Source organism: Mauremys reevesii, linkage group 1 (assembly GCF_016161935.1).
Source record: "Mauremys reevesii isolate NIE-2019 linkage group 1, ASM1616193v1, whole genome shotgun sequence".
In the NCBI taxonomy this organism is placed as follows: Eukaryota; Metazoa; Chordata; order Testudines; family Geoemydidae; genus Mauremys; species Mauremys reevesii.
The window spans coordinates 232,490,579-232,562,667 of NC_052623.1; the positions used below are offsets into that span (position 1 = coordinate 232,490,579).

A 72,089-nucleotide genomic window follows, 5' to 3' on the forward strand; every position below is an offset into this window, starting at 1 on the left:
ACAGGCCCCGTTGGCCCAGTGGCTAATCAGCTACTGCATATAGGAGCCAAAATCCAATTGGGATTTAAGGTCCTACGTGCCTATCCCTTTTGAAAATAAGATTTAGGCTCCTAAATCAGTTAGGCATTGCAATGATGAGCACAGAAATGTCTAAATATCTTTAAAACTCTGGGCCATTTTCATTAGGCATTAATCAATGCCCTCAAACAGCAAAATGCCTGTTATACCACAATAAGATTCTTACACCATAAGACATGAACCAGTCTAATTTCTTTCTTTGATGGGGTTATTGGCCAAGGGGGAAAGTAGTGGATGTGATATATTTTGATTTTAGTAAGCCCTTTACTGTCCCACATGAAATTCTCATATGCAAACTAGGGAAATGCAGACTAGATGAAAATACTATAAAGTAGGTGCACAGCTGGTTGAATTGGTCTGAAATCAACAAGATAAAATTCCATAAAGACCAGTGCAAAGTACTACAATCTGGAAGGAAAAATCAAATGCACAACCAGAAAATGAGGAATAACTGGCTGGGCAATAGTACAGCAGAAAAAGATCTGGGGGTTATAGTGGATTACAAATTGAATATGACCCAACAATGTGATGCAGTTCCAAAAAAGGATAACATCATTCTGAAGTGTATTAACAGAAACATATGTAAGATTCAAGAGGTAATGTTCTGCTCTACTCAGCACTGATGAGGCCTCAGCTGGAGTACTGTGTCCAGTTTCAGGCGTCACACTAACAAACATGGACAAATTGGAAAGAGTGCAAAGGCAAACAACAAAAATTATAAAAAGATTTAGAAAACATGACTTCTGAGGAAAGATTAAAAAATCGTGGCATGTTTAATCTTGGGAAAAGATTGAGGAGGGGGGACCTGATAACAGTCCTCAAATATGTTAAGGGCTCTTCTAAAGAGAACTGTGATGAGTTGTTCTCCATGTCTACTGAAGGTAGGACAATCAGCTTAATCCGCAGCAAGGAAGATTTAGGTTAGATATTAGGAAAACCTTTCTAACTATAAGGCTAGTTAAGCACTGGGACTGGTTACCAAGGGAGGTTGTGGAATTCCCATCACTGGAGGTTTTTAAGAACAGGTTGAACAAACATCTGCCAGGGATGGTCTAGGTCAGGGTTTCTCAACCCTTGATTCATCGCCAGAATGTTTCAAAGGGTCGCGTGGCAGCTCCTATGGCTCCGGTCCCATGGGGCTGGCTGGGTTCACCTCTCTGCTCCAAGCATTGCAACCTCTGGGGTCCCAGAACCACACAGGTTTGACCTAATCTTCATGATGACAGGAGTCCAAATAAGCCAAATTTGAGTGAGTGGCACTGGAAACCCATGAGCTAGGTCACAACTCCACTCACGCAAATTTGGTCCAGGCAGGGGGGAGGGGCCAAAGCTGAGCAGTGCTGCAACCCCAGAGGGCGCAATGCCCCGAGTAGAGAGCCAAGCCCAGCCAACTCCACAGCATAGGAGCTGCAGGAGCCACCACTGTGGGTGAGTGCCAAAGAGGCAGGATCCAGCTGAAACCACCCCAGGGCAGGACTGTAACCGGGGTAGGGCAGCTCAGGCCAGCCCCACATGGCAGGGCTCGGGGAGGGAACACCATCCATCCCCACCCCCTGACCCACCTCAACGAGTCTGGGTTCAGGGGGGGCAACCAAAATATCTAGGGGGGCATGTGACCCCCACATGCTTCTCCCCCTCATATGTCGCCTCTGGTAGGGGGTGCACATATGCTTACTCGTCCCAGGCGCTAAAATGCCTAGTTACAGCTCTGCCCCAGGGCCTCCACCCCCAGATTATTTACTGGGTCGCAACAGGCCATAAACATTTACAAATGGGTCCTGAGCCCAAAAAGATTGAGAACCACCGCTCTGGGTATACTTGGTTCTACTTCAACGCAGGGGGCTGGACTAGATGACCTTTTGAGGTCCCTTCCCTTTCTATGGCTCCATGATAAATTTAAGTATCTGAGAGGATGTACATTTTTGAAATAAAGCAGACTATCACACCTTATCCATAACTCTCAAGTGTAGTGAGCGCACTGCAAGGGATTTATTATCACTTGTCAAGTCATAAAGTTACCTCCAGTTCCACACAAATTTGATGTCTCCTCACTTTTATTGCTGAACATTGTTTAAATCGCAAATAATCATGTTGTTGAGGTGACAGAAGACTCATTTACACCAAAGGAATAGTTCCCACAGCATTTGAAAGTGTCCTGCATGATTCATTTCTTTGTGGCCCTCCTATTTGGTCTTTGTCACATGTTCTGCCCCACACTTGGGCCTTGGTAGGCAGTGGCTGATTATGCAATGAGCCAACGGGGCCCGTGCCCAGGAGCCCTGGCCAACTGGGGGGCCCCAGCAGAAATCCACCGCAGAGCAGCGGAAGCCCGGAGCCCTGACAGAATCAGTGGGGAGGACAGGGGCAGCCCCAATGCTCTGACCCGGGACCCCAGTAGAAGCGCTGGACAGGGTGGGATGGGAGAAGCCCCAGTGCCCAACCCCAGCAGAAGTGGTGAGCGAAACAGGGCAGGTGGGCAAAGCCCCCCCGCTTCAACCCTAGTCCCCAGCAGAAGCACCAGGGCGGGAAAAGCCCCAGCACCCCGACCCTAGTCCCCCACAGAAGCGCAGGGCAGCAGGGGAATCCCCAGCACCTGGACCCCGCTGTGGCCCTAGGACTGGAAGAGCTCTTATTCCCTGCCACGGCCTCAGGGCTGGAGGGGCTCTCACTTCCTGCTATGGCCCTGGGACTGTGGCAGGCGGACAGAGCTTCTCCAGTCTTGGGGCCACAGGAGGGGGCATAAAAGAGCAAATGGGCTGTGGGCCACAGTGGGGGTGGGGGTGGAATGGGGTGAGACCATGGATGGAACAGAGGCAGGGCCACGGGGGAAGGGTCAGAATGAGGAGGGGCTGTGGACAGGGCTGCAGGCGGAAGGGGAGGAACAGAAGCAGGACCATAGGCAGAAGGGGTGGAGAGGGATCCCCACTTGCTCTGGCCCAGGGCCCCAGGAAACCTTAATTCACCTCTGTTGGTAGGTTGAGAGGTAAGGTTTTGTCTACAGTGTAAAATAAAACAGTCACTCACAATGGTGGTTAGCAATGGTTTCAGCTGAAATTGCTGAATGCAGCACATACAGCACAGGACAGACTTTCAGCCGCATTTCATTTAATGCTGTTAAATCCTGCTCCAACAAAATAAATGAATGACATCAGTTGGTAATAAATGATTATCTAGTGGTTCATTTCCTGTTTATGACCTGAACATTTTTTATGTGAGGTTTTTCCTTTTCAAGATAATTGATGTTTCTTACTCTGAGGAAGACGCACGAGTTTTATCTTTCCAATGTTAAAAATGTATTCAATTAATCTAGCAGTATTTAGTATTTAATTAAAATATGTTTGGAGAATTAGAAGGTTTTCTTTTGTGAGAACCTTGAAAGACAGCAAGGAATATAGTTTCTTGATCACAGATATCCCTTTCACTGATCCAGTGAAATCCATTTTGATTTGGCTGAGTTGCAAGGGCTTAAAAGATGTACTTTGTGCACTGGCTTTTATGGTATGACGTATGGTAGAAACTCAGAGTTATGAACACCCCAGTTACAAACTGACTGGTCAACCACACACCTTGTTTGGAACCAGAAGTATACAATCAGGCTGCAGAGACGAGAAAAAAATAAAAAATAAAAATAAATTTAAAAAAGGCAAATACTGTACAGCACAGTACTGTGATAAATGTAAACTACTAAAAAAATAAAGTTAAAAAAAATTAACAAGATAAGGAAGATTTCTCTGCTTGTCTCATTTAAATTAAGATGTTAAAAGCCGCAGTTTTCTTCTGCAGTAAGTTCCAAAGCTGTATTCAGTCAATGTTCAGTTGTAAACTTTTGAATGAACAACCAGAACGTTTTGTTCAAAGCTACAAACATTTCAGAGTTCCGAACAGGCTCCGTTCCCGAGGTGTTTGTAACTCTGAGGTTCTAATGTACTAATGATCCCCCACTGTTCCATTTGGCTTCAAATGGCTGGGTAAGAAAGCTGAGTGATCTCCTAGCTGGCAAACACAGCAACAGTGATGTAAACAAAGCAAGGTGGCATAAGATCAGACACAGCTATTAGGACACAACAGTTCATCTACCTAAAGCACTGACTTAGAGGCGAAAGCTTCTATATCCTATTATGAAGCCTCCGATCTATCTCATCCTCCCAGGTCTGATTTTATATAATTTCCAGAATGGGTAACTTTGTTACCATGGCACATTCACTGGATTTTCTCCAAGTTCCCCATGACAAACAGAAAGCCTCTCTATTTTTCAAGGATATCTTAAATTAAACACAGGGAGCATAACATGTCATATGGAAAGGGGCAATAAGGAAAGAAACAAGAAAAAAAATGGAAAGTCAGTTTGAAGTAACATGTAATCATCAAAAGAACTATGACACCATTTACCTTGGGAAATCCTATCAACCAGTTGCAGGCAGTCACAGAGGGCCCTCAGTATCTTGCAGGATAGCCCTCCAAACATATGCAGGGTCCCAATTCTGCAAACACATGTGCATATACAAGCCTTCACATTTTGCAGCATCGGAGCCCATGTGAGGAGATTTTATGAACACGAGTCACACTTGCAATTTTAGCTTATACACCATGCAGGACCAGATCCTTACCTGGTGTAAATCAGCATACTAACATGCACCAGCTGAGAATGGTTCAAACTATCTGGGGAAAAGAACTGTGTATGATATGAATGGAAGCGATTGCAACAATTAAGCCAAAACCTTCTATTATATCCCAGTTCGACCAAAAAATGCAACTAGCTACAGCATGAATGTAAAGGTTCTAAGGTGAATTGGTTAGAACTGTGCATGAGAATCCAAACACTGACCCAACTCAAATACTGGGTATTAACTATTACTATTTTAAGAAACAGCTTCTTCTGTAAAGATATATAAGGTATTTCTTTAAAGTGCAATTTTAAGAAATAAAAAGATCTTTCCTTTTGCTCAGCATTTTATTTTATAATAAATATACAATGCTCTACCGGAGAGGGGGTGGGGGAGAATCACCCCATACGCCAGCATTATATTTCTGTAATTGAAAGAAAAATCCACTGTGGTTTCCTATTTTAAAATAGCAGAAGCTCTAATGCAATTCACCTGTTAATTTGACATTCACAGAAGATGAATATTCATACTCAGTCATGAGTAAGGTTGTCTTCCATTATCTATAAATCTTTGATTTTAAGAGGACACTGCAAGGTCAAACTGGATCCAAAATGTAGATTTTGTAACATATCTTTTACAAAGTCTGAGACCAAAAAAAAGAGTTTAATGGATTTTTTTTTAAAATTCAGATGATAGTTCAAATGCCTTAAAATTCAATGCCAACAATGCAAACTATGCAGCATTGTGTCAGCGAACAAGAACATGAAATGAAATTGACTAGAAAAAGCATGAAACTAAAAAGGATGTTTTCATTGTTCAAGCTCAGAGAAAAAAAATAAAAAAGGAAACTAACAAAAGTGAATAGTAAATTAGAATTTTAATTTTTTTCTGCACATAAATTAGATGAATAAAACTACCAGAGTGATAGTGTTAGTCTATAGTGCTGATTAATACAGGTAAAGATCTTTTTATGATTTTTTTTTTAAATAGGAGGCTAGATCACTCTCCCCCAAAAAGAATCTCTCTGGGTAGGCAGGGGGAGGAGCAGGCAGGCAGAGAGATTGAAAATTCAGAGGTTAAGTTGCAGTAACATCTCAAGCTTGGGGGGAGGGGGGCGAAAGAGGTGGGACGGGAGAAGAGGAAGAGTGGAGGTGGGGAGATGCAGAGCTTGCAGGGAACAAGACTTTTAAACTCCAGGTTATTTCAGGCAGAACTATGGTCCCTAGCCTGTACTCTAGCCTGTCACCTTCTCTGCCAGCCTGATTTCTGCCCAAGCCATGCTGTTCTTGGCTGGGTCCTCCTGTGGTTGAAAGGTAGCAGCCATAAAAGGAATTGATGGATCTTGGGACTGTATTAACTACCTATTGGCCTGGGTGGTGGGTATAGTGGGCCAGGTGAGGCTAAGCCTCCCCAAAGAGCCAGGTCACGGGTCCACCCTGAGCCCCTCTTCTCCCCCGCCCCCCAGCTTCCCACTCTTCCCCTGTGGCCCCGCCCACAGTGCTCCTCTTCCCACCATCCCTCAGCCTCTACCCCAAAGCTGGCAGCGCCTAGAGCAGGCAGGCTGAGGTGGCTGGGGCTGGAGGGCCAGGACTTGGGGCAGCTGGTGCTTGGGCCAGCCAGCGGGCCAGGGCTTCTCTGGCCACGGGGGTGGGGACTCGGGGCTCTGGCAGGAAAGGGGTGTGGAATTGGAGGGGCCTCAGGCAGAAGGGGCGGGGCCAGCCTCCCCAAACGGGGGAGTTCACGTGCTACCTGTGCCTACTGGATCTCCATAACTGACTGAGCACAACAGGCCTGATCCCCAGCATTTCAGCAGGGAGCCTCAGAGTCCCAGGGAAAGACAGCCTGTGTGAAAGAAAAGATGCCATAGGGCAGGAGCACCCTCCATGCTTTCATTGGCTACAGAAATTCCAGAGGCAATAATCCTGTGTATAATCTGCAGCCTAGCAGAATCCCTTTATAATAAAAGAGACAAAGATGTTTGAAGTAAAGTATATGCCACATAATATGAGGGAGGGGGAGAGAAAATCCGGTCTTACACTGTATATTTTCTATATACTGGTTAGTGGTGTTGTTTCAGGTTGCAGTTTGTGACAGCAAGGTTCTGCCCCCTATGACAACAGCAAAGGTGATAATTAGTTCTTTACATTTTGATTTGTACGACTTATTTCATGCAACCAGCGTGATGCAGAGAAAAACTGGGATGAATTCACCACTCACAAGAGTCCGTTCACCACTCTGCGTACAAACTTTTTTTCATTAATATGTTTACAAAACTGTCACTGTGCTAATTCAGTAAGAGGAGTGACTGTCAGAGGGATTAGACAAACCACTTATCTCCTCCTGCTGCTGCTGCCACTCAGCTCTTTGTTATTTGTCCAGGTGGGTAGGAAACTTCAGATCCATTACAATACCACTCCTGTAGTGGCTAAGGGAATGATTGTGTTAATTTTAATCAATGACAACATTAACTGCATACTTTAAACAAACACAAAACAATGGAAGTCCAAAATCTTTCAGTTTATTCACTACTATTAAAAGGCAAATTACTATTTCACTTCAAGAGATGACAGATCAGACCCAAAGAACAAGCTGTGTGAAATGAAGGAAGTGATAAAGATATCACAGTGCAGAGATGTATTTTGGAAAGCACAAGTGACTCTAAAACCTCACAGTTTGAGAAGAAAATACTCGTCTTCAGAGTATAGCTTGTCCCAGATGTGTACCACCCATTTCCACCCTTTTCTGTTTTAAAGTATCTGGAAGCGATTCTGATCTCAAACCAAATTAATATTGTAATTTTGTTTACTTGCGTGAAGTTACTCTTGTTTACACTGAGGCACAGTGTAGGCTAGCGGATAGAGCACTAGACCCTCCTGGAATATAACATTGTGGCAGTTATCACCAGATGGTGCTGTTACACTGGAAGATGATCTTGTAAGATTCTGTGTGCGAGTAAATGTTCAGTCTTGGGAAGACATGTGTGTGATGTTAGTTTTGTTATGCAAGGTTCTGGCTAGGGGGAGCAGTGTGAGCAGCCTGAGCATTTTCTCTCTCCCTTGGGCTCTGCTTGAAGTCAATATTTGAAGCAGAGTTGCTCCCTGGAAACTGGGCCATGGTTTTGGCTGAAATTCATGAAAAAGAGGATTGCTCTCCATGCTGTTTGTGACCATCACTGCTCCAGGACTGGAATATATATGTATATAAAACACGTTACACTTAAGGCTTATCTACACAGACACACTCAGGAGACCTGAGTTCTATTCCTGGCTCTTCCAGCAGCCTGCTGGGTGACATTGGGCAAGTTACTTTCCCCACTGTGTCTCACTTTCCTCTCTCTGTAAAATGGGTTGATACTGCCCTCCTTTGTAAAGTGTTTTGAGCTGTATGGATGTAAAGCACTATGTAAGAGCTAAGTATTACTTATATTATTGCTGATAAGACAGGTGAATTAGGCCCTTGGGACCAAATACTTCTCACACAAGTGCATTTTCCTTTGGCTTCAATAGGAGTTTTATCAATATAGATCAGACCAAAATTTAGCCTTCTGTCTTAGGGCACGTCTTCACTAGCAATGCTAAAGCACTGTCGCGGCAGCGCTTTAGTGTTGCTAGTGTAGTCATGGCAGATCACTAGGAGAGAGCTCTCCCAGTGCTCTTAAAAAAAACAAAACACCACACACCTCTGCAAGGGGCATGGCTCCCAGCGCTGGGGCACTGTCTACACTGGCGCCTTACAGCGCTGAAACTTGCTGCGCTCGGGGGGGTGTTTTTTCACACTCCATGAGTGAGAAAGTTGCAGCGCTGTAAAGTGACAGTGTAGACAAGGCCTTAGTAACGTTTTTCACTGCTGACAAAGCTTGAAGTGGGCAACACAGGAGTTTAAGGAACACGTAAACCAGCATAATCCAAATCCTAGAATGCTAAAAAAGACCCACAAATTTGCAAGAGACAGAAATGTTTAAAGTGTGCCCAGTAGATTTCAATCACCTATTAATGCTTTTAACTTCTGTACATTGTTATTATAGGCAAGTGGGGTTCTACCTTCCTCAAAGTGTAGTCAGTAAGCCAAGTGTTTTCAAGTAATGCCAGAGAACTGACATTCAGAGAGACATGACAGCTTCTGATGGGAGCTAAGATCAGGCCTACTCAGTCAAAGGGGCAAGGAGTGTCATAGCCAGGGGAAGAAGTGTTACAGAAGGGCTTTGGGTGGGGGGCAAAGCTGTCCTTACCCATTCGCAAAGTACACAGCTGTGTACTGCTCCAGTCCCTACTCCGCCTCTTCCCCATAGCCCCCGCCACCTGCTCCGCCCCAGCCCCACCCCCACTCCACCCCTTCCCCTGAGGACTGCAGCAGGGGTCGAGCCTGCACTCACGGGGCGGCAAGTGGAGCGACCCGGTCTCAACCCGCTCCGCACTGCCGGCTCCCAGCCGTGCCGCCGGTGAGTGCTGGGGGGCGGTTCCCCCCCAACCCCCAAGGCTGGGAGCCAGGGGAGCAGAGTGGAGCGGGCTGGGACCAGGTCACTCCACTTCCTGCCACCCCGTGAGTGTGGGGTCAGGCCCGCCTGCAATCACTGAACGGCAGGAAGTGGAGTGACCCGGCCCCAATCCGCTCCGCTCCGCTGGCTCGTGCTGGTGGGTGGTTTCCCCCCTGCCCCCCAAGCCTGCTCCTGCCCTCCCTCCCTCCCCCCCCCCCGCAGAGGCCTGGGGCCAGCCCCTCCTCCCCGCATGGAGGCCTGGGGCCACACAAACACACACCCCCATGGCAGGGGCTGCATAGGGCACCAAAATGGCTAGGGACGGCCCTGGGGGCAGGGATAAGGCACAGGGGAATTTCCAAGTACTGCCCAACAAACAAACAAACTGAAAACCAATCCGGCAGCCTAGACATAGACAGAAGAATCTATATGTGGAGCAAAGGGTCAGAGAGAAGCGTTCTCACAACAGCAGGTATTAGGAATATTCCATAGCTTTTCCCATCAAACTAGATGGCAAAGCTATAGGACACCAATGGTACACCACTGCTGTGGCCAGCACCACGTATTTTAAAATCAAATTTATTTGCCAGCTTCCAGGGAAGAAGGATTGAATGGAGAAACCATCATCCAACATGCTGGTTCACTGAAACATACGTTTTGCAATCCACTTATAGCCTCTGGTCCCAGAATGGAATCTTACTTTATCACCAGAGCGCCACTTAGCTCCACTGTTGCTAACAGTTGGTCAGCATTTTCCACCCTCACTTTGTTATATCCCCCACCCAAAGACAACATGGCATATACATACGCTTGGAAGGATTTGATTTTTATTGGTCAATGTCCGTAAATGTCAATTTTATCATACACAAACATGAAAAAATATTTCCATTGATAACTGAAATTTACAGATAAGCAAAGTACGTTTTCAAGCAGCATTTTTTTATTATCAGGGTTTGATTTAAGGATATTTATTTTGTATATTTCAACATATGATGTTGACAATTTGTTTTAATAATGGCTATGAAGCTTTAACTTTTTGAATCTCTATGTCTACTCTTGATTATTGTCTCCCCCACCCCATTTTCTGACCCACCCCCATAATTTCCTGCAATTGTCAATATTTAAATCTATAGAAATCAAAAAATGCCTAAAATCCCTAATTTTGTGCACCTGTAAAAAAAAATATCACTAACGTAGGAAAAAACACTTACAAATAAACATCAATATTATATTAAAGAAATAATCGAATTCTGCCAAGCCTATGTATGCAAAAACTATGGCTTGAAGCCATCGTTAACAGTGTAATTAATTAAAGCTAGTCTTGAGTTAAAGGGGAACATAAGACCAAGTGGGTTTACTCCTCCATTGTACCCAGAAAAAGCTTCCATTGACTAGAGATCAGGCCCACTGTAAGTTCAGTGACTTCAAAAGTAACTGAAAACCAGTGTTTCTTTTTAAAAAAAAATGAGGTGTTGCTGCAATTCATTAGTAAAGAAATAAGGCCCTTAATATTTTCTAGTCACAATTTAAAGGAGACAAGACAGAGAATAGCAATGCAAATGACAGCATCACTAATACATATTAACAACTTCTGGGAGAATGGCTAAAGGGAGATGTTACAATGTATGCCACATATGCATACGACAAACACAAATTCAACTTGATCTTGGTCTGCTGATGCAATATCAGGAGCATGAGGCCTGCAGATTAAAAGGACCGCCCCCGCAAGTAACCAGCATAAAAAGTAATAAACAAATTAAATTATACAAAAAGCCAAAACCAAGAGAACATTACATAGTATTAACAAGAGAGAAATTTAGTGTTAAGGCTGAAATTGTGTCTTCCCCCTCCCTACAGAAGGGGTATCGATATCAGATGATCTTACATGTCACATATGCTACAATACTTAAGCATGCATTGGTTAAAGTCGAATTTCAGCCTTACCTCTGAATTTGTATACATTTGTGGGCTAGTGTCAACCTCTTTATGGTGATATTAACACTGATTTTTGTGGTGTAACAATTAAAAAGATCACACAGAACAGACAGCAAACAGAACTCTGAAGCAAAATTTTCTCCATTCTTTCATGGGATGCCAAGCAGGATTGGATTCACCGCTGACTTCCATATCAGCTGAACAACTTTCACCCTGAAAAAGAAAAATCAATCATAATCACAAGGACTGTTCTACACATAGTCATGGTTTCAGCTGTCAAGAAAAAGAAAAGCCTTTTGAAATCTAATACAATTTAATAACTACGTGTAGGTTATAAAATTCTTTTGAAAAGCACTTCATGAAATCCAGATTCGTCGGTGAACACTTATTATCCAATTATGAAAGCAAACCATGACTGATGGGTCTTAAAAATATATATAATTAGCCAAAACGTCCTCTGTAAAGTGGCAGATATACAAAATCCATTCCCTCACATTTTTCATGATTTCATACATCAAATAAATACCTGGGATGAAAAAGGGAAAGATTTACAGTGGTTTTTTTTCCTTACAATTATCTCAGAATTCCTTGCACCTGATTCACCACTGCTTTACTCCAACGGAACACCTGCATAATTCCATTAGAATCACCTGAGTTCATTAGTATAATACTGGTGGAATGTAACAGGGAATCAGGTCCTTCCTGTCTACTTCATGCACATACAAAACACAGCAGAACAGTGTGCACAGAAATTAAGTGCTGGGTTTTGTTACAAACCTAAGAAGTGCTAGGGTTCACCTAACAAGGTTTTGGGAAATCTTTGGATAATTTCTATCCCCATACCCACACTCCCCCCAACGGGCCTAAAGTCCTAACGGACTTATACATTTCTTTTGTGATAGGTGGAGATCTGAGATGCTCTCCCCTTCTCCTTCAATCTCTCTAGGAAATAGCCAGCTGCCTGCATGGCTATAGCTAAAATGGTGGAAGGGGGACAGGGAGGGAAGGTCAAACACCTCTTTCACTGACAGGAATTATGGAGGAGAGTCACTTTATTATCTAGTGTACTGGATGGCATCCCGACTTGAAGGACCAGATTTGTTCTTTATTGGGAGCTGTCTTGTGTACAGACAAGATCCACAAGCAAAGGGTACCGTGTGTGCAAGAATAAGATTAGTTTTAAAACACCAGTTTCCAAGTGGAGCTGATGAATTTAATGAGCCCCAAAACGAAGGGCTCATGAAGATTAACAGAGTTTAAGGTGAGAGAAACATTTATAATCTAGTTTGACTTCCTGCATAACACAGACCATAGAATTTCATACAGTGATTCCTGAATCAAGTTCAATGACTTGTTATTGAACTAGAGTGTCTGAGGCAAGCCAGGAGGATACCAAATAGACTGCTGTTTGGACCATCTTTACTAACTGTCTAGCTATGCCAGCATACAGCTGTCTGATACAGACAGCAGCACCTGTGCCTACACTTTTTTGATTTGCAGCATAGACAACTCAATTACAGATCATAGTCATGACATAGGCTATAACATATTTCCTTTACCTAATTCTATAATCATTTTATCCCACCCAAAACAACGGTATGAAAACAGAAATACACTATGTGTGCCAGATGACTGTGGACCGGCATCTTGGACAGGTTCCTAGACGACCAATGGCTGGCTAATCCAGAAAGCCACACCCATTAATGAGGTGAAGGGCAGCAAATGCAAAAGCTGTTGCTCACCATGATGGGAAATTTAAGGTGGGGGTGTGTTAGGGTTTACACACACACACACACTCTGAACTCTGGGGTGCAGATGTGGGGACCCGCATGAAAGACCCCCTAAACTTATATACTACCAGTTTAGGTTAAAACTTCCCCAAGGCACAAATTCCTTTCCTTGTCCTTGGATGGTATTGCTGCCACCACCAAGTGATTTACACAAAAATTCAGGGAAGGGTCACTTGGAATCCCTATCCTCCCAAGCCTCTTCACCCCCTTTCCTGGGGAGGCTTGAGAATAATATACCAACTAATTGCCTTAGCAAGGTGAGCACAGACCAGACCCTTTGTCTTCAGGACACAGAAATCAAACAGGTTCTTAAAAGAAGAACTTTATTATAATGAAAAAAGTAAAAGAATCACACCTGCAAAATCAGGATGGAAGGTAACTTTATAGGGTAATAAAAAGATTTAAAACAGAGGATTCCCCTCTGAACTCAGCTTCACAGTTACAAAAACAGGAATAAAACTGCCTTTGTAGCATAGGAAAATTCACAAGCCCAAAACAAAAGATAACTTAATGCATTTCCTTGCCCTACTTACAATTTCTCTGGTTTTAGATGGATTATTCCAGGTATATTTTCAGGAGATACTGTACCTGCGTGGCTTCTCCCTCCGTCCAGCGAAGAAACAACAAAAGAGAACAACAAACAAATCCTTCTCCACCTCACCCCCCCATTTGAAAGTATCTTTCCTCATTGGTCCTTCTGGTCAGGTGCCAACTAAGTTATTTGAACTGCTTAATCCCTTACAGGTAAGGTGATTTCAGTACAGCTGCCAAAGAGGGATTTTATGCTACTCTTCCCTTTATGTTTATGACAGGGTGGAAATTCCAACTCCTGTTCCCCACCCCTTAAATAAATTTATTGTGCAAGAAACCTTCAAATGAGCTATCATAATGAAATAATTAAAAATAGAGGGAGGGAGAGAAGACGGTATAATGAAGTATTTAAAAAAAATTAAATCGACTGTCAGCCTGGTCAACATGAGAAACTTAAAATACTGGCTTCTGCAGCTAACTCAGTCGTCTTCACCTTCGTTTTCCTGTTTGTTCATAATCTGGAAAAGAAAAACAAGCTTTCCTGCTTTTTCAGGTCCCAAATGATTTCTCAATTTGGAATGAATTAGTCCAAAGGAAGAAAATATTCTTTCTACACTGGCAGAAGAAGCTACTGCTGTTAAAAGTGAGATTATCACTTCGACAGTCTCTGAATCCAAGTGTTTAAGTGACTTCCACCAGTTCACTGGTGTGACTTTCTTTAAAACATCAGCAGCAAACATGTATTTCTTGAATGGTTCTTATTCCCAAACTGGGTCTCTTTTACGGCCTGCTGCCATTATAGGTTTTCCCTTCTAGTGAGAGAATGGTATGGTAGATCTCAAATCAATGAAGGCTACACTCAGAAAGATCTCAAGACTTCTGGAATATGCTGCTCAAACAGTTTCACTTTTGATTCTAATGCCTGTCCCTCCCTTCTCACATTTATCTCCAGACTTCTTCTCCTTGTCCAGATCTGTTCTGCCCCCAACAATCTGTTCATTGAACTTCTTGAAACTGAACTTTTAGAGAGAGGTAAGGGATTGACTCTGTGTACACAAATTTGCAGAGGGACAAGAGAGTTGAGATCTTTTATTTCTCACCTCTATATATTTATTAATTTTAAAACATTTTTGCTGTTAACAACCATGTTATCTCTGGAGACACAAATACACAGTTTGAGAACTGCAAAACTAAGCATCTCTGATGGTATCTTCTAGACTGAGCACTCAGTCCCATTAGATAGATAGAAAGATTAATCTAAATAATCTATACAGAAGCCCATGGAACCCCATAAGATTAGGTCCCTAATCCATGAACTATTGGAACTCATTTATAAAACTTTTCTTAAACATTACATGAATATATTGTCTGATACTATAGAATTAGATTTTATAATCCCTATTCCATTATGAGATATCTTTGAGCTATAATGTATCTATCTTTAGATAAAATACTTTTTGAGGAAAAAGCCTATAAAAAAATCCGATTTAAAGAAAAAAATCCGATTTAAATAAAATAATTGTTTTTGTTTTTTTAAAGAATCATTGATTTTTTATTCACCCTGAGCAGTGTCTATTCAGCTATCCACACAACCTCATGCTGGACAACGAGGATATAAAGGGCTGACCAGGCAAACCACCCTCAGCAATTCCTTCTCTATCTGTACATCAAACAAAGACTGTCCAAATCAGGAGGAGGAGGGCAGGTAGTGGAAGAACTACAATTACTGTACAGGTTGAGTCGCCTCTTCTTCAAGTAGTGTCTCTGTGGATGCTTCACTTCAGGTGACTCCCAAGTAGTATCCCCAGAGGGAGGAGGAAGTGAGCTTCAGAATGGAGTCCACGACTGAAGACAGTACCGCATTACAAGCGCCACATCCAATCTGGCAGCATGGATCAAGGCATAATAAATACTTAGAAAAAGCATGCACTGAGGCCCATGTTGCAGCTCTACATATCTCAGACACTAGAATGATTTTGAATAAAGCTGTGGATGTTGCTTCTGATCTCGCAGAGTGTGCTATTATCCCCAGGGTGGACAGAGCACCTGCTGTGTCATAGCAAGTTACAATACACCCAGAGATCCATCTTGAAAGTCTCTGGGCGGAGATTGAGAATCCCTTGGATCTCTCGGCAATGGAGACAAACAGTCTAGGTGATTTTCAAAACTGCTAGCGCCTACCTAGATAGAAGGCTAATGTCCATCTAACCTCTAAGGTATGAAAGCAGGTCTCCAGCTGAGACTTACGTGGTTTTGGGAAAAACACCAGTTGATGAATGGACTGGGTAAGATGAAAACCCAATAGCACTTTAGGTAAGACCTTGAAAGATACTGTGAATGGGAGCGGAGGGCCATCAAGGCCGCAATTTCCCCAACCCTACAAGCCAACATGATAGCTACTAGAAAAGACCTTCTTCATAGATAAATGAAGTAAGGAGTAGGTTGCCATAGGTTCAATGGAGGTCTTATGAGATATTTGAGTACCAGGTTGAGAACCCAAGTTGGAGTGGGATCCTTAATCCGGAGGTAGAAGCTCCTCAAAATCTTGAGGGCATAAGGTGGGCAAATATGGAAAGTCCTTCTAGTGAAGAATGAAATGCTGATATTGCGGCCAGGTGAACCTTAATCCAGCTAACTGATAACCCTGATTTCTTTAGGTCCAGCAGGTAATCCAGTTTGGCTGTGAACAAGGTGGATGTAGGCACAAGTCGGCGATGGTGACACCACTGGTTGGATCTTTTCCATTTCTGAAGATAAGTTATTCGAGTTGACTCCATTCTGCTGTTTAGTAATACTTGTGGTATCTCTGTTGAGCAGGTGGACTCCAATCCTATAAACCACGGAGAAACCATGATCAGAGATGGAGGACTCCTAGTTGGGGTGAAGCACATGACTTGCATCCTGGGAGAGGAGATGAAGAGTGGTTGGAAGCTTGAACACCAGATGGACACACAGGTGAAGCAGGTAAGGATACCAAGCTTGTCTCATCCATGTCAGTACTATAAAAATAAGCCTAGTCTTGTTGTCTGATCTTGTTCATCACTCTTAATATTACCAGTATTGGAGCGAATGCATGGAAGTCCAACTCCCATTCATAGTCTTGGGAGAAGCTCCTCTGAGCACATGGGCTGAGACATTCTGGACTCCAGGAGAGTAAACGGCTGAGATCTGAATCTGATGGACTATATAACCAGTTCCATAAATTTACAGCATCAGCGCACAGGGTGGGGGATCTTGCTCCTCCCTGTTTGCCGATATAAAATATGCAAGCCACATTGTCTGTCATGATCCTGATTGATTTGCCCTGATGAGGGGTAGGAACTGAAGGCAGGCATCCTTGACTGCCCAGAATTCCAACAGGTTGATATGGAGACTGGTTTCTCAGGCCATTCAGGTATGCTCCCCAACCCAATAGTGATGCATCCATTCACAATTATTGTTGGACCAGGACAATGAAAGGAATGTCTGCACAGACACTGAGTTGATTTTTGCGCCAATCTAAGGAGTTCTTCAACTGGAGGGGAACCGTGACCTGTTTGTCCAGGCTGTGTCAGGCTGATGAATAGGTCCTTCTGAGACATCCCTTGAAGCAGCGGAGACGTAGTCTTGCATGCTCAGTCACAAAGGTGCAATCAGCCATCTGATCTAAGAGCTGTAAACAGTTCCTTATTGTACAGGGGCTTCCTTGAACTGTCCCAACCAACCAGATCAGACACAGTTATGAATCTGTCTGTGGGAGGGTAAGCCCTGGCCGCCGACTAATCCAAGTACACCCCTATGAACTGTATTCTCTGTACAGGTGCTAATATGGATTTTTTTTTTTTTTAATATTTAGCTGAAGACCCAATTCCTGGAAGAGAGAAAGGGCCATCAGGATACCAGTCAGTACTGCTTCATAAGGTCAGCTCTGAGTAGCCAATTGTTCAAATATAGGAAGACTAAAATAGTTTCCCACCAAAGGTAGGCAGCTAGAATCTTTGAGAACAGGGATGTACTCAGTATTGAAAATTATTCTGACCCAGGGTAAAATGCAGCTATTTCCTGTGGAGAGGGTGCTGTATCACTATATGGAAATAGGTGACCTGTAGGTCGAGGGCCAAAAACAATCTCCAGCCCCTAGATAAGGAATTATAGCTACCAGAGTCAATATCCTGAACTTCTGAGACTTTACAAATTTGTTCAGTAGTCTTAGATCCAAGATCCATCTCCACCCTATGTCCTTCTATGGCACGAGGAAATACTTTGAGTAAAACCCTTTCCCCATGAGAGGAGATGGACAGGCTTTATTGCTCCTAAATGAAGATGATAGTGCACTTCTTGTCTCAGTATAGTCTTGTGAGAGGGGTGCCTGAAACTGGTTGAAACTATAATAAAGAACAATATTGTCAGACATATAGATGAACATAATTTGTTGAGGAAGAGTCAACATGGTTTTAGTAAAGGGAAATTATGCCTCACCAATCTACTAGAATTCTTTGAGGGGGTCAACAAGCATGCGGACCAAGGGGATCCAGTGGATATAGTGTACTTAGAGTTTCAGAAAGCCTTTGACAAGGTCCCAGAATATAGAGGCACAGGGCAAGTGGGTGGGATATAAAGGAAGCAGTACATGGCAGGTGGGATTGGGAGGCAGTTGGCCCACTGTTGGGGGTAGGAGTGTAGACATGTTTCAGTTATGGAAATGGAGAGAAAGAAAACTGCAGCAAAAGGGGGTGGTGCGGGTTCTGAATGAAAGAAAAATACTTGCCAATTTTTAAAAAGGGCTCCAGGGGTGATCCCGGCAATTACAGGCCTGTAAGCCTGACTTCAGTACTGGGCAAACTGGTTGAAACTATAATAAAGAACAATATTGTCAGACATATAAATTAACATAATTTGATGAGGAAGAGTCAACATGGTTTTAGTACAGGGAAATCATGCCTCACCAATCTACTAGAATTCTTTGAGGGGATCAACAAGCCTGTGAACCAAGGAGATCCAGTGGATATAGTGTACTTAGATTTTCAGAAAGCCTTTGTCAAGGTCCCTCACCAAAAGCAATAACGCAAAGTAAGTTGCCACTGGATAAGAGGCAAGATGCTCTCATGGATTGGTAACTGGTTAAAAGATAGGAAACAATGGATAGGTATAAATGGTCAGTTTTCAGAATGGAGAGAGGTAAATAGTGGTGTCCCCCAGGGGTCTGTTCTGGGACTAGTCCTATTCAACATATTCATAAATGATCTGGAAAAGGGGTAAACAGTGAGGTGGCAAAATTTGCAGATGATACAAAAAAGATAGTTAAGACCCAGGCAGACTATGAAGAACTACAAAAAGGATCTCTCAAAACTGGGCAACAAAATGGCAGATGCTGATAAATGCAAAGTAATGCACATTGGAAAGCATAATCCGAACTATACATATAAAATGATGGGGTCTAAATTAGCTGTTACCACTCAAGAAAGAGATCTTGGAGTCATTGTGGATAGTTCTCTGAAAACATCCACTCAATGTGCAGCAGCAGTAAAAACAGCAAACAGAATGCTGGGAATAATTAAGAAATGGATAGATAATAGGACAGAAAATATCATGTTGCCTCCAAGGTATGCCCACATCTTGAATACTGTGTGCAGATGTGGTCGCCCCATCTCAAAAAAGATATATTGGAATTGGAAAAGTTTTAGAAAAGGGCAACAAAAATGATTAGAGGTATGGAGCAGCTTCCGTATGAGGAGAGATTAATAAGACTGGGACTTTTCAGCTTGGAAAAGAGACGGCTGGGGGAGCTATGATTGAGGTCTATAAAATCATGACTGGTGTAGAGAAAGTAGATAAGGAAGTGTTGTTTACTAATTCTCATAACACAAGAACTAGGGGGTCACCAAATTAAATTAATAAGCAGCCGGTTTAAAACAAACAAAAGGAAGTATTTCTTCACACAATGCAGTCAGCCTGTGGAACTCCTTGCCAGAGGATGTTGTGAAGGCCAAGACTATAACAGGGTTCAAAAAAGAACTAGATAAATTAATGGAGGATAGGTCCATCAATGGCTATTAGCCAGGATGGGCAGGAATGTTTGCCAGAAGCTGGGAATGAGCGACAGGGGATGGATCACTTGAAGATTATTTGTTCTGTTCATTCCCTCTGAGGCACCTGGCATTGGCCACTGTCAGAAGACAGGATACTGGGCTAGATGAACCTTTGGTCTGACCCAGTAGAGCTATTTTTATGTTCTTATGTCTTTATAACCTCAGTACACAAAAAGCATGCGCACATGCATGCACGTGCATAGTATTACAGGGGCTGCTGATAACAGCCCTTTTACTTAGACAGCCTAAAATGATTCATTAGAAAGAATTCTCACTACCTTTTCTTTGGGAAGTTCTCACAACTCCATTGTTTGCAACAGGCCTTTGATATTCAGCAGGGGAAAAGCCTTCACACTTATAAAGTGCCTTTTCTTTGGCCCATGAAATTCCATTTACCTTTTGCTAAGATATAATTTGTTAAAAGTTGCAGTTTCCCTTCTCTTGCTTGCATTCTACAGAACAGGTCAAATGTTTAATATTTCATCATAGGGAAAACATCTTCTGCTCTGAAACATGTGTCAATTTCACTTGAAAATTATCACCCAGCTTTGCAGCTACTACAAGAGCACGTGTTGTACTTGTTTATGTAAATATCACATAAAGTCTTTATACATCCCACTAAACCCTTTGTCTCAATGCTACAATTGATCATTTGTGTATGAGAACACATCCTTATGCATCTGCCTACCAGCATGGCACTCCTACACGAAGAAAGACTCAGTTCCTATTTTGTTATCGCAGGCATGATACTCACAGGGATTGTTACTGTGTGTTTCTGTCTTCCCAGCCTTGGCAAGTTTGGTTGAGTTCTGATGTGATTTGCTTTGCTCTTCTCCCGTTAGCAAGGCTTTTATTTCAGAGGGGATTTTCCCTTGGTCCATTGCCATGCACCACTGCTTGTACTGAAATATGCAAACACACATTAAAAGCATTAGCAAACTGGTAAGATCACATTAGCAGACAAAACAAAGCTGTATTCTTTACCTTCTGGTATCTTCATTTAAGGTCTGAATTTACTAGACTGGAGCCTTTTACATGATTGCTGATGAGTCAAGCGTGTGTCCGTGACTGCATACCTGGCCTGAGTAAATCTTGCTTCAGTTAATAAAACTACTACTGGTGGCAGTGCTACATACAACAATACAGTAATTATTTAACTGCAAGGAACACTGTGTACATTTACTGGCATGTCAATAGGCAGAATACTCTTCCAGCTCACCACTTTTTAAAACAACGATTTCACATCAATCTAATGCTGGCGGAAACTCAGGAGTTCTTTTCCGGTACTTTGCAAGCGAGAATTATGGGAAGCTTCCCTTCCTTTCAGCCATATCATAACTAATTAAAACTTCCTCATTAATGGGCTACAAAACATACAAACTTTTTTGGTTTTGAGGGACAGAGGGGTGGGAAAATAGAGGTTACCAACCTAACCTCTACTGGTTAAACTATAAATAAAAGCTACCAATCAAAGAAGAGAAAGTAAAGGATTGTTGTTTGACTATCACCTGATTCTTAAACAAAGTTGATTATTTTGGGTAGCTCAGAACACAGCCTAACAAAGACTAAATTTCCAACCAAAATCTCAATTTTTCAAGCTCACTTTTGCCCACCAACTTACTGTGCCTGCGAAACTGTACATACACTCATTTTGTGCACACAATGAGAACTGGACAGCTGAGCAACCAACTACACAATCTACACATACAAATACTATTTTGAGCATGGAGAGTCAGCCACATGCACAAAAGCAAAGGCTGGCTGAACATGTCTACAAACTACAGATGACTCTACATATCAATATTTCAGTACGCCCCTTCCCAGCCTTTGAAATCAGACACTTTCCCAGATATAAGAAATAAGACTTTAAGATGACATACTCATGCACAGCAGTCACCTTGCTTACCTATATCTAGTACAAATATGACTAATCTTGTAAACCTCTTCTTATACCAGGCTCATATTCAACATGCAAACCAAGCAAGCACTTAACATATTTGTTCTTGTGATTTTGACATCGTATGCCCTAATCATGCTCTCATTTAAGTCAATAGCAAAACTCTCAATGACTTCAATAAGAGCAGGATCTAGCCCAAACCCAGGTTTAAGTTAGAAGAAAATTCCTTACCATTTCCAGCTCTTCTCTAAGTGCACAGATTGCTCTCTCTCTGCTTGATACCAGCTCTTCTAGATACTGGTATCTCAGCTTCTTTCTCGCTCTGCATTCTCTCGCACTCTGACGACTTCTCTCAAGTTTTGCCTTCAAATCTATTTTGGCTGGTTTACGACCTCGTTTGCCTGGTTTCTTTACTTTGCCGCCGATCACCTATAAGATGACAGTAAATTAAACTTCCATTCAGCTGGGGCGGGGGAATAAGCATGAACCTCCTCCTGTTGTGGGGAGGGGAGCCTACTGCTGGGAAATTTATTGTGAAGGAATAAAAATGATATATAAAATCAAAGCAGCAATATTCCATCAAATTATATGATGCCTCAAGCGTAGAATTTAGCTATTTTAGTTGATACTGGATAACAGAGGAAGAAGAGTTTACTTTTTATTTTGGGGGGCTGATGAAAGAAGTTATAAAACAGCAGCAACAAGGACTTCTTAATGTGAAGTCACTGCTCAGGCAGCTGTACTGTGAGCTCCAATATGACCTGGAGAACCATTTTGCAGAAGCACAAAAAGATCAGTCAACTCATCAGCCAAGTCTGAGAGCCTGTTTGAGCATCAACTGCCATTACGAACCATTACATGCAGTGAGGAATCCTGTCCACTAGGGATGTTAGAGAACCCCGAAGTCAGTATGGAGTTTAGCATCTTAAACTGGCGTTTATGATTATATAATAATTCTAACATTTGTTTAATAAAATTACAAGCTTGATTTCCAAATTCACAAAAGAGAAAAATCACAAATTAAAAGTACTAGACAGAAAAAAATATATATACAAATCATGGCTTCAGCCAAGCTTTCTAGGGTCTCATGCAGACATAAGTCTAAAAAAAATAATAATAAAAAATATAAAAATAAAAAGAATCTATTCATCAATATGAGGTAGAGGCACTTCTTGTTTCAAAATACACTTTACAAAAGGAATCTAAATCTATATACAGAGACTTGTGCATCTTAAGATCAGCTCTGCAAAGTCAGACTCACCCCTAAATTTTTTTTTTGTTTTTTCAATAAATGACAAAAGTATTGTCTACATGGAGATAGGCAGGTACAGTAGATTGTCTGTGTTGTTAAGTTTTCATGATTTTGCAAGGCTAATCTTAAATGCTTTATTGATACACGGAACAGCAATACTGTAAAAGTTAATAAATTAAGAAATATTTCATGTTACAGTTTCTCTATAATCTTGACTCCCCTCTCCCTTAGGCTTTTACCAGTCCATCTAACTGTATATTCATTTTTTTATTCTATAGATCTTCATTAAAAAGACAATAGTGGTAATGACTATGAATTACCTAAGGCAACACACAAGGCTTGCTCCTCAAAATCTAAATTACATTCTAAACCAAAAAGCCCTCTAACCATTGCCTCACTATAACTATAATGTTACATACAGTAACTTGAAATAATTGTATAGAGCTACAGCATATTCTTATTTTACAACTGTATACTGTAGCATCTTCCATCTCAAAGTATATAGACTTACACTCTTTGGAGCAGGCACAGTCTTTTTGTTATGTGTTTCCATAATATCTATTATGGTGAATTGGGGTTTCTAAATGTTACGGCAATAAAAAATTAATAAAAAATAGGGAATCATGCAGTACCACCAAAGTGCAGCCACCACGGTGATACAGGTTATGCTACCCGACAGTGAGAAGTAGTAAATGTTGGCCATGGATACCAGAACAAAGCTCTATTCTTTCAAAGAGTACCACAAAATTGTTGATGTCCTTGCAAATCAGGCAGAACACCTCAGATGTTAAAGTTTCATACCTGAAAGCACACACACATGCACGCTCACAGCAAATTATGTAACATTCTATTTATGTGCCACAGAAGAATGAAGGGCCAAGTTGACCCTGATGGGATTTGAAACCATGGTTCCAGGGAGTCTATTCTAACCCTAGTCCATCCCACCCGCATCCTCTTAGTTCTGAGTCATTTCCAAAGGAATCTATGACAGATTTTAGTTAACTGGTAATTTGGTTACATTTCCATTCTCAATGTCCTTCCGTTCTATTCCACTCCCTCTCCTGTCCCAGCACTGCCACCTCCACAGGAACCGAATGCGTACTCCATGTAAAGTACCCGCCAGCCGGCTGCACGATCTGCAGCCGGTCCGTTTCCAAACCGCGCCAAGGAAGCAGCTCTACGTGCTCGTGCTCCACACCCTTCATTTCCTCACCCTCGTGTCCCGCCCTGACACCAAGTGGCGGGACCTCCTGCCACCTCTGGAGGGTGAGGAGCCCCGGTGGGCCAGCCTGTACTCCACCCTGATCCCGAGGCCCGTCGGGGACATCAGTTGGCGGCTACCATTACTGAATTAGGAGAACCTACTTTAAAATGTACATTTCAAAAACGCAGTATGCAGAAAGGAATAATTTTCTACCATTTACTCCTCAATTCCCCTCCCAACATAATTTTGCTTCTAATGCAGAGGCAGCACCTAGATTTCTTTCAAACCCGATATTGGTGCTATTACATGCAGTTGCTCTGCAAATGTTTTGCTAGGCATATAGCCCACGCTACCAACCAAAAAGAAACTCTCACTGTAGGGTGATTAGAATCCTTCAGTTTGATGAGCAGAGCACTGGGACTTTCCTCTACACCCAATACCTTCATGGATCACTGGTTTGATTTTCCCAGATTTCAAAAACCTGTGATGAATACACCAGTTAGTACTGCACCTTTAGCTTGCGATTCAGACATAGCAACTTACGCATGCACTGTATTTTTCTTACAGGCAAGTGTTCAAATGTTACAGCACGTTTTTATTGCACAACACAAACATTGTAGAACAAGTGATATCTGTGATTATCAAAGCAAGTTTGTTTTGAAGCATCATGCAGTAAAAACAATTTATCACTAAGTGAACTCATGTTCTATAATGGAAAGTGGATTAGACAATAGAACTCATTCTTTATGTAGTGAAATGATTCAGCGATCACTTGGCAGCCTAATCCTATCCCCTCATATATACTGCCTTTTCTAATTTATTCAGAAGTGGCTGCCTGCCCTGAGCAAACAGGGGAACACAGCGTACTTCATGAACTTCTATTGATTTTGAAACAAATATAAGTCATAAGATCAGAAGAAAATTCAAACCCTTTGTCAAGTTTCAGCTGCAGAGTGTTATTTTAACTGTAAATTCCCTGCACCCTTCCTAAGACAGAAGACTCCAAAGCACATTATTTAAGATTTCCTATTTTAAATTCAAATAAAAAAATACCAATGGAACAAAATTCATTCTCACATTCCTACATAATCTCACTAGGCTATACCTGTGGTAAATTTGGCCCAAGGCATATAAAGTTTCGTAAGCACCTTGTCAGACACATTTATAATAATTGGCTCGTTTCCATGCAAACTAAATGTTTTGCTTTACTGCAATAACTAAGACTTGGTTGCGTATTCCAATATGGGTTACTTGTATAATGATTTATATGTTTGAAGTGCTACAGGAGTTATATTTTATATTAAATAAATAAATAAGAAGGGCCCCAGGCACTCAGAGTACATTATCTTTTTTATCCATCATCCGAAACACGATCATGGGATTGGTACATTAATCTTCCCAAAGGAGGTTCCACAGTTTCTGGATATTACATTATCCCAGAGATCACATCTTAATGATCTAAGCATCAGGTCTGAAACACTTAAGACTCTATGGAACCATGCATTTAGATCACTTCAAAATTGAGAGAGAGAGAGAGAGAGAGACACACACACACGCTCTCTCTCTCTCGCTTTTAAATCCAAGGTCCTGTCTGCTCTGAATGAACAATAAGGAGCCCCTGATTCTTTCCATAAGAACAGAGATAAGAAGGTGTCACCTTCTGCATTAGAAGCAAAATATGTTGGGAGGGGAACTGAGGAGTAAATGGCAGAAAAATTATTCCTTTCTGCACACCGTGTAAGAAGGCGTCACGCACGCTGATTTTCAGTGGCACTCATACTGCCCGGGTCCTGGCCACTGGTCCGGGGGGCTCTGCAGTTTAATTTAATTTTAAATGAAGCTTCTTAAACATTTTAAAAACCTTATTTACTTTACATACAACAACAGTTTAGTTATATATTATAGACTTATAGAAAGAGACCTTCTAAAAAGGTTAAAAGTTATTAGTGGCACGCGAAACCTTAAATTAGAGTGAAAAAATGAAGACTTTGCACACCACTTCTGGAAGGTTGCCAACTCCTCCTGTACATTTACAGTTTATGAAGCAGTTAGCTTATCCTTTCACCTTGACGGACCTCTACCCACGCTACACAACACTTTTTATATTTTGGTACAATATTTGCCTTCCCTTCCAAGTTCTCTGATTACTTGAGCAGCCCTATACACAGGGCTCTATCCACAGATGGGAGGGCAGCAGGCTACGTCTTTAAGGTCACGACTCCCCTATGAGTTAACCGCCACGATTGTGGTAATTTAAATGTGAAGCATCCCATCTGATTTGAGACTGATATCAACAATTCCACAATATTCTGATCTCCACACAGCCCAGGAAGAGTCTCAAGGTTTCAACCACAGGTTCTCACATGATTCTGCTCCACTTTGCACATAACCAGGTGATTTAATACAGTCTGGCTACCACAACAGGTATTTTTCTTGGGAACATGGGACTTTTGTTCTTTACTGTAAATTTGAGCAACATGGCTAGAAAAAAAATCTTGGTTAAATCCTTTGTATTAATTACTGTCTCTTCCTTGACTTCCAGTCATGTTTGCTTAGTTGGTTGCTATGTTGATATGACAGCAGAGAAAGACATAAGGCAGTACTGCAAGCTGAATCCAGGCATGGATGAGAGAAAAAAATAACTCCTAAACTCCCTTTCTATTTGCACTGGAATTATTAGCATTTAGCAACTGTCTTTTTAAACAGTCATATGTGATCAAGAGCCAAAAGAGAAATATCATAATTAGTAATGATGACATGTTTGTCACATGCAGTGTTGTTGTAGCCGTGTTGGTCACAGGATAATAGAGAGACATAAGGTGTGGTGAGGTAATATCTTTTATTAGATTAACTTCTGTTGGTTATAGACAAGCTTCCGAGCTTGAACAGAGCTGGAGAAGAGCTCTGTGTAACTCTCTCACCAACACAAGTTGGCCCGATAAAAAGATATTACCTCACTCACCTTATCTGTTTGTCAGAAATCCAAAAGAGTTTTTGTTTCAATTAATTTTTTTTGCAGATTTCAGAAACCAAGGAAAAACGTCTTCTCCCCTTTCTAACACCATACCAAGATCTTCATATCACTCTTGCTCATGCAAGATATCTGAATTCAGGGCATTGCTACTTGGGGAAGGAAGGAAGGAAGGAAACAAACCTCAACTCTGTGTACACAAATTTGCAGAGGGACAATAGAGTCCATCCCTTACCTCTCTTTAAAAGTGCAAAGTTTCAAAAAGTTCAATGAATAGAAGATTGTTAGGGGTGGAATAGATCTGGACAAGGAGAAGTCTGGAGATAAATGTGAGAAGCCAGGGACATATGCTCGTTTTGTTAAAATATTATATGTTTGCTGTTGAAGAAAAAAATCCAGAATAGTTAACATTGTTCTTTTAGTTAAATAAAACAATTTAAATGTCTGTCTGGTGATGTTCTCCTCCTAATACAGCATGTCAAGAAAATCCTCCAAATATTAACGATTAACCTGTTGAATTGGAGATAGTTCACCTCCCAATGAAGCAGATATTTATGAAGTCAATTACCTTTGGTAAATGAAATAACCAAACAATCATTCATTTTCTGATATAGCTGTAAAACTAATCTGAAAAGTTTTCAAAATAAATCACTGTTTAAAAATGTACAGTGTGTACCTTCTAAAAATAAAACCTACATCTATCTCTGAATTGTGAAGAATATGTATTAAGGTTATAACTACAAACAAGAATGCACTTTTATGTAGAAAACCATGATTAAATCAAGTCTTCCTGACTAGTGATTTAAATCAGAAAGTCATATTTCTGCAGGGACGCAAAGAAATCTGCAGGGGACATGAATTCTGCACATGTGCAGTGGCGCAGAATTCCCCCAGGAGTAAAACTGTATACTCATCTGCTTATTCTATGGGATTCACACACCCCATTCATACCATAGGGTGTCTGGACCCTGATTCTCATAACCAGCTCTATGGATTAATACAGGATTGCACTCCGCACAGCCATCAATCTCTCTCAGCAGCTCCCAATTCACTTGAAAAGAAGTTACTAGTTACTGAACTGCGCAAACACCATTTCAGCCAGCAACAGAAAGGTTTCTTGTACGTTCAAGATCTCTGCATACACAGAAGTTATATTCTCTAGCATGGGGACAGTGTGTCACACAAATACCAGAGTCTACATGAAAAAAGAGAAATTGCATACATACAAGCAGAATGTTGTAGCTTATATGGTGATTCAGGTACTTGCTCTTATAAAGTATAATGGCTGGAGGTATACAGACATGTTAACTCTCACAATCAATTCTTAGTAAAATTAAGCCTCACTCTGATCTCGCAATAAAACTCTCAAAGTCAGGATTTTTTTTTCCAATGAGGCACATTCTAATGTGTTTCCAGTCAAACAAGAGTTACCCCACCCTAAAAAAAGGAATGCAGCTTCTCCACCTGGCAGTTAATTCCAAAGTAATTTGAAAGACAATGAGAATTAATTTACATATCAGATAAACAAAGCTACCCAGCTAACAGGTGGCTACACTCCAGCAGGGAAACTTCAAATAAGCAATTGAATCAACTGGGGGGAAAAAACCTCCTGATATTTGAGAGTTCTAAATGTGAGGCTTGATTTTACTTAGAAATCCTGTCAGTCTCAAGGGCTGCTCCCCTGCCAGCCTGGGAAGTGGGAGAGGGGACCCCACTGCAGCCCCACCAGGCCTTGGGAGGGTGCAGAACTCTAAGGAGAAGGTGAGGCTGGAGGCAGCAGGGGAGCTGAAGTGAGACGCGGTGGGGGGGGGGGGATTGTTGGAGTAGGGGACTGTATTGATAGTAGGTTCTAAGCAGATGGGTTGAGTGCTGGGAGGGTGAACTGAGGGCGGTAAGGATCGATGGAGTAGGGGGGTTGAACTGATGGGGTGAGACAGAACTAAAGGGGGGCTGAAGTGAGGTAGGTTGGGTGGGGAGAGAACTGATGGGAGACTGGGAGACAGGATTAATTGCTGGGCAAGAGATGGGCAGATGTGGGAGTGTGCAGCAGGGGCCAAAATCAGCTTATCCAGCACGTGTGGGTGAGTGGGCAACACTAATTGTCACATGTACACACCCTGGGGATGGACAGGGGGGGTTCAAATATCAAGAGACCTAAAAAAAACCACAATATAATCTTTTATTAATATGTCATGATTTGGGGACCAATCTCATGATTTTAGGGGTCCGACTCATGATTTTTAATTTCTTGAAGCTGGCAATTCTGGGTATAGGTCTGCAGTTTCCTAGGTAATTAGTCTTTCCCAGTCATCTACATTGGCCCACTCTTATATGTTAAAAGTTAGGGCTTAGATGGATGCCATAGACATATATATGTTAAGTAAAACTTCAGTCATGAGACAAAGAATTCATTGAAATACCTTAGGTAGGGATATTAGTGAGAATTATATGGACCCAGTGCAGTTCTATCTGCAAATGACAAATGTCCCTAAAACACCTGGGCTAAATTATGGCTGCCCTTGCACACATGTATGAGAGTATGAGAAGACCCTGTATACTTTCTCCTCCACCCTATCTATCACTCCCACAATTTGTGTAAGGACTCTGGACCACAAGGGTGCTTGTGGAGGTACATAGCAAGGTAAGCAGTGTTTATCACCCTGGACATGTATATGTTGGGAGGAAGACAAGGGCGAGGTGAGGGCACGGCAATGACCTTATACCTCCCCACCCCCAAACCATCACCAGCATTTTAATGTAGTGCCGGAGCAGCTCCAGCCAAGTCAGAGACATCCTCCCCTGGCCCTCCCCAGATAAGGTGGGAAGGGATGGGATGGGGGAAGAGTGTGGGGGTCCCGGGCTAGGGGTGGGGTCATGTGGGGGGTGGTCATAGGGGTTACTCCCCTGACTCTCAGCTTCTCCCGCCAAAAAAATGTCCTCACTAGTTGCTGTCCCGGCCCATCAGGGTAAGCAGCTGGCACGCTGGGACACTTTTGTTTACTTAGGTTTACCTCCGTGCCTCCGGACGCTCGAGGTAAACAAACCATCTTGGCCTCCCAGAGGCTTATCCTCATGGCCTGGGAGCCAAAGTTTGCTGACCCCTGAATTATAGGGTTGGCTTATGAATGGGTTATAAAAAAATTTCCATTTTTACTTATGCATCTTAGGAGGGGTCGGCTTATAAACAAACTGGCTTATGATCGAGTATATACGGTATATTTTATAGCTATATCTATAAAGGCTAAACACACCACACTTGTAATGGTAGGGAAAAAATTCTATCCATGCTCGCAAGCTCTCTCTCTGTAGTGGTAATCAAAAATGTAATAAGCCACAAGCCCTAAAATAAAAATGATGATACCTACCAAATTGCAGTAGATCACTTACATTAATACAATATAACCCAACTGCACACAATGCAGGAGATTCTGATATCATGGTACATTTCATGTTTCACGTTGATTAACTGACTTCCATCTAATTCTTGGACCTGAGCCATCAGTGCTTGAATTCCTGTCTTCACTAGTAGGCCCAGTTTCCCAAATCACAACAAGAAGGCTATCCAGACTGAAACTGACAGCTATTCAAAAACATAAACGTTCAGTGAACATACTTTTATTGAATCTTAAATAGCATAATACTTAGTACCAATGATTCCCTACGAAGTTTAAGCATTTTTATAATGTAAAAACCTTTATAGTATATATTTACACAGAACCCCCAATTCTACCCAGCATGCTTTCAGAGACACCTATTATTAAAAAAAATAAAGGATTTATATTAAAATAAAAACAAAGGATATTTAAAAAGTTAAAAACTTGGGCCAAGCACTACAGCGTTACGCTTTGTCTACACTGACAAGTGAACGACAAAACTGTCATCATTCAGAGGTGTTAAAAAAAAAAAACACACACACACACACACCTCCCAAAAGACAAAAGGGTTTTTTTTGTTTTGTTTTGTTTTTGTTTTTTAAGAGAAAAAGCGCCGGTGTGAACAGTGCTTTGTTGGCAGGAGCACTCTCCTGCCGACAAAGCTACTGCTGTTCGTTGGGGGGGTGGAAGTTTTTGTTAGTGTGAGAGCTCTCTCCTGGCGACAAACAGCAGCTACACTGAGCACCTTTTAGTGGCACAGCTGTGTCGCTAAAAGCTGCGTAGTGTAGACACAAAGCTTTAGTGTTCTGTACTGCCCATCAGGAAATGCAGTAGGTTCAATTTCAGTACCACTATCTAAACTGTCTAGCATTACCCTGAGTGCTTCCTATGGCTCAAAAGTCAGCAGCCACATTCTGTCCACTAAGGAACTGTGACCTGACATCAACATATGTTACACTAGACAGAGTACATACTGATTTAATTGTATATCTATTCTAAACAAGCCCAGGCATTTTTTAAAAACCACAAGTCAAAGCTACTTGATATTTGCTTTTGAGATTAAAACCTAAATGTAAACAAGAAGAATATTTTATGTTACTATAGGTTCCTTTCATCCCAAATAGCAAAAGGGACTTTACAATTTACTATGGCCCAAACCTTAAGCCACATACCCTGAAAAAGCTCCAACTGGTAGGGAACACAGCAGCCCATCTCCTTAACACAGGTCACTATGAATCCACATCCCAATGCTTCACTCCCCACACTGACTGCTCAATGAACAAGAGTCCAGTTTGAATGTCACACAACAGGTACCTCTAAGGCTTTGGCTACACTTGCATTTAGAAAACTCTCCCAGCGCTGTCCACTGGCGCCAGGCGCCGCAATTTGCAGCGCTGCAGAGAAGCCCTAAGTAAATAGGACTGGCCTTAATTGCTTGGGAGATCACCTTTCTCTCCGTGACCACAGTCTCCCACAACAAGACCAAATTTTCATAGGAGCTTGAACTAGACTATGTAACCCACTTCCACTAGAAATATGGATGACTGCAGGCCTCATTATTTAGAGACAAGCACAAAATTAATTTCACCAATTTTGCTTTCCGTCAAATTCCTCACGTGTTCATACCCAAGCATAAAGAAAAAAATCCTATAAATTAATCAAGCTATTTCACCGAGAGAGGCAAATGTTATTGTAATTCCAATTTGTAAATATTTAGAAGGCACATAGATTCTACAGTGATGGGGACTATATAAGTAAGCACCTACTAAGATCCTTCTTCCTGTACAGACTCCCACTGAACTCAGCTTTGTCATCAATTATATTATACAGTGTCCTACGCAGATTAAAAAAACAAGTAAGGTCACAAAAATTAATGGGACTCTGCAAAGGTCCACGCCTATGTTCCCTTTTGCAGGATAGGGGCCTACAGGATTTACATACAGAAACACAGCCAACTCTGGGGTATAAGGCAGCAATCAAGCAGTGCTGCACTTGAATACTGGAACAAAACCTAATTTAATAGAAGCATCACAGGAACTAATGTCTATGCAAAGTAAACAAGATTTTAGTTTAAGGTTCCACTGGTAAAAACTACACATTACTGTTCTTCAATTGGCAGCTTGCAGGCCAGCTCCAGCCATGAGGGCCTTCTCTTTGGCCATCAGGAGGCAATAGGCATCAGCTCTTCCTTCATGCCTCCTGGGAATCAGCAGCCAACCAGAGCTGCTCAGGAAGCAGCAGAAAGTTCTCTGCCCTGCTCCTCAGGAGCCTAGCTTAGCCTCACAAGAAGAGAGGGTAGAGGGGAGAAGGAGCAGTCCCTGATCACAGGAGGGGAGAGAGGAGGAGGCAGGAGCAGAAAGAACTCTGCAGCTCAGGGCTTCTCCATTGTTCTGCCCCCCTCCCCTCTGTGCCAGGGATACCGCCTCTGCTCCCCACTCCCTGTCACACCCATCCGGGGAACGAGGGTGAAGAACCCCTGGAGCTCCTCCCCCCACCCCAGTAGCCTGGAAGGGGAACGGGGACCTCACTGCAGGCCCCTTTCCCCCCCCACTCTCCAGCCTGGGAGAGGGGGGTGTAGAACTCCATCAGCCACAGAAGTGAGGCCGAGGGCCACAGCGGATTGGGGGTGAATTGATGGGGACTGGACAGAGACCAGGTTGGATAAAAATCAATGCTTTTTTTTTTTTAATTAAAAAAAAATGGATTTTTTTGATAGGTTTTCTCTTCAAAAAGCATTTTATCTAAAGATAGTATTAATTAAGATACATTATAGCTCAAAGATATCTCATCATGGAATGAGGATTATAAATTCTAATGCTATATACGAGACAATATAGTCATCTAATGTTTAAGAAAAGTTTTGTAAATGAGTTCCAATAGTTCATGGATTAGGGACCCAGCCTTATGGGGTTCCACAGGCTTCTGTATAGATTATTTAGGCTAATCTTTCTATCTACCCAATGGGACTAAGTGCTCAGCCTAGAAGATACCATCAGAGATGCTTAGTTTTGTAGTTCTCAAACTGTGGATTTGTCTCCCCACAGGTAACATGCTTGCTAACAGCAAAAATGTTTTTAAACAAACAAACAAACATATAGAGGTGAGAAATAACAGACCTCAGCTCTATTGTCCCTCTACAAATTTGTGTACACAGAGTCCATCCCTTACCTCTCTCTAAAAGTGCAAAGTTTCAAAACGTTCAATGAATAGAAGATTGTTAGGGGTGGAATAGATCTGGACAAGGAGAAGAAGTCTGGAGATAAAGATGAGAAGCGAGGAACATATGCTTGTTTTGTTAAAATATTATATGTTTGCTGTTAAAGAAAAAAATCCAGAATACTTAATGTTTAAATGTCTGTCTGGTGATGTTCTCCTCCTAATACAGCATGGCAAGAAAAATCCTCCAAATATTAACGATTAACTTGTTAAACTATTTCCAGTTCACCTTCCAATGACTTCAAAATATCTGCTTCAATTACCTTTGGTAAATGAAATAACCAAACAATCATACATTTTCTGATATAGCTGTAAAACTAATCTGAAAAGTTTTCAAAATAAATCACTGTTTAAAAATGTATAGTGCGTACCTTCTAAAAATGAAACCTACATCTATCTCTGAGTTGTGAAGAATATGTATTAAGGTTATAACAACAAACAAGAATGCACATTTATGTAGAAAACCATGATTAATTTGAGTCTTCTTGACCAGTGATTTAAATCATGATTTAAATTAAATCGACCCTCACAGAGGCACTTCAGTTTAGTTTCCCTCTATTTACTAACATGCCATGTATTTAATTTAGAAAATTTTCATTTGCATTTAAATGCACTGGAGCTAGAATGTGTTGATACACTTCAACTTACAGTGGTACACATTTAATTAGACTCTTATGCAACATAAACCAATCAGTAATTGACATGCTTTCATTAGTTATCTTGATTGCATGCTGCACAGTACTTTTCAGAGGAGTGGGGGGTAAGACAAAGATTTAATGTCAAAAGTTCAGGCAATAAAAAGGCAGATTAGATGTCCATTCATTTCTCATGAGTTTCACTTCTAATTTTAATTTAATAGTTTTAATATAATTAATACTAATAGCACGCTGTTATACAAGCATTACAGTGTATTAGTATAATTATTTGTTTACAGGATTTCAATGGAATATTTTGAGATTATTAAATACAATCTGGCACACCACTCTTGCAAGGTTGCAACCTCCTTCAGTGGAAGGATCACGAGACAGCAAACACCTGAAGAGCCCTTTGGCCCACCAACATTTAGATACTGCCTTATCTGCCCTCCAGAAAATGTAACTGAATACCATTGTTATACACTGAACACTGAATTGTCTCTGAACAGGAGATGCCATGGAGCATACATTTTCCAGACTTTATATTTAGTCCACTATGCCTCTTCCTTTCAGAGCTTCCTATTTTAAATCATATACATTGTCAAACACAGAAGCATAAAATTAATCTTAAAATATTATTGCTTTTAATCTTTTATAATTTATAAATACAACTGTAAACTAAGGGAGTATTTTTGCTTTTATACATACATTCTATTTTATTTATATATATATATATATATATACACATACACATACACACACACACGAGATGTAAACATTGGTTTAAAAAAGTTATTTAACTGGTTAACCGTTAACTGAAGTCCCTCCAGGTCGCCAGGGATGGAGTGCCGCCGACCCACCTGGCACAGCAAGGCCGGGACTGGGGTCCCCGTGGCTGACTAGCTGGGATCCCTCTGGCCGTCCGGCACAGCGCGGCCGGGGCCGGGATCCCTCTGGCCGTCCGGCACAGCGCGGCCGGGGCCGGGATCCCTCTGGCCGTCCGGCACAGCGCGGCCGGGGCCGGGATCCCTCTGGCCGTCCGGCACAGCGCGGCGAGGGCTACTCTGGCCGGCGTCCCTTCAGTGTTAACGGTTACGGCCACTTAACCTTTTACATCCCTAATACACACAGAGTCAGGGCACTGAAAACAAAATTTATCAAACAGAATGACTGAACTCTGGTGGATGCAGCTATAACATGACTACTCTCATGCTAATGCAACTTTATCATCTCAGCTTTTATAAGGAAATTCCTTCCCCAGGCATAGTTGTTCAAACCACAGATAAGGCTGGAAGTGAACCTTTAAGATCGCCTACTTCAGCCCCTGCAAGAAGTAGGAAAACATGAGTCAGTGGAACTTTTAGCAGATTACAGAGATCAAACTATGTTGGACTTGAACCACATCAAACTGCACACCTAATATCATCAGGTACTATTACAGTGCCTGTCCCACACTGATACAGCAGTCTCCTGCTGTACAATTCAGTGAGAACCCTCCCAAACACAAGATGGGAGCCACTGAATTTAGCCACCAATGATTCTGGCTAACCTGCAGTGTGAAGAGTTGTTGCTAAGGGCTAAGAGCCCTTTAAGATCATTATAGACAATAAAACCTTTCTAAGGGCTTGGCTACACTTACAAGTTGCAGCGCTGGGAGTTACAGCGCTGCTCATGCAGCTGTGTAAGGGCCAGCGCTGGAGTGTGGCCACACTGACAGCTACCAGCGCTGCAGTGTGGCCACACTTGCAGCACTTTCCAGCGCTGTATTGAGAGGTGCATTGTGGGCAGCTATCCCACAGAACACCTCGTCCTTTGGCGCTTTGGCGCTGAGTATTGTGGGAAGGAAGGAAGTGTGCGGGTCATTCCGCTTCCTGTTTGCCAGCGCCCCGTGGTGCATCGCTTCACATCCCAGCATTCATTCCGGCAGCGTTTGGTGCCATTGTGAGTGTCTTTCTGTTACTCTCTGTGAATCGCGATTTCTGTGGCAAATGGAGCCCGATCTGCTGAGGACTCTGCTGATGAGTGTCACCAGCACAACACGTTTGGCAGTCGAGCTATTCCTTCAGCTCCAAAGTGACAGTGAGGAGTCCGGCGATGATATCAATATGGATTTGTCTGGTGACACTACAGTGCTTGCGGCATTCACGGAAATGCTCAGCACCGTTGACGCCGCTTTTGGGCTCGGAAACAAGCACTGAGTGGTGGGATCACATCGTCATGGAAGTCTGGGATGACGAGCAGTGGCTGCAGAACTTTCGTATGAGAAAAGCCACTTTCATGGGACTGTGTGCTGAGCTCGCCCCACTCTGCGGCGCAAGGACACAAGATTGAGAGCTGCCCTGACGGTGGAAAAGCGGGTGGCTATTGCAATCTGGAAGATGGCAAATCCAGACAGCTACCGGTCGGTCGGGAACCAGTTTGGTGTGGGAAAGTCGACCGTGGGAATCGTTTTGATGCAAGTTTGCAAGGCAATTAATCGCATCCTGCTAAGAAAGACCGTGACTCGGGAGCGTGCAGGACATTGTGGATGGCTTTGCACAAATGGGTTTCTAACTGTGGAGGCGATAGATGGGACGCATATTCCTATTCTGGCCCCCACCTGGCATCAGAGTACGTTAATCGTAAGGGTATTTCTCTATGGTTCTCCAGGCGCTTGTGGATCACCGTTTCATTGACATTTACACAGGCTGGCCTGGAAAGGTGCATGATGCACGCATCTTTCGAACAGTGGCCTGTTCAGGAAGATGCAGGCAGGGACTTTTTCCCAGACAGGAAGATCACAGTAGGGGATGTCGAAATGCCCACTGTGATCCTTATACCCGTTACTGCCTTGGCTCATGAAACCCTATACAGGGAAGCTTGACAGGAGCAAGGACCGGTTCAACTACAGGCTGAGCCGGTGCAGAATGACTGTGGAGTGTGCTTTTGGGCGTTTAAAGGCTCGCTGGAGATGTTTGTATGGGAAGCTAGACTTGGGGAAAGCAGCATCTTATAAGCGCTTGCTGTACCCTCCATAATATTTGTGAAGGGAAGGGTGAAACATTCAGTGAGGCATGGACCACCGAGGTTCAAGTCCTGGAGGCTGAATATGCACAGCCAGAGAGCAGGGCTAATAGAGAGGCCCAGCACAGGGCTTCAAGGATTAGGGATGCCTTGAGGGAAGAATTTGAGGCTGAAAGCCAACAGTAATGTTTGCTGCCTTGCATGGGAGTGAATTGCACTGCTTACACTGTTATTCTATTATCCATAATAATAATATCATTTGCAGTGCCTCTTTCTTTACTGGGCTAAGGTGTCTTTCACTATCTGCTATAATAAAGACTGTGTTCAAAGCCAAGAATTGTTTTATTGAAAAGAAAAAAACTTCCTTGACAGACAGACAGACACACAACATTTCATTAACACAAGAGGGCAAGGGTGTGGGTTGGTGAACTGTACAGTCACAAGTTTGCATATGCCATGTCTGGATTGCTGTTTAATGAATCCTGCACTTCAGGGTGCATATACTGCATGGTGATGGGGTTGAATGCAGAGGGTAAGGGTGGTGGTAGGTATCAGGGCTGGTTGGGCAGGTGTTGGAGGCAGCTGGTGGTGGTAAGAGCCTGGATGCTGGGGAAAGGTGGTTTGAGCTGACATTGGGGCACAAGGCACAAAGGACGGGCGGGTGGGGAGTAGCACGGTAGTGCTCTGCTTGCATGGCAACGAGTGACTCTATAGACTCCGCTTGGCGCTCCAGGATGCTTAGCAGCCGCTCCGTGCTTTTCCTCTTGGCCACTGCATTTCTCTGGTCCTGCTTTCTTTCTCTCGCCACTCCTTCAATTCTTTTCTCTCTGTAGCAGAGTGCTGAAGAACAGTTTTCAGCATGTCCTCTTTGCTCTTGATTTTTCTCAAATTTTGAAGCCTCTGTGATGTTGAACATCTGGGCAGTCCAGTCAAGGTCACTGTACACACAGAAATGACAACATTTAACACGGGCAGCATTGTATCCACTATCTCCAGACATGAATTGTTACACTGAGGAGTTCTCACTTGCAAGTTCTCACTTGCATTCTTTATCCCAAAAGGAAAACACAACAGAAGCCACGAAATGGTGAGTGAGGAGTGGGGCTTGAGTGAGAGGGGAGCTGGTTGCTTGGGTAATCTGGAGTGCTAGAGGGGTTGAGTGAAGATGCAGATGCAGGGGTGATCTTATCTCCTATCTCTTCACTAAAGAGTCTCCCAACATTTTCACAGGACTTAATCCTGGAAGATGTTTCAGTCACTAGGGAACAGCGGGGGGCTCTTTTAGAGCAATGTGGATTCCGCCCGGGACCCTATGCGGCGTGCCTGTGTTCAGAAATGGTCCCCTGGCCGAAGAGTGGCGCACCGTCACTGGGACAAGGGACACAGTGGCTCTGCCTATAAACCTGCGCAGGCATATTGCCCACGCTCTGGATGAAGCTTTTGCTGAGATAACTGAAGCAGATTACCGCGACGTGATAGACCACATCAACGGGCTATTCCACATCTAGACGCTGCCATGCATGCATCCATAACCCCCCTTCCTCTCCAGAAACATTTCCATCCAGAAAATAAGCTCCTCTGCTTGTCCTTCTGCAACTGCTGGCTGCTGCTGCGATTGGGTACTTTCCTCCTGGCTTGAGAAGAGCTCCTGGCTGCATGCCTCCAGGAATCGTTTCTTCCCCATCCCAGGAGCTTCACTCGCGGTTTCCTCTCCCCCGCAGCCTCCTCCTCCTCCTGTCCCCAGCCTGCTCAGAAGTGTCCATCGTTACCCTGGGATTGGCAGTGGGGTCACCCCCAAGTATGTTGTCCATCTCCAAGTAAAACGGCAGGTCGTGGGGCGGATCCGGATCTGCGATTACCCTCGCGGGCTTTGTAATAGGCACTCCGCAGCTCTTTAACTTTCACCCTGCATTGTAGTGCGTCCGTTGATGGCCCCTATCCAGCATGTCCCTTGCTATCTGCTCAAAGATATCGTAATTCCTACGGCCGAGCGCAGCTGTTGCCTGAACAGACGCCTCACCCCAAACACTGATGAGGTCCTGCAATTCACCTGTGCTCCATGCGGAGGCCTGGTTACCTGTAACCTGTAACTGATTAACTGATTGCACTCCACACCTGGCTGCAGCAAACAGGAAGGAGATTTTTAAATTTCCCGGGGCATTTAAAGGGCGGGTCACCTGAGGCAAGAGCAGTAGAGTGCAAACTGATGTGCAGAGTGGCTGAACAGGAATTCTGGGATAGCTCCTTATTCCCTGGAGGACAGGTAAAGCGCTGGTGAGTGTCCACACCTGCTGAGCAGCGCTGGTGTCACCAGCGCTGCACTATACCCCAACCCGGATGGGTTTCAGCCAGCGCTGCAACCAGGGAGTTGCAGCGCTGGTTGTTAATTGCAGCGCTGGAAAGCCTCCACCAGCGCTGCAACTTGTAAGTGTAGCCAAGCCCTAAGTAGGGTGAACAAATTCAGTAATATCTAGTAATACCAGTAATGCCTGAAAATACTAGTTTAGCGTCTGTTCCCATTCAATTCTTAACCTTTTCAGATGAAGTTGCTGGTGCTTGACACCTCCCAGGATTAGATCCTAGAGATAATCTCTTCCCCTTCCATTTAAAATTGTTAAACATCCCCACTGCAAGTATTTACATGTTTACATAGACAAGTAATACCAGGAAAGTGTATTTTAATCTGAAGGTAGGAGTGGTAGGGAAGCCACCAAATATTTGCTTTCCTCCTCCATAAGTAGAAATTCCTTCCAGGAAAATACTGGATACATTTAACTTCAGCTAAGACCTTCTTACTTATGGGGTGCTAAAGCTCAATTTGTTTAGTGAATATGGGCTGTAGCCCTTTCAAAGAAAACAGATTAATGTGTATGTTGTTTATCATGTGACAATCTTGATACCTCACAAAATACACTTAAAGCTAAAAATTTTAAATATACCACAAATCTGAAAAATCTTCAAGCCTTTGAGAATTAATTCTGTGGCAGGACAGAAGAAAAGATTTTCCAGGAAAAAAAAAAATAATTCAGGCAACACCATTTTGCCTTAAATGTCTCAAGGACCAAAACCGCCATGACCCTTGTGACCCTTCACAACTACAGTCCTGATCCCATAAGCAGCTTCACACAGGGAGACCCTTGCACCCACACAGAACGCTGCTGATTCCAAAAGCTTAACATGAAACCCTTAGTGAAACAACATATTTATCAACTTCTACAATAACTTAGCTGTAGTTGTGACCCTAAGAGTCCCTGAATGCCCACTGGCAGAGGGCCTACCATACTGTAACTCTCAAGGCCTGATACACTCATTTCCCCTAACATGCTGTTGTTATATGAACCTAAAAGGCATCTTGTAAGGAATTCATATGTAAACTGGTGACACGCTGGTTCCGAAAACCAATGCTTGATATATGTACTGGTTATGTATAAAAATAGGGCTGTCAAATGATTAAAAAAATTAATCGTGATTAATCGTGCGATAAAAAAATTGCGATTAATCACACTGTTAAACAATAATACCATTTAAATATTTTTGATCTTTTTTACATTTTCAAATCTATTGATTTTAATTACAACACAGAATACAAAATGGACAGTGCTCACTTTATATTTTTTATTACAATATTTGCACTGTAAAAAAAAATAGTATTTTCCAATTCCCCCATTACCAGTACTGTAGTGCAATCTCTTTAACATGAAAGTTGAACTTACAAATGTAGAATTATGTACCAAAAAAACTGCATTAAAAAATAAAACAATGTAAAACGTTAGAGTCTACAAGTCCACTCAGTCCTATTTCTTATTCAGTCAATCGCTCAGACAAACAAGTTCGTTTATATTTGGAGGAAAATGCTGTCCGCTTCTTGTTTACAGTGTCACCTGAAAGTGAAAACAGGTATTCACATGGCACTGTCGTAGCTGGCACTGCACAATATTTACATGCCAGATGCGCTAAATTCATATGTCTCTTCATGCTTCAATCACCATTCCAGAGGACATGCGTCCATGCTGACGATGGATTCTGCTCGATAACGATTCAAAACAGTGCGGAACAATGCATGTTGATTTGAGTCAGATGCCACCTGCAGAAGATGGATTTTCTTTTTTGGTGGTTCGGGTTCTGTAGTTTCTGCTTCAGAGTGTTGCTCTTTTAAGACATCTGAAAGCATTCTCCACACCTCATCCCTCTCAGATTTTGGAAGGCACTTCAGATTCTTAAACCTGGGGTTGAGGTGCTGCATCTATCCTTAGAAATCTCACATGGTACCTTCTTTGCATTTTGTCAAATCTGCAGTGAAAGTGTTCTTAAAATGGAACAACATGTGCTGGGTCATCACCCGACACTGCTATAACATGAAATATATGGAGAAGAATCGGATAAAACAGAGCAGGAGGCATATGATTCTCCCCCAAGGAGTTCGTTCACAAATTTAATTAACGCATCTTTTTTTAACGAGCATCATTTGCATGGAAGCAAGTCTTCTGGAATGGTGGCTGAAGCATGAAGGGGCATACAAAAGTTTAGCATATCTAGCACGTAAATACCTTGTAATGCCAGCTACAAAAGTGCCATGTACATTTTCATTGTAATTTCATTCTCATTGTAAATGAGAAGCAGGCAGCATTACCTCCCATAAATGTAAACAAAGATGTTTGTCTTAGCAATTGGCTGAACAAGAAGTAGGACTGAGTGGACTTGTAGGCTATAACGTTTTACATTGTTTTGTTTTTGAGTGCAGGTATGCAACAAACAAAAATTGACATTTGTAAGTTGCACTTTCAGGATAAAGAGATTGCACTACAGTACTTGTATGAGGTTAATTGAAAAATTTATTTTTACAGTGCAAATATTTGTAATAAAAATAATAAAATAGTGAGCACTGTACACTTTGTATTCTGTAACTGAAGTCAATATATTGGAAAATGTAGAAAAATATCCAAAAACATTTAATAAATTTCAACTGGGATTCTATTGTTTAACAGTGCAATTAAAACTGTGATAAATCACAAATAATTTTATTAATAGTGATTAATTTTTTTAGTTAATCATATGAGTTAACTGCAATTGACAGCCCTAATAAAAAATGATGTGTTTGTGCTGGAAATATGTTCTTAAAATGAGGGCTGGAGGAAGTGCATAAATCCAGTCTGTCCTAGACAAAGGAATGTGGATTCATCTGTGTAACCAGCTTCATTACAGGCAGGGGACAGCCAAAGTACATTCACATACAAAGTAAACAAAGCATTCAAGTGGACAAGCAGCAGCTTAGCAAGTACAAGGAGGCCCAGAATTTGCACCCAGGAATTGTCTCTGGCTCTTGAGGCCGAGCCAATGCTATTTGGGTACTATAAGAGGAGCAAAAAGATATTTTCACTATCCATCACTCAGGGGACATTGGGTACAGCAACCTCTGAACCTGTGAAACTTGGACCCCCCCGCTTGTAGGGCTAGAGATGCTGGTAAGTTGATGTAAGAAAGAAAATTGCTGAGGCAAAGACTGTAACTTGCTACAATTAAATTTTAGTCATGAGAAAGCATTTTGTTTTGTTTGTAACTATACTTGTATCTTTTTCTTGTGCTTAATATCACTTAAATCTCTGCTCTTTGTTAATAAATTTATTCTTGTTTTGTTACAAACACCTCCATGTTGGGTATTAGAGCTAGCTGAAGAGTCACATGTCACTTTGTCTCTCTGGGGGCAGCAAATTTAGTAATTTTTGTGTGTTCAGTGAGAGGGACTAGACACTCCAGAGATACATCTCTGGGGGAATTTGGGTTCACTGTATGTTACCTGCAAGGCAAGGTTTAGACTGGCAGGAGTTTGGTGGTTAAGCAGACAGAATGGTGTGGCAGCGAACACACAGTCTAATCCCTAGCAAAGCTCTCATCTGATAACACAATGGCTTACAGTTCTGGCTGTCCTGATCAGAACATCACAGTTGTATAAGTATGTGTTTATAAAAGAAGTAATGCTATGCTGTTTTCTTATGCAATTAAGACAGATTAGCACAAGTAGTAATAAAAGAAAAGAAAGAGAACTGGACGGTCTCAGAATTCATTCGGGGTATGTGCCTTTCATTTCTACATTACTGGTTTTAACCCAACTCAGGTCAGAGTTTAGCAAGTGCCTGACAGCATCTTGGTAGCCTAACAGCAACTGTGTTGCTGATCTCAGTCCAGTTCCTGGAGAACAAGTGTCCATGGCTCAAAATTATTACAGCCAGCACACAAATGAATCGAAATACCAACACTCTGCTGGCCATCTCAGGTGAAAAGCTAAGGATTGAATGGGAACAGCGACTAAACTAGTCTCTTATCCCAGCAATGGCTCTCTATCTCAGATCTGAGGCACAGTGGTACTAGCAAGTGAAGGACAAATTTGTGCCACTGTTTCTGTGATATCTGCTGTGTGTGACTGAAGGATCTCACTCTCCAGAGTCATCACCATGCTTTTATGAGTATGCCACACAGAAAGGGAAGGGAATAACAGCTCGCCCCACTTTTTGACACCTCTGTTTTCTTTAATTTGCTACTACAGTACCTTGCCTTTAGTATAATTTATTTACACTGAAAAAGACAGATCATCACAGGAACACAGAATTAACCATACCACATCAGGCCCTTGGTCTGGTACCAGTGGCCCATATCTGAAGCTTTACAGGTAGATTAGAAAGCAAGAATTGTGCACTGCAGCACATGGTGGGTGGGGTGAAGAAAGGGGGAGGCCTTCCTCACACCTACAGTGAGGGTGAGCACGCCAAGCAGGAGCGATCGGCCCCCTTTTCCAGGGATTTGAAGCAATCAAATTTTTAAATTGCTCCGCTCCAGCTCCAGGCAAAAACCTACTGGTCCGTGCTCCAGCTCCGGGCTCCGCTCCAAAGACCTGCCCTTTCCCCAACACTCACAGCGACAAACGCCCACTGAAAATGCCTAGAGACAACCGTAAAACTGCAAACCAGGTTAATCCCACCCGCAATGATCCCACCCGTGATGCTGCGTCACGCCCCCACAGCGTGTCCCCCTCGGGCCGGGCGCAGATTCGGGGCCCGTGGCGGGGAGGGGGGGGGTCACTGCACCGTCACACCTACGTGTAGCCAAACCCACTGAACAGCCCCGCGCACCGCGCCCGAGGCAGGGCCCCGGCGGCCGCCCCAGGCTGGCGGGAGGGGGCGGGCAGAGGGCGGGAGGGGGTCCCAGGCTCACACCGCCACGCGCCAGCCGCGCCCGGCCCACCTTGCTGTCATCCATGGGAGCCGCCAGGCCTGGCCCCGCAGCAGCCGCCCGCCCGCGGCCCGCGCCAGCCGGTCACAACGGCGCCCGGGCACCCGACACAGCTACTCGCCCCGCCCAGGAACAGGCCCCGGCCCGCTCCATAGCGCGCTGCGCGGCCTGGTTACAGCCCCTCCCGTTCTCCCCTCAGCGGCGCGCGGGGTGAGAGCTGGGCGGGTGCATCTTGGGAATTAGAGTTTTGTTTTCCGTCGGCAGCCTCCGCAGTCGGTGCAGGCCTCTAGGCCAGAGAACTACAGCTCCCATGGAGCCAGGCGCGGCGCGGGACGCTGCGTGGCGCGGTGCACCCTGGTAATGGTAGTTTTGTACCATTGGGGAGATGATAGGTTAGGAGGAGCCGCCCGAATGAAAAACTACGTTTCCCAGAAGGCAGTGAAGGGGACCGGGCCGTACAGGGCTTTCGGGTCTGAAGCGTTCAGATACCAGATGTCTGCAGCAGCAGCAGCAGCAGCAGCAATCCTGGTTCAGGGCTGGTGATAAGGCGGGGCCTCCTGCAGGAATAGCTGCAGAGCACCGCTGGGATGAGCTAACGGGTGGCATCTCCTGGCGCCACCTCCGCCAAGGCAGCAAACACTCCCTGCACCACAAAGCACCTGGGAATCAAACATAAAATAAAAGCTGACACTGCAAAACCACAACCCTTCTCCTTCCTCCTCTCTCTCTCTCTCTCACACACAACACTGACACACAAACCTCCTCCAGGGGGGAACAACAATCCCACAGAAAACCAAAAACCAATTGCGATACTAGAGCAACACTGACAGTCACACCAAGGTTTGACTCAAATTTAGAACAAAACAACAGTCAACTAGACTGCTGTAGTGCCACACACAGAACTATTACACTAGGAGACTGGTTCATGGCGGTGCAATAAAATGTAAATGTAATAAAACAGTAATAATAATGGGTGATTTAAATAATTTAAACTAATCACAATTCACATCAGTATAAAGTTTAGAGAAATATTTCTGTATATTCTCACTGAATATATGGATTATGTATTAGTATGTAAACTAAATTATGACCTATAACTGGTGTTATAGAGACCTGGAATAAATCTCATGACTGGAGTATTGGTCTAGAGGGGTATAGCTTGTTAACAAGGACAGGCAGGGGGGGAAAGGGAGAAAGTGTTTTCTTATACATCAAGAATATATATGCTTGTTCTGGGGTCCAGAAGCAGGTGAGAGGCAGACCAGTTGAAAGTCTCCGGGTAAAAATAAAAGGAGAAAAATTAGGAGTGATGTCATAGTAGAGGTCTATGATAGACCAACAAATCAGGAAGAGGAGGTGGATGAGGCATTTCTAAAACAAATAATAAAAATACCCAAAAAGCAAGACCTGGTAGTAATGGGGAACTTTAATTCCCCAGACATCTGTTGGAAAATTAATATAGTAAAACACAAAATTTCCAATAAGTTCTTGAAAGGTACTAGGGACAATCTTGTTTCAGAAAGTGCAGGAAGTAACCAGAGGCATAGCCATTTAGACTTTATTCTGACCAGCTGGGAGGAATTGACTGTGACTCTCAAGGTGGACAGCAATTTGGGTGAAACGTCATGATTCTAGGGAAAGGAAGAAGTGAGAGCAGAAGAATAAGTACAATGGACTTCAAAAAAGCAGACTTTAACAAGTTCAGAAAACTGATAGGTAAGGTCCCATGGGAAGAAAATCTAAGAGATAAAGGAGTACAGGAGGGTTTATAAAATTGGCCGATGACCAAACTGGGAGGGGTTGCAAGCACTTTGGAAGACAGGATTAGAAGTCAAAATAACCTTGACAAATTAGAGAATTGAAAACAACCAGATGAAATTCAATAAAGCCAAGTGCAAAGTACTACAAAATGGGAAATGACATCTGAAAAGGATCTGGAATTTATAGTGGATCACAAATTGAACATGAGCCAATAGTGTAATGCAGTTGCAAAAAGGGCTAATATCATTCATGTGGTGTGTTAACAGGAGTATTGTATGTAAGACACAGGAGGTAATTGTCCTGCTCTACTTGGCAATTGTGAGGCCTTAGCTGATGCACCACACTTCATTTGAGATATGAATCATAGAATATTAGGGTTGGAAGGGATCTCAGGAGGACATCTAGTCTAGACCCCTGCTCAGGCCTAATATACAGATAAATTTTTACACCAGTTCCCTAAATGGCCCTCCTTAAGGACTGAGCTCACAATCGTGGATTTAACAGGCCAATTCTCAAACCACTGAGCTATTCCTCTCTCCTGAACAAATTGGAAAGAGTCCAGAGTAGAGTGACAAAAAGTTTAGAAAACCTGAGCTATGAGGCAAGGTTAAAAAACTGGGCATGTTTAGTCTTGAGAAGAGAACACTAAGGGCTCATATACACTAAAAACTTACATCAGCATAGGTCTCAGGGGTGAGGAAAATCCACCCCCCCTGAGAAACATAGCTATGCCGACCTAACTCCCAGTGTAGACAGTGCTAGATCAATGGAATAACTTTTCTGTCGACCTAGCTACTACCTCTTGGGGAGGTGGATTAACTACAGAAGAACAGCAAGAGTATACACTGAAGCACTACAGTGGTGCAGCTGCACGGCTATAGCATTTTAAGTGTTGATATACCTTGACTGGGGACCTGATAACAGTCTTCAAATATGTTAAGGGCTGTTATAAAAAGGATAGTGACCAGTCATAATGGGCTTAATCTGCAGCAAGGGAGATTAGGTTAGATATTGGGGAAAACTGGAGATAGCCAGTCAGTGATGCCCAGGTTTGGTTTCTGTCCCTTTCTTCAGGGCTGTGTTTATTGCCTTCACAACCAAAGAAAGAAAAGAGTGCAAAAAGCAATGCAAACAACAGTCTGTTAGGAGTTCAGACTGGGGCCATCTGACCTCCATTAGTTACCAGGTAAAGGCATCTCTGACCCAAGGGCAGGCAAGACAGCCCTGGTTACCAGGATGGAGAATCAAGCTGAGTCTTCTCTCCACCCCTTTGTAAAGCTGAGGTCTTTGTTATATTGTGCAGATGAAATTCTGAGCCAATCCATGAGGTGCTGATCAGCTATCACTGTCAGCTGATTCCCAGTACCTGTCTGCTGGGCTTCACTGGGTTGGCTGCTCCCTGTTCCCCCCACTGGACTATTAAAGGGGCAGATTGCCATGTTACACACCTCTACCCCAAGCATGGCATCAGGTATACCAAATCTCTTCCCCTCCGCCCCATCCTGTGAAAAAAAAGTCCACATTCCCATGGGTGGTTTCAGGCTGGTGGTGAACTGTAAACATATTTAGCTGCAGGGCTAGGGACCATTGTGTCAGCCTGCGATTCGTCTCCCACATGGCATGCAGTCACTGCAGTGGGGCATGGTCGGTGATGAGGGTGAAGGGTGCCCCAAGTAAATAATACGTCAGGGCCTCATTGGCCCACTTTATTGCCAATCACTCCTTTTCAATCACCACATAGTTTTGTTCATGGGTTAGAAATTCTCTGCTCACATATAATATGGGGTGCTCGCCATCCTCAGACACCTGAGAGTCAACAGCTCCCAAGCGCCCATTCAGAGGCATCCAATCTATAGGATGAAGTCACTAGAAAAGCCTGGCCCTATGTAAAAACAGTGTGCTGCAAAGGCTTCGCGTTATTTCTCCAAATGAATCTCCACACATGGGAGTCCAATATACCTTCTGAGGTATCTTGTTGAGCAGAAGATCCATTATAATGAGCTGTGATTTTTGAGAACTGGGGTATAAACTACTGATAGTATTCAGCCAGCCCCAAAAGGATTTCATTTGTCACTTAGTGGTGAGGACTAGAGATTCTGCAATGGCCTTTACCTTGTCTAGGATCAGTTTGATACTCCCATTCCCCAGGGTGTATCCCAGGTATTTTATTTATGCTCAGCCTATCGGCCATTTAGCAGGGTTTGTGGTGAGGCCTGCTGCCCTGAGGGATTGGAGTACTGCTCTGACTCATTGGAGATGCTCTGCCCAGGTATTTGTATACCACTATATTACCCAGGTAGGCTCCAGCATAAGCTTGGTAGAATAGCAGTATCTTTTCCATTAGCCTGTGAACTCAGCACTGTTAAGGCCTCAACTGGAGCCAGTTCTGGGCACCACACTTTGGGAAAGATGAGGACAAATTGGAGACAGTCCAGAGGAGAGCAACAAAAACGATAAATGGTCTAGAAAACATGACCTATGAGGAAAGATTGGGAAAAAAATGGGTTTGGTTAGTCTGGAGAAGAGAAGATTGCAGGGGACATAGTTGTAGTCTTCACGTATGTAAAAAGTTGTTATAAAGAAGAGGGTAATAAATTGTTCTCCTTAACCACCAAAAACCGGACAAGAAGTAATAGGTTTAAATTGCAGCAAGGGAGATTTAGGTTAGACATTAGGAAAAACTTCCTAACTGTCAGGGTAGTTAAGCCCTGGAACAAATTACCTAGGGAGGTTGTGGAATCTCCATCATTGGAGGTTTTCAAGAACAGGTTAAACAAATACCTGTCAGGAACAGTCGAGATAATACTTAGTCTTGCTTCAGTACAGGGGACTAGGCTAGACCACCTATCGAGGTCCCTTCCAGTCCTACATTTCTATGATTCTATGTTTCTGGGACCCCATGGAGACTAAACGGAAGGGTTTGAAATTGGTAGAAGACATAGGTGTGGCAATCACAATTGATTTCTTGGATTCTGGGGCTAATGGAACGGGTACAAAGAAGGGCCACTAGAATGATCCGAGGAATGGAAAGCCTGTCGTATGAAAGGAGACTTGAGGAGCTCAGTTTGTTTTCCTTAACCAAAAGAAGGTTGAGAGGAGATATGATTGCTCTTTTTGAATATATCAGAGGGATAAATACCAGGGAGGGAGAGGAATTATTTCAACTCAGTACTAATGTGGACACGAGAACAAATGGATATAAATTGGCAGTCGGGAAGTTTAGGCTTGAAATTAGACGAAGGTTTCTAACAATCAGGGGAGTGAAATTCTGGAACAGCCTACCGAGGGAAACAGTGGGGGCGAAGGACCTCTCTGGCTTTAAGATTAAGCTTGATAAGTTTATGGAGGGAATGGTTTGATAGGATAACGTGATTTGGTCAATAACGTACGACCACTGGTAATTAGTACCGAGGGTCAATGTTGGGATATTGAAAGTCTTTTTCCTGAGTGTCTGGCTGGAGAGTCTTGCCCGCATGCTCGGGGTTCAGCTGATCGCCATATTTGGGGTCGGGAAGGAATTTTCCTCCAGGGTAGATTGGCAGTGGCCCTGGAGGTTTTTCGCCTTCCTCCGCAGCATGGGGCGGGGGTCGCTTGCTGGAGGATTATCTGCTACTTGAAGTCTTTAAATCAGGATTTGGGGACTTCAACAGCTGAGTCAAGGGAGAGAATTATTTCAGGAGTGGGTGGGTCAGCTTTTGTGGCCTGCATCTTGCGGGAGGTCAGACTAGATGATCATAATGGTCCCTTCTGATCTTAAGTTCTATGATTCTATGATTAATGGAATTTGACAATATACTTTAGTATTGGACCTCCTTCAATCTGAGGCATAGGATATGTGTCAAATTTACATTCATTTTGCTGAAGTCAATACAAAACTGAATACTGTAATCTGGTTTTGGGACCGGCACAACTGGACTACACCATTCACTATGGGATTCTTCAGTTACCCCCAGATGGAGCATACCCTGCAGTTCCCTTTTTACAGTGTCCCTTAAGCACCCTGGCATCCGGAAGTGGCTGTTCAGGACTGAGCTTCCAGGTTTAAGATGAATATGATATTCAATCAAATGGGTTCTGTCCAGGCCTGGTAGAAAAAACACCAGCAAAGTCCCTAACCAGCTCTTTGGCTTCCTACTGTTGTGCCAGAGAGAGATTTTCCTCAAGGGGTGTGTGGCTCTGGGACCACCATTTGGGATCCTAAGTACAGTTCTTTTGTGAGAAGGTGAACAAAATAAGCCGTTCGATCTTTCCATGGTTTTAACAAATTAACATGGTACATTGGGACCCCAGTGCTCTAGTTTTCCCCAACTCTTGTATCTATCCTCCCCACTCCTATGCTCCTATTCCCCCCCCCTCCCTGAGTCCTATCCCTCCTCCCTTCTTCTGGTCCTATCCATTCCCATCTCCCTCCCCAGCTCTTGGCCCTGACCCCTGCCCATACTCACCCTGAGCTCCTTTCCTTGTCCCCACATTGCTCCTCGCCCCTCTGCATTATATTCAGTTTCTTCCTTATCCTCCAGGCTGCCTGTGCATCAGCAGAGAATCTTCCTGCTCCCAGTTCTGATGCCTGGCATCACAGCAGCCTGCAGCAGGTGGGAGGAGCAATTACAGAGGAAGTCCTGCTCATTTCTTGCATTCCCAGGATGAAGCATGCTCAGTCACTATGTATGGCTGGAACATGCACAGTCTGGTCAACATGTAGGAGCTGTGAGGAGTGGAAGCATGCCCAGTGAAGTTAGAATCTTTGGAGAATTTAGCTGCCAGACTCTAAGCATGTGTGAAATGAGATTTTCAAAGACTCATAACTTGATCAAATTTGGGTGAATTTCGCCTGCCAACTTTCAAGTCCATGCTCCAAAACATGGAGCCATTAGAGTTTCTCATCAAAATGACTATAAAAAAATTTTAACATGGGCAAAACAACATATTTTTCTCTCCTCTCATTCTTGGAAATGACTGAATCTTTTTAGCCAAATCTTTAAAAAAAAAAAAAATCAGCTGGAGGCAGATACCTACCATGGAAAATTTCAGCGCAAATGGTTAAAGTTATACAAAGTTATAACAAACTGAAAATGTGCCTAGATTCAGACTTCCTAATGCCCTCCCAAAATGTGGCCGCTCTAGCCCTTTGTCATTCAGTGTGGGAAAACTTGACTGTCCAGACGATAAAGAAAGTCAGCCTGTGGGATTGTGGAATAGTTTTGGCAGATTCCCAGAGCACAAATCCAGTGGGGCTGTGTCTGCATTGTCAAGCAATAGGGCTTGAATCCTGGATCCCAGCTTGACTCAGGCCATATTTACACTACAAAATTAGGTCAACCAAATTTATGTCGGAATACAGCCACCACAGTAATTACATCGCTTGTGCGTGTCTACACTTTGCTCCTTGTGTTGGTTGTGCATGTCCTCACCAGGAGCACTTGTATGAATTGTACTGTCGGTGTGGGGCATTGTCGGATGGCTCCTGAAAGCCAATAACAGTCGACATAAGCAGTGCAGTGTCTACATTGATACAGCATCATCTACATTGTCCTTGACTCTACACTGCTCATGGAGTTATAAAGTCTGCGTAGCGAGGCAGTTACATCAGTGGGAGCTGCCTTGCATCGCCTAACTCTGTAGTGTAAACCAGACCTCAGGCTCAGCCCCTCCACCCCCTTGGGTCCTGAGAGCCTGGGTCTGAACCCTAGGTTAGTATGTTTTGGGTGTGGATAGAAGGGGGGTTAGGCGTGAACCTCAGTTCAAACCCTGGACTTACATTGTAGTGTAGACATACCCTATATGTACTTAAGAATGGGATCCATATAAGCCAGCACACTGGGCAGGGAGTAGCCTGAGCTAGCCAATGTGAGATGCTGACAAGAGGGGTGTATTCTAAGTCTCCCCTCCCCTGCCCCCCGAGACTTAGCTTTAGGTGCCTAAATCCACACTGGAGGGAGGCACCTGTCTCTGCTTGAAATCCACAGATGGGAACCCCTCTTCTGGAGTCCAGGAGGTTAGGCACCTAAGCCATTTCTTGGGTGTATTTGTAAAACACTTAGCACACTGGAGCCCAAATCCTGAGTATGAGGAGTCCCATGGCGCCTTAAAGACTAACAGATTAATCTGTTAGTCTTTAAGGCACCACCGGACTTCTTCTTGTTTTTGTGGATACAGACTAACATGGCTACCCCTCTGATACTCAAATCCTGAGTGGGGCCTTTGGGAACTGTAGTTGAAGTAGCGGTGGTAGTAATAATAATAATTTGAAAATATTGAGTTACATTTCCTCTCAGGTATAAACATCACAAGAAGGTGAATGTTGTGTGATTTTGATCCAAAACCATACATTGGCCCAGACTCACTAGAAACTAGGCCTCTGCTTGCTTGAAAGATGCACATGTTTTGGCTGACACATTCCACAAATGTAGCCTGTGTTTCAAGTTGGCAACAAAATGGACTGTAGGCATGTTGCATTTAGCTGGATGGCTTTTTATCTGTGAACTTTTCACACAACTCTATTCACAATAACATCCCATAATTTAACTCTTCATGTCACATGTACAGTTGTTAGGGCTTAAGAACAGGGGATTTTTCCCTGAATTGCAGACCTATTTCATGAAGGGGAGGCATATATACTGTTTTTCTGATGTGAGAGGCCAAGTGCTTTGTACCATGCTCAGTGTTTGCCTCTCCAGAAATTCTGCTTACGCCATCCCAACTCTAAGGAAATTCAGAGGGAATGGATGGTCAATGTGGCAAACACAAAGAGTATCAGCTGAGGGGGCACCAGGTCAAGCACTTGACCACACTTGGAGAAAGTATTTGGACTATACATTTGCTAATCCTCTCTGATTGTGTGTACATATACTAAGCCAGATCCTTGGCCCTATTCTGGCCATTTTACCCCATTCTATAAGCACCAGGAAGGCTGGTGTAACAAGCCAGATGGGGATTCTCCAAATGGGGGAGAATTACTGGGTGGTAGAGAGTGAACATACCCAGCTCTAGCCCACTCTACATCTGTACTGCACACTTCTTTCGGTGTGCAGGGTAGACACAGCCTCTGTTGAAGCACGACCAGGGAAAGGACCATAGATTGAGTGCTGATGCATAAATCCTAATAGCTTTAAATTAAAGCAGCCTCGGTTCAGTTGCCTTCAACAGGCTCCCCCATGCTCCTTACACTGTTCCCTGCCAACAAACCGCCCCGTTCAGAACTCAGAAGCACAGCCCCCAGCCTTAGGCCAGGCTAAGCAGAGACTTCCTGAGTGACAAAACTTCAAATGATTAAACTTTTCAGCGTTGAAAAGGTAAGGATTTTTTTTCAATGTGATTTTCACAGACCTGGATGTGTGTAGCGTGGTTGTGGATGTGCATGTATATTAAAATTGAAAATGAGTTTGTCATGGAGCTGAGAAGTTTGCAGGTGGGTTTAGATATTATGATGTTTAGGTTTACATGGAATGTGAATTGAGATTGGTGTGTGTTGGGTTGTAATTTTACCTTAACTCGTGCCAGTGCACCAGGGACTCAATAGACACTGTAGAGCTAAAAGCACAAGTTTCTACAGCTTGAGCTAAACAGCCAGACTCACATAGTGTGTGGATTGAACACATAAAATCCACTAATCAGTAGGTTACAATTGCACTGATAAGAATTTATTTTGAGCAACGTTAGCTCCAAGTTAACAAAAAATTTTATGTATGAATTATTACACTTATAAATTGTCGGAGAAAAACAGACTTCTCACTCTCAGGTTGGGTGCAGCAAGTCAGATACTTTATTTTCTCTAGTAATTGCATGGAGGGAGAGAGAAAAACAGGTCTCTCTCCAGGTAAACAATTACAGCAAGCATTTATACTTTTTGTTACATACAATAATGGGCGACAGCTGCATTTTGCTTATACATATGTCATCCTGATATCTTTATTTTCCTCCACAATTTAGACTATAGTCTGCATTCCATACTTATCTAACACAAGGTCTCAATAACTTCTCATACAGTTCTTTCCCACTCGCAGAATCCTTGCGTCTACAAATCTCGCATTATTAGGGTTACAGCTAGCCTGACTCTTGCTCACATAAGGGGACTGTTTGAATCTGAAATCACCTTCAAATCCCTGTCAGTTCTTTCTCTACTTCCACACCATGGATTGCATATGGTGGTTATAAGCTAGCCAGAGTGATTCATACCAAACATTGCTTTGCATTAATCCCAATGACACAAATGTCATAAGCAATAATTATTGTCAAGCTACAGCAGCCCCCTGTTCAAGTAAATTACATTTCCTGAACTCAGAGTTTTGCTTTTCACTTGGGACTGCAGATCTAAAGAGACTTTGAGGTATATAATTGAGTTGGGTTCAGCAGTGGCGCAACCGTTTAAAATCATTACCTGTGTCAGCATGACTGAAATGAGATATAACTCATTGGGAGCTTTGCCACTGTGTGCTTGCATTGCCCTGACACTATAGAGACATTTTTCATCTTTTTTTATTATTATTACTATTCACTCAATCTTTTTTTTTTAATTTGAGTAGATGGAAGGTCACATGTCCCTCACCTCAGAAACTGAAATAAGCATAATTCTTTTAACCTATTAATGTTAACATCCTGAACTTGATGGAAATCGCTTGTTCATGATGCCCCATTGTTGAGCAGAAACAGATTTTGAGGCCTTTACAAAAAGTACACAGATCCTAATTCCTTGAACAGAGGTGGTAACAGACTATACACACACGCAATCCGTGTGGCCTTTCTCTTTCTTTTCCTTGAAAGGCAGTGGAAAATCAAGGCCATTGTTTTTCATGGGACTGAGAAGAGAAGTTGAAATTTTGTATATCTTTAAATCTGATACCCTATGCTGGTTTCATTTTTGAACATAAAACAAAAAAAAGATCTACCTTTTCACTTTTCAGAATCTACTGACACTGAGAAGATGGAGGAATCTTTGCATTTACTGTGATTTCCGTGGCTTAGAAGGTTCAAGGTTCATATTGCTAGTCACTCGGGAGTGGCACAAAAATATTCATACACACTTTTTTGTATTCATACAAGTAGGCTAAAAGGGTACCAGGCTCTTTAGCAACAGTAAGAAGACAAGGTCCCTGGCCCAATGAGCTAACAGTCTAAATAAACACATGTATAGTTCATACTGAAGGGAGCAGTGTGGGGGAGAAGAGTGTGATGTGATTGAGCACCAAGTCGGTACTGTCAATAAGGGTTTCTACTTAGAAAGTAAGCAAGTTGAGACCAGGACCATTTTTAAGTTATGTGTTTGTAAAGCACCTACTTCATGACTGAGGTTCCTAGGTGCTACTATAATAAAATAAATAATAAACAATATTAATAACTTATAAACCCCAAGGCTTAGAAATATTGGTTTGGTGCCCAGAGGAGTATACCCTGCCAACGCAACTCAATATGGAAAATACAAGCAAATCAATAATTATTATGAACAGCATAAAGGGGTCCTGGCAGGGTGTGTTGTGTTGAGGTGGGTCAGTAGCATGCAACTGTCCAACCAACCCAAGAAAACCAGAGATCATTTTGACAAAGAGTGAAATCGACTCAGAGTGCAAATCAAGAAATGACCCCGTGTTGGGTTTTGGCAAAATCAAAAGAGAGAGGCTGGAGGAAACTAATGCTCCAACACTGGAATAAGAGAAACAACAACAACATGGAGAAAGAAATGATTGAGCATAGACTCACTGGATAACAGAGCGCTTTATTCCAAAGAAGAGAATTTACGCAAATGGAGATTGAAAGTCTGAAAAGGGAGATTAGTGGTGTTGAAACACATGTGAACATATTGGTAGAAGCAGTGATACAGGATAAGCAAAGCAGCCACAAATGGAAGAAATATCAAGGACAAATTTGAGTGAAGCATCACCTGAAGAAAGTACAAGAAATATAAATGATTTGTTGATTGAAATTATACAGAGTGTAAGAGACATTGAGCACCAACCAGAGCTACCATGTATTAAATTTGTAGATGAGCAAAGACTGGATGACACAGTGCAAGCATTGAATGAAGCACTTAAGGAAGCTTAATGAATATTAGCCAGATTGATTATATAATTTATGCTACAGCAACAGTTACACAGGGGTGCTGGAACTACGTGTGCTCGGGGTGCAGTACAACCCCCTGGCTTGAGGTGGTTTCCATCATATACAGGGTTTAGTTCTGTTCAATGGCTTTCAGCACCCCCACTACAAAAATTGTTCCAAAACCCCTGCAATTACAGCTCATCAGCTTAACATCAAGACAGCTGAGGAAGTGACCCATCAGAAAATTCCCTGTATTCAAAGAACCTCCATGGAAACAAAGTTTAGACCAGAAGATTAGGCTTTTAAATCGAGATATTAGCCTATTGGATGAATTTGAGAAAAATCATTTGAAGAGAGAACAGAAGCAAACAACCCTGAAGATAAAATATCCACGGAATGAATGGGATGTGAGAGTTGTAAAGCAACAATGTAAACAGAAACTGATTGGACAGACTCAGAGGACTGAAAGATATTCAGCAGAAAGCTGTCAGTATCAAGAGAACAGACTCTTTGTGAGCAATCTGAAGAGATACTTTGATCAGATCAACAGTAAAGGCAGAATAAAAAAAAATTAGAGAGCCAATAAATAATGTGGAAGAGTTCCAGTGCTACTGGAAGGAAATCTGGTCGGAGGATGTACAACATAAACAGACAGTGGACTGGACTAACAATGTGAGAGAAAAATGTAAAAGCCATACAGTAAGGGAATACATAGGAATATCAAAGAAGGAAATAGATGATATACTGAGAAGGATGAAAAATTGCCTAACCTCTTGGGGTTTAGAAAGCACAGCCCCTTTAAAACCTCATCCTGAGGCAGAGGAAGTGCTGGTTGTTCCTGGAAGAGGGAAGTCAAGAGAGAGAGAAGTGACAGGGGCATGTGAGTGTCTATAGCTTCAGACAAGAGGCCCAAATGTAGTGGAGCCCCCGAGAACCAACTAGAAGCCTGGGAGGGACAGAGCGACCCACGGGGGACACCCTAGAATGGGAGCCAGAAGGAGCACTGTGCCAGGAAAGAATCACCTGAGAAGGACAAACCGGAGCTAGACCCACTGTCACCACCACACAGAACTGTGGGGCCGTGAGTACTGGGGCTTGTGACTCTGCATTGGAAATAAGGAGAGAGGCTGTAGCTAGCTCAGTGGGAGGTTGTCGCTCTGTGTGGGTTTGCAGAATGCAGCAAAAAAGGGCACCAGAGGGCTTTGCTGGGGAAAGTTTACTAATGCCAAAGATAATCAGGAGCACCCAAGACTCACTATAGGATTGGAACTCTGCCTCCTGAACTATGAGTCTAGATGCAGTGCTCGGTGTCTATCCTTTTATATTGTGAAATCACTGGGCCTGTGGGTCCTTGTGTTGATGTAACCTGGTTTTACCACTCCCCCTATCTGTTCCCCCCTGTTGTTTTTCTCCATTCACCCATCTATAAATACATATTTATCTTTCCTATATTATTTGTAGTATTCTGGGGTGTATGTGTGTTTATTCTGGGAGGGGTTGGAACAGATGCCCTTGGGGTCGAGGGGATTTTCCCTGCTGCATTCCTGAGTTTGCCTTTTCTTGTCCAGAGATGCCCCACAGAGCAGACTCCATCATGCCCACAAGGGCAATAGAGTTACGATTGGAAAGCACACAGACCAAATGGGGTGCAGGGATTCTGGCTGAAATGCCTAACAACTTCCCACAATTGTTTACTTGAATAACTTAATAAATGTTTAAAGAACAGATGTCCAAGATGGATGGTGACAGGGACAACAGTCCTCATACAAAAAAAAGAAAGAAGGCCAGAGTGACCCTACGAATTATAGACAGATCGCATGGTTACCAAGTATGTCAAAACTTCTAACAGCAATTCTGGGAAAGAAGAACTTGATAGTGCTAGCTCACAATAGAATAGTGCCTCCTGAGCAAAAATGCTTCACAGTAAACATGAAACAGAAAAAAAAATCACCTCAAGTTGAACAGGAGGATCACAGAAGTTGCAAAACAAAAAAACCCAAAAGAAATATTCAGAGATAGTGTGGACAGACTACCAAAAAGTATATGACACCTTCCCACATTTGTGGATCATTGAGACACTGCAAATACACAAGATTCACCCAGAGACAATTTCTTAATGCAGCAATCTATGACTAACTGGAACATTGAACTCTACCTGGAAGGGACTCTCGTTGTTGAGGTCCAAATTAGAAGAGGAATGTTTCAAGGGGATTTCATAACACGAATACTGTTCATGGTAGCGATGCTGCTGCTGACATGGAGGCTCCTTGAGATAAATTGTGGTTGTCATAACAGCAAAGAGCAACAACCAGTTAGCCATTTGTTATACATAGATGATCTGAAAATACATGGATGGCCACAAAGGGAAATACAGAGATTGAGGACATGTGTAGAAAAGTTTGATGAGGATACAAAGCTATGGCTTGGCTTGGATAAATGTATGTTGGCATCTGTAAAAAGGAGCCAGTTGCTACAGTCAGATGGCATACAAGTTAACAAAGGTACTTTCCAAAATGTCTCTTAGCATGGCCCTGGAAATACTTTGGAATCAGGAAACTGCCAGTATTTCAACATAAGGAATTCAAAGAAGAAGTGAGGAGAAAATATTACAGATGAATAAGTACTCTAAGGACAAAACTCAACTCAAATAATTTTATCCAAGTCATTAATATGTGGGCGATATCGGTAGTACATTTCACGGCTGGAGTGATCAAGTCGAATCAAGAGAGGAAGAAAAATGTGACATCCAAACAAGAAAACTCCTGGAGATGCATAGAGTAATGAATAGCAATTAACACGTGGACAGGTTGTACATCTGATTATGTCATGGGAGAAATGGTCTGCTATCTATGAAGGAAGCAATTCACAGTGAAGAATATAACATCAAAATATATGAGGATATAGCCAGACTAAAAGATCATCTGATCGCGATAACAAGTGATGGCTGAACATGCATCCCAAAGAAGCATAAAAGAAAGAAGAAAGCGGATCTCCAAAGTCTTACACAGAAATCAATGCACAGACAGTGGTGGAGAGAAATCTAACCCACTGGTGATCGAAAATTAAACTCATGGCTGGCAGAAGGATACCTCAAAGAGAGAGAGACTCATTATGAGTTCACAAAAGCAGTCCTTAAGGCTTAATTACGTTCAAAACAAAATTGACCAACAGAACTGCTCCGCAAACTGCAGAACATGTTCTGAAGGAGAAGAGATCGGGAAGCATATTTTGATTACCTGGAGCAGTGTGGCTGGGAGAGAATATATAAACAATGAGGTAGCCAAGTGTCTGCTTTGGAGCATCTATGGCAAGTATGGATTTATATACACCATGCGGTATTAAGACCACTGAATTGAAAGTGCTCTAGAGAATGAAAAGGCTAAGATTTATAGCATCTAGCAATTGTCACAGACCAGATGGTGCAAACAGGCCAGGCATAGTTGTGGTAGAAATGAAGACAAACAAGACCATGTTAATTGATATTGCCATATCAACAGACAGAAAAAACGAAAAAAAAACAAGAAAAGAAGATGGTGAAGAATGAAGAACTCTGCCACAAAGTGCAACAATTACAGAAAACTCGAACAGAGACAATCCGAGTGATTGCTGGAGCACTTGGAGCAATCCCCCAGGGGATGAATGAGCCGCTCAATAACATGGTAGGACCGCAAGACATCACCATCAGTGACCTCCAGAAGATAGTAGCACTATTAGGCACTTAAGAAAAAGCCCCAAATATCGGGGCTGTTCCTATAAAATTGGGACATCTAGTCACCCTAGGCACTGTGAGAATTTTCAGGAAATTCAAAGGAGAACAAGTGCACATGAGCACCTAAAATGCAGAAGTTCTGCAGTGGGTTTAAGAGAACGCCTGACTAGCCAAACCTGCAGAGTCAGTTCATGGGCAGGATTTATTGATGGGGAGAAGTTTTAGACATTAGCCTTACACGTTGTATGCTTAAATACCTTGTACGTTGTAAAGGCTTTGTTTTTGCTTGGTTTTTTTGGTTGGTTGGGTTTTTTAATCCCCATGATGTAAACTGAGGGATCTTAATAATAAATGACTTTGGTCTCATTTGTGGTGATTTTTCTGGGCTGCAACTAGCTGGCCTTCTTGTCCACTCAGATAAATCTGACAACAAAAACAGGGCTGTTGCAAGCTGTAGATTGTTAAACAGAGAAATTACTTGTAAATTAAAATCTCTACATCCTGCGGCAGGAATTAGCTGGTTCACACTCACTAACTAGCTACCAGAAGCAAAAAAGCAAGGTCAGACTCTCCACTGCCTTGCACTTTTACTTATACAAGTGTGAAGCTGGTGTAAACCACAGTCACTCTGAGTAAAAGACAGTGGCGAATGAGACCCAGCATCTTTGGAGCTGTTAGAGAGAGACATGTTACTAATGTGGATTTTGTTAAGAATTGAAACGAGGTAAAGCAAAGAATAAACCAAATCATTGACGGGAAGGGTGGTCTGAAGCTCAATGAGGTAGTTAAGGGAACAAAAATTAATCTCATTGCTGAAACTACAAACAAAGCAGAGCAGTACAATATGCCACATTCAGGAATGTCCTGGCCATGTTGATATGTGTATCTGGCACTCAAACAACAGAGAATTATTGCGGCTGATATGGTAATTGCAGAGGTATAGAAAAAAGTGGGTGGGTCATGTGAAATTCATGACATACTTGAGGTGAACTCACAGCAGAAGTATTAGTCACTTTTAAAATTGTGTACACGGATCTCTCTGTGTGACTTGTTTTGTAAAAAGCATATTGTTCATTCTCAAGAGGTTTAAAAATCTGCTCCATCTCAGTGTTTTTTGTTCTAGAGATATTTTGCAACATGCTTTCACTCCTTTGGCCTACGCTGACAAATATGCCTACATATGCATACCTATTAGTGCCAGAGAAATATTGTGGTCTGTAACTAGCCCTTTCAGTAGTAGTGCTTGTGGTTGTATTGTAACCATGTTTAAAACTATTTTGAACACAGTTTTCCCAAACACGGTTTATGTAACATGGGCTGTGTTTATACTCAGAATATTTACAAAGCCTGAGTCTAATATTGCAATCCGATCTAAGGACACGTCCAAGATTTCTATGTAGTTTGGAAACAGAGTTAAGGCTCCCTCCACACTGCAGGATGGAACTGTGTTGTAACCAGGTCATGCCATATTAGGCATGCCTTCACTAGGAAATCTTATCATGTTTCTGTACTATTTGTGAGGAGTGGAGTAATGCAAGACTATGCTTAACGTAACTTGTCTTTGTCTACACTGATTAGTCCATCTTAATGGGCATCAGGTCCGTGTGAACTAGACTCCTTACAATCATGTTTAAGCTTGATAGGATTTCCTTGGGAAGTCAAACCCACTGTAACTGTGTTGCCTGACATGACTGTAATTGTAGATGAGTCCTCATCCATGGGATTAAGCCTTTCTGACATGAGTAGTCCATTGACACCAATGGGGCTACTGATGCGAACAAGGATTAATTTTATATGCTCAACGATGCAGGATCAACCCAGTAGTACAACCATCTCCGGAAAATGTATTGATTTCACTGCAAGTAGCATCTGACATTTAAAATCACCAGTCAATTCTAGCTCCCAAATTGTCAGATGAAAAAGGTCAGATACAAGGAAAATGAAGTATTAATGTGCATAAATATCTGTTAACTTTATTTTCTTCTCTTTTTCTTTTTTTAATTGGTTTTAGCCTCCAGACTGTCTGAACCTTGAAAGCATAACTAATTTGCTAGAGGTGTATTTTCAGTTTTGGGGAGTTAAATGTAATTATGGTATACGCTCAACATTAAAAAAAATTTTTTGCAAGCAACAGTGAAATAAACCATCTGATTTTTTTCTTCTTTCCTTATCTAAAAGGACCATATTTAAACCACAGAGTCAACTGTGGAATCACTTTTGACTTTTCAAAGTTAAAATACCCCTAACTGAAATTTCAGCCAAAGCTTTGGTCAAAAGGAGGACAGTAGGCTTTGCCAAAAACTAATATAAATTAGAATAAAACTGCCTGGTTTTTGATTGGTGCTGTCTTGCCATCCACTTCAGGAGAATTTAAGGAAGGCACATTTTATTGGTGGGAAGGGGCACAGAAAAGTCATCAGATGATCTTACTATGAGCTCCTAAAGGTGTCCAAGTTTAAGTACAAAAATATGCAGAGCCCATTGCACCCACACTGCCCACCGTGTGCCAGGTAAGTCATGGTCAAATTGCACACTGTGTATCTGCCCGCTGAAGAGGCTGTCTATAGCATTTCCTCCGGATCCCAGGGAGGGTTCAGGACCAGGAACTGCATATGGAGAAGCTTTACTAACTCCTGAATGGATCCCCCTCTGTATGGTGTATTCCCATACCTCCTCTTCTTCTGCCCCTCCTCCCTGCCCCCCGCCACACACCCCATATGAAGGTACCAGAATTATTCCTCACAAGGAAATAGGGAGCTGGAAGAAAGCTAAAAGGTCCCATGAGACAGTGCAGAGGCACAGGGCCTATGCATAGATGGCCCCTTTACCCAGAGAATCCCCTGAGACCCACACTCTGGTGGAAGAAATTGGAGGATGCTCCCACACTCTGATGGCAGAAATTGGGGGGTGCTCCATGAATGGAACTCACTGAGTTTTCTCCATGGATCTTTTCACCACTGTGGGGAAAGCTGGACTGGAGGAAGAAGCAGCACACCATACACATAGAGTGTCACAAAGTTGTCACTTCAAATACTTCAAATGGCCAACTTGAGTGGATTGCCACCAGTCAGATGGGTATTTTGCAGTAAGAAATACAAGTAGTTGTTTTCTCTTTTTCAGTTCTTTACTTGAATGAGCTATTTATTAACCAGCCACCTCACTGCTACAATGTCCAGTATATAAACATTAACCAAGGAAGTGATGAACAGTTGCACAGTTGAATGCTGACTTTTCAGCTTGAAATGTTCATCGTTCATACAGTATCTGCCAGGTGAAGATATACAGTATTTTCATCCTACCAAAATAAGAGCCAACCATGTAGAGTTGCAAACTTTCCCATTTTCAGTGGAACCATTCCCTTTTTTTTCTCTATAAACTTCCTAGAAAATCCTGTCTATTTTAGAGAGGGAAGGTCCCATTGCTAAATCTCTAGCAGTGCTGCTATGGAAAATTCTCCTCTGACCCTCTCAGAAATGTCATTCAGAGTCTCTCAGATAGCTTTCAGCATTCTTAAGGGGGACACATTTCACCCTTTTTCCCCCCTGTAATATTTAAAGCAGACAGGTGGCAACCCAACTGGTGGCAAATTCCAAAGTATTTATATCTTTTAACTCATAAATGAAATGAAGATGTAATTGGAAATGTCATGCATTGAGTGCATGAGTAACGTGCCCACAAATCAATCATCCAAAATAAACTGGGTTATTATGTGCATTTGTTTGTAGTGCACAGTAGCTATTTGCAGATAGACTAGCTGAAATCACTTGCCTGATTCTCCATTGCCCTGCCCCTTGTGTAGAGATTTAGAGCCAGATTCTCTGGTCTGCCTAGTTCACTTTGTGCCACTTACACTTTGCTCAGGCACAGTGGAAAATCTAACCCTTACACCAAACTGGGCATAAAAAGCTTCCACGTCAGAATTCTGTACTCTATTATATCAGCATTTTACACCCACTTTGGACTCAATACAAGTGTAAATGACTATGCTAGCTACAGTGGAGAATCAGTTCCAATGGGCCAGCTGTTGTAAACTGGCAAAGCATCTGGCCCAACCTGTTTAAAGAGAGTCAGGATTTTAAAAATGAAATAATAAAAAAAAAGCAACCCATGCTTGTGTTACTAATTTAATGTTAAATTATTAAAATAAAAAGAATTCACCAGGTGGTTTACTATTCTGCACCTCCTCAGCTTGGATAATGAAACAGGAGTTGTTAGCTGATTTTATTTCTAGTCTCTTTCACTTCCTGCACTAGGAAAGTGCCATTGCCTTGATGTTCAAAACATGTCAGGAATATTTTTAAAAAAATGTTTTCATTAACAATTTAAAAATATATATGAAAACATTCCTATTTATATGATGTTTTGTAAAATCCTCTTTGTTTTCTTTTGAAACCCAAATTTGAAGTCAATGGCCCTGTTCCCACAAACATGTACGTGCTTCACTTTAAGTACATGAGTAGTCCCACTGCAGCCATTGGAAATAAATACTTAAAGTTAAAGTAAATGTTTGCAGGATTGGGGCCTAAAATTGCTAGATAATGCCTCTTTAAAACATTTAGAACAGGCTAAGTGTCTTAGAAAAATCATCTTCATTTTACATAAATATACTATTTTGTTGCTTCATCTTCAAATGTATTTAGCTTACAAAGCACACCAATAGACTGAACTCTCACTGTAAAACACTAAAGAAAGGGGCCATTTTCTAATTTTCACTAAGGTCCTTTTACACCATGCCAGCAGTGTAAAGGGGCCTTAAAGTGAATGTAAATATATAAGAATTTTATAACCATTTTAAAACCCCTTTATATTGCCAGAGCGGTATAAAGGGGCCTTGATGTAAATGAAAATTAGGCCCAGAAACTCTTTAGATATGCTAATGATGTCTATATATTAGACTCAGTCCACTCTACACCTCTCAAACAGGGCCCTTAAAGGGGATATAAATATAATTTACTACCACTATAAGGTCCAATTATAGAACACAAGAAGTTATATTGGTCCAAAAAAACCCAGGAACTACACTACATGGTTGAGATGCCACAAAGGAAAAAAATATGGAAAAAAATCTAATGTGTCTTTAAAAATCAATTTACTCTAATCTGGAACCACTAATACTAAAATGGTTCATCATTTTATGATTATTGCATAATTCACTTCACTACAGAGTTAAGGTTGTCTAGCTGGGACTTTCTTACCTTAACTTGTTTGAATTCCATTTATGTATTGATTTAACTCTGCGTTTTCTGAGTTTATAATGCTTGGTTTGGGGATAACAACACCATCCCTCCCATATTTTTTATTGTTAAGTTACTGGTGCATACCCCCAACCTTAACTCCATCTTAACATTGTTTTTTGTCTGGAGAATATGTATATATCTCCTGTAACACTGCTGTAACATTTGGTAGGTAAATATTATTCCCATTTTCAGGTGGGGAAACTGAGGCATAGAGTAAAGGACTTGTCAAAGTTACTGAGTGAGTTGGTGTCAAACGCAGGAATAGACTCAGGAACCCAGACTCCCAGTCCCCTGCTGAAACCATTAGATAAAACTTTGTTTAGGATGCCAAACTCAGTTATAACAATGAATGGTTTTTTGAACTTGAAAATATGACATTGTTTGACCGTAGTTCCATCTATAAAAATAAGAAGTGATTCAACATGCACTTACTTGAAACTAATAATTAGATGAGACCACCCCAAACATTTCCATTAGAGAATTCTTTTTCCATTTACACTTTGGGAGCCAAATTATATTTACTTGACATTTACGTTACTATTACTTTACCAAGTAAACTACATTTACTTTACTATTCCAACTGATTCATACACAAACAGGATTTATCCTTATATGGGTATTCTTTGATGCATCTGCTGACTGAGTCTAATTTTTTCAGTGTCCACAGTACCCAGTAAACACCTTAAAAAGTCCTTATGCTCCAGCTGGAATGTCCCATCTCGGAAACTCCCCATTCCCAGTTGATTTCATAGTACTTTAATTAGGATTTTTGATACTCACACGGATATTAGTCAACATATTTTTATCTGGAACTCATCCTCATTTGGTCAGTGGGCTGAAATTAATTCTCAATGACTGGAGAGTCAATGGGACAAATTCAGATCTGAGGTAAGCATGTGTAACCCCAGTAAAGTAATTGGAAGTCTGTGGAAGATCCAGAAATAGAAGATAGAGCTCCTAACTTCCAGTCCTGTACTTTAACCTTGGGAGTTAAAGGGACATTCTTTCTCTTCTCTTTACACCCAAAACTCAAGCCAACCCTTTATAAGGGTTTTTAAATAACATAAATAAAGATCTACTTTTGTACCCCACTGTTTTTCATTTTTTAACACCTCTGCACTTTTTGGTTCTAGCCAGAGATGAAAATACAAGTATCAATATAAAACCAGAAAGACTTCTCTTGCTATATAGATATATAGTCTAACTGGAAGCAGGGAGTACTGAAAATCTCTTGATAAAGTCCATTCTTGTGGGATTTCCAACCCAGCTTTCTAGCCACTAGATAAGAGTATCTGTCTCTAATACAGAGGAGTAAAATAGTTCCTGCACATCTGAATGGCAATCAAGAAGAGAGAGTAAAAATAAATGATCAGTCCTTCACCCCACCTCCACCTTAGATTTTTGAACTCTTGAATGTTTCTAAAATAGGCATGAGTTAGCCTTGCACCCTGAGAAAAAAAATTCCCGGCTCCAAAATCTTCACAAGCTTTTTTTCCATGTAACCTGATATTTTCACCTGTCTTTCCTGACATGCTCTACTGTCTGTTATTAGCAAGTGGTCTGGCACCAAATTGAAAATGTTCTTGCTGATGCATTCACACAATGAGGTGCTCTTCAGAGAGAACAGTGACCTTTTCTTACTGTGTTTTTGCTGCTGAGGTCATAATACTGATTTTTGGGTGTTCTCTCCTTTATTGTTTATACAAATGAAAGCAAGTTACTGTTCAGAGGAATTCATGCCTTTCTTTCCCACATTAACCATGAACAGTAACTGGTTTTTTTTTAAAATAGATCTGAGGTTATGTCTACACTACAAGCACTGCAGTTGCACAGCTGCAACGCTCTTGTTACGGGGCTGTAGTGTGGATACTTACTACAGCAACAGAAGGGAGTTTTCCATCACTGTAGTAAATCCACCTCCTCAGGAGGTGGTAGCTAGGTTGATGGAAGAATTCTTGTATTGACCTAGTGGTATCTCCACCAGGGCTTAGGTCAGCTCAACTATGTCTCTCAGAAGTGTTAATATATTTATCAGGTGACAGTAGATTTATTTCCATAAAGTACTTGTACATGCCTTTTCTTAAGAACAATTCTTTATTATGCTGTTCTTTGTAAATAATGTTTGCTATACTCTCCACCTTCAAATGCCTTTTCCAGATGCAGTTGTGCAGTTATACCTACAAGAAACCGTGATGATCAATGATGATTTGACTGTTCATCAGTCAGAGCAGATGATTTTTTTTTATTTATTTCAAAATCTAAGATAATAGGGAACCATTAGAAATCCCCATAGTAAACCTATAGAATCACGTGATTTTATTTTCTTTAGCCTCATCCTCCCTCCCACCTGCAGTTGTTTGTCACACTTACATGTTGTTTCTTGTCTCAGGTTGGGCCCTGATCCTTCAAGCACCTGTTTAAATGCTTCATTTTATTAACATAAGTAATCCTATCGACTTCAATAGGACTACTCATGCAAGTAAAGTAATTCTTCAGGGCACAGACTGTCTCTTACAGTGCTATAGATGCTGTTAAATATAAGTTGTTATAGTGTTTTAGATGAATGTTATTTTAAATGCACCCAAAACACTGTTAACATAGGGTTACAGTTGGCTAGTGGTGCCTCGTACCCTTCCAGAATGTGGGGAATGGTTAGACTTAAATCTCTGAAAACCAGGAAATGCAAAGTTAAGCTATACACCACCTTAATTCCTCTCCTTGGAGCTGGCAGTAACCACTGGGAATGGGTCAGTAAGGAGAGTGCCACGATAAGTAGATAGGAGGAAATTCTAAGAGAATGTGCCATTATTTGCATGGTGCTCCATGGGTTTGAATTCCAGCTTTTATTTACATGCACTCCAACTGCCTTCACTGTGTTAGGTTAGCTGTATGGAAGGGTGGAGGGATTAGTTGAAGCAGCTTGATAGAGCTGTTACTGTGACATTGCAAGCGGTGTACATGCACTTTGAAGGAGTGAATATTCCTCGTTTCAGCACTGAGTTTTGTAGATCTGCTGAGGTGATCTTCTTGCCATGGAGATTGGTGGCAGTTTAATGGCACACAGGACAGAGGCCTTCAGGGTTCAGTGATGGGTAAGTGAAGGCAGTGTCTCAGCAGGAATCCTTTAGGCAAGGGTGAAGGGCATAGGCGGCAGGTTATATACTTTTGTAGTGCTCAGGCTCAGGCACCAGGAATATTCAGGGCTAGGGGCCCTGCTCCACCAATATTTGGAGCTGGGTCTCTCCCTCGGCCCTGCCTGGATCGGCCCCCCTGCCGCATCCCTGCCTGAAAGAAAGCGGCATGTGCCTCTCCCATGCCTGCTTGTGCTGCCGGTGTAGCACATTCCTACACAGAGCCCCGGTCCCGGCAGAACTGCTGTCTGCTGCCCCAGGGTCCTAGCGCCCCCCCTTTCACTAATGGCAAGGCAGGCTGCCCTTACCCTGCTCTTCCGCTCTAGCCCTGAGCCTCTCCAATGCCCCAAACCCCTCAGCCCCAGCCAGATCCCTCATCCCCCTGCACTCTAATCCTCTGCCCCAGCCTTGAGCCCCCTCCTGCATCATGAACCCCTCATCCCCCAGCCCCAGCCAGAGCCCTCATCCCCTCGCACCCTAATCCTCTGCCCGAGCCCTGAGCTCCCTCCTGCATCATGAACCCCTCATCCACAGCCCTCATCCTCCCACACCCTAATCCTCTGCCCTAGCCCTGAGCCCCCTCCTGCATCATGAACCCCTCATCCTTAGCCCCACAGCCCTCACCCCTGCACTCCCTCCTATCCCCAAACTCCCTCCCAGAGTGTGCACCCCTCCCCCTTCCCACACCCCCTGCCCCCAAACTCCCTCCCAGAGCCTGCACCCCCTCCCTCTGCACCCTTCCCACCCCCAAACTCCCTCCCAGAGCCTGCACCCCTCACCCCCTCCTGCACCCCCACCCCCAGCCCAGAGTCTGCACCCAAACTCCATCCCAAAGCCTGCACCCCTCACCCCTCCTGCACACCCACCTTCTGCCCCAGCCTGGAGCCTGCACCCAGCACCCAAACTCCATTCCAAAGCCTGCACCCTGAACCCCTCATGCACCCTAATCCCCAGCCCAGGACCTGCACCCCAGACCTCCTCCCCCCAATCCAAACCCCCTCCCAGAGCCTTAGGCAGGTGGGGGGCGGAGTTTGGGGGGCAGGTTCTGGGCACCACCAAAATTTCTACAAACTTGCCACCCATGGTGAGGGGATGATAATATATATCAAGTCTGGGCGGTATGTGAGGAGTAGGCTCAGCATCTGAGTATAGGCCAGGTATAGGTAGCTCCCGTTCGCTATGCCTGACTTAAACCAAATTTTTGCCTTTGCAAAGAGAAGGTGTTAGACTGTATCCTACAGGGCTCATGTGCCCTGAGTGTTATTCCCAAAGTGTTATGTAACATCTGCAAGAGTAGAGTGCTAGCATTTGTGTTACAGGTGTGTTGGGAGCATTGCTCAAAGAGGGCACAGTTAAGATTGTGTTGTGGAGGTGGTGTGTAACTTAACTTTGTATTTCTTGGTTTTCAGAGGTTTAAGTTTAGCCACTTTCCACATTCTGGAAGGGCACCAAGCACCACTGGGCAACTTTAACTCTGTGTTAACAGTTTTGGGGCATTCAATTTCCTTTTTTTCTAAAAAATTCTCTCTCAGCATCCCCATTTACCACAGCCCAGCTCTCCCCCTCCATGGCCTCTGGCTCCTTGGCAATGATTACCCTGGTCACAGAATGAACTGGCTGCATGTTAGTCCCTTCACTCCCTGCATTATCTTCTTGTCTCCCATCTCTCTGCCTGTCAGGCACAGCCTGGTTCTCCCCCGCCCCCAGCGGTCCTCCTCACTGGCAGGCAAGTGTCAATGTGGCATCCACAGACTGAGGAGTGGAGGAGAAGCTGCAGGAATTGTGCAGGGAGTAGCATGGAGTCAGTGGGCACACTTTTTGAAGTGGGTGGGAGCAGACATCACAGGGGCATGAGAAGAAGGATGACCCAGTAGGTAGGACCTGGGGCTTGGAAAACCTGGGTTAAATTCCCTGATCTGCAACAGACTTCCTCTGTGACCTCTGGGGATGATGGCACTTCACCTTACAGGGGTGTTGTGAGGATAAATACACTACAGAGTCAGGTGTTCAGCTCCTATGGCACTTGGGGCCAGCCGCCATAGAAAAAAGGAGTAGCTGTCATTGGTTGATGGTTGGATATGTGAGACGCAGGGAGACAGATCTGAAGCCCCTCCAACATCTCTGCACAGCTCTGACCACTTCCTTTCCACCCCACTCTTCCCTGCACTGTTCCAACACTCCCTGCCCCACACTGTTCCAAACCCTATTTGCCCCCAACAGCTCAGAAACCCCTGTCACTGCTCCAACTCCTCCAACAGTCCCTCCAACATGTCCACTTCTCTGAGCCCCTCACGCACAAACTGCTGCTGCAAGCCCCACTCCCACATCCCGAGTGCGTTAAGCCTGGCTACACACTCCAGCTCCGAACCCACCCATCCCCCAACTCCACTCTCCTTGCCACTCCATGCCCCTGGTAAGTTTAGAGGAGCCATAGTGGTGTTCCTAATCCCCCCACCATCCTTGCTATCACCCCCTTCTATCCCTCCCACTTCCCCTCATCCCCATCTCCTACCCCTGGCCTGATCTACCCCAACTCCTCTCTCTCATCGCCCTTTCCAATTTATTCCTCTCCCCCTAATCCCCTTCCTTTCTCTGCAATCCCAAATCCCTCTCCCTTTATTCCCTGCTACTCCCCCACTCCCAATTCTCCCCCTCCTCTCCCTGCTCTCTCCCAACCCTCACACTCTCAGCACTGGTCCCTCAGACACCCAGTGCTGGTCTGGCACTTCCATGTTCCCTAGCTTGGCCCCCAAAAAGGTATAAGAATTTAAAAAGGTTATGAGCATCTCATGTTAAGGGGACCGCATATCAGGAACCCCCTGATTCAAGTATCAGAGGGGTAGCCATGTTAGTCTGGATCTGTAAAAAGCAACAGAGAGTCCTATGGCACCTTTAAGACTAACAGATGTATTGGAGCATAAGCTTTCATGGGTGAATACCCACTTCATCAGATGCATATAATGGAAATTCCCAGAGGCAGGTATAAATATGCAGGCAAGAATCAGTCTGGAGATAATAGGTTAGTTCAATCAGGGAGGGTGAGGTCCTCTCCTAGCAGTTGAGGTGTGAACACCAAGGGAGGAGAAACAGCTTTTGTAGTTGGCTAGCCATTCACAGTCTTTGTTTAATCCTGATCTGATGGTGTCAAATTTGCAAATGAACTGAAGCTCAGCAGTTTCTCTATGGAGTCTGGTCCTGAAGTTTTTTTTGCTGTAAGATGGCTACCTTTACATCTGCTATTGTGTGGCCAGGGAGGTTGAAGTGTTCTCCTACAGGTTTTTGTATATTGCCATTCCTAATATCTGATTTGTGTCCATTTATCCTTTTACATAGTGACTGTCCAGTTTGGCCAATGTACATAGAGGGGCATTGCTGGCACATGATGGCATATATAACATTGGTGGACATGCAGGTGAATGAACCGGTGATGTTGTAGCTGATCTGGTTAGGTCCTGTGATGGTGTCGCTGGTGTAGATATGTGGGCAGAGTTGGCATCGAGGTTTGTTGCATGGATTGGTTCCTGAGTTAGAGTTTCAGAGTAGCAGCCGTGTTAGTCTGTATCTGCAAAAAGAACAGGAGTACTTGTGGCACCTTAGAGACTAACAAATTTATTTCAGCATGAGCTTTCCGAAGAAGTGAGCTGTAGCTTACGAAAGCTCATACTGAAATAAATGTGTTAGTCTCTAAGGTGCCACAAGTACTCCTGTTCTTTTTGAGTTAGAGTTGTTATAGTGCAGTGTGTGGTTGCTGGTGAGAATATGCTTAAGGTTGGCGGGCTGTCTGTGGGCAAGGACTGGCCTGCCTCCCAAGGTCTGTGAAAGCGAGGCATCATTGTCCAGGATGGGTTGTAGATCACTGATGATGCATTGGAGAGATTTAAGCTGAGGACTGTAGGTGATGGCCAGTGGAGTTCTGTTGGTTTCCTTCTTGGGCTTGTCTTGTAGCAGGAGGCTTCTGGGTAC

At 42.9% G+C, this 72,089-nt stretch overlaps 1 protein-coding gene across 2 annotated transcripts; it reads right to left on the minus strand.

The window, feature by feature from the left end:
* Positions 1–10,614: 10,614 nt before the first annotated feature.
* Positions 10,615–44,439, minus strand: CREBL2 (cAMP responsive element binding protein like 2). 2 transcript variants are annotated; one of them, XM_039508910.1, is made up of 4 exons: positions 44,269–44,431; positions 21,609–21,806; positions 20,235–20,382; positions 10,615–11,304 (listed from the first exon to the last, which is right to left on the minus strand). In XM_039508910.1, exons 1-4 carry the CDS (start codon positions 44,281–44,283, stop codon positions 11,300–11,302), a joined length of 366 nt encoding a protein of 121 aa, XP_039364844.1. In that variant the 5' UTR covers positions 44,284–44,431; the 3' UTR covers positions 10,615–11,299. The 2 variants fall into 2 exon arrangements, with proteins under 2 accessions (XP_039364844.1, XP_039364834.1); XM_039508900.1 differs by lacking the exon at positions 10,615–11,304 and adding an exon at positions 18,181–18,243 and having other exon boundaries at positions 44,269–44,439.
* Positions 44,440–72,089: the final 27,650 nt, after the last annotated feature.

Bases quoted from the DNA above. Each gene is read 5' to 3' on its own strand.
- CREBL2 (XM_039508900.1), bottom strand. The intron at 20,383-21,608 runs GTAAGGAATTTT...TGCATATTTCAG, and splicing joins TTAGAGAAGAGCTGGAAATG to TACAAGCAGTGGTGCATGGC. The intron at 18,244-20,234 runs GTGAGTATCATG...TCTTTATTATAG, and splicing joins AACACACAGTAACAATCCCT to TTTCAACCAGTTTGCCCAGT.